We start from the raw sequence: 72,089 nt of genomic DNA on the forward strand, positions 1-72,089 counted from the left end.
AAAAAGTAGGTCACTCTATAAAATCAAAGAAAAACTTGGTATGTGCAATAGGAGCTGCATTTTTTCATCTGAAACTTGGCAAGAATGTTTGTCTCTATAAAATCTCAGATGAGTTCTTATCTGGGTCATGTGGGGTCAAAAACTAGGTCATTAGGTCGAATTAAAGGAATAGGTTGTTTAAACTCTAGAGACCACATCTTACTCCAATCTTCACGAAACTTTGTCAGATTGTTTGTCTGTATAAAAGCTTAGATGAGATCAAAACTAGGTCAGTAGGTCAATTCAAAGAAAAAGCATATTTACACCCGAAGCCAAATTTTTAGTCCAATTTTATTGAATATTTGTCTCCATGAGATCTCAGACGGGTTAAAGATTGGGCCTGGCTTGGTCACAAACTAGATTACTAAGCCAAATCAAGGAAAAAATTTGTTTAAACTTTAAAGGTCACACTTTTGCTCCAATCTTCATGCAACGTGATCAGAATGTTTATCTCATCGAAAAATAAGAGTTTGAAACTGGATCATGTGGTATCAAATAATGGGACACTAGGTACACATACATCAATGGATCATTTTGAATCTTTTATAAAGAGGCATATTACAAACATGTTTATCCTGTTGAAAACTACTTTCCATGATAAAGTGGGGCCAGGGAGTGCAAGAAGTATTGCACATTTCATTGCCTGCCCAGACAGACGATGTTCGTTTTTAAGTGCATTCTCTGCTTCGAAAGGTTATTCTTACAATTCTATTAAGCGATCTTTATCTAATTTTCGAATTATATTCACACTTTCTTTAATTTTTCCATATTTTGTTAATCATGTTATTATCATCCGATATTTGTTGTGTTATCCACTGTTGAATATGCTGACCAAGAATGTAATTCAAATATTAAAGTGGCTTTCCAATATAAATATTCAATTTTCCTACAAGTTTCAAAAAGAACTTTCCAGTTGGTCAACAGTGGTTTAACAATAAGTTTGAGTACATCTGACATTATGAAATTTAAGAGTGATATTCAATAAAAATACATCTTTAAGAAAATATATACTACGATTTGGATTCATTTACTTGTTGCATGATCTACTGTTATATTTTCGAACCTCTCGTGTATCTAAAATACTCCCCATACCTATCATTGATACCTTGGATTTTGAGCACATCTAAGCATGTCATGTGCAAATGTTGAGTTTTACTCAGGCGTGGACAAAAGCATACATCTGAAATACTGTCTATGAAAAGGCTCAATGTAACAATTTCATTTTTATCACGTTGGACGACCTGTCGAGTTTCAATTTTTTTTTCTGTTTGACTCTATCTGTTTAGTGGTGTAGTATATTCTTTTATTTATTTTGGTCATAATTGATAAAATGGGTCTGTAATAATGACATTTATATATCTGAATATTAAAACACTATGTTTTCGGGTGGTCGTACCTTTAAATGCGTTTTAGTGTTGGGAAAGCTAATACATGTATTGACAATAATACAATTAATATTATTTATGTGCTGTTGACAATTTAGGTAAGCATTTAAAGAAAAATATTCAAGTACAAGGCATTGTTCAATATTTATTGATGTTTATCGATAGTTCATTTAAGGACATTGTGATAATAATACGTATTATAATAGACCTTAACGTACGTCATTAATTTTGTCAGCTGTATATCTGTCAGACTGGTTTAATAATTTTATTTATTGCTTTCAGAGAGTGGCAAACAGTACAAAAAGGGTCTACAACATCTAAAATTACATTTAGCGTGAATAACTTAAAAGACTAAACCTGAATTATAGTATTGTGAAATTCACAATAGTTGTGTCTTTACCTGTGTAAGGTAAGTGGTGATTATTTTTTATTCTTTGAACGTTATAGCTTCTGCGATATAACAATATCATCTTGAATATCACTTTCAACTTTATTACAATTATTTTCTCTTTTATTGATTATGATTAAAATTTATGATATTTAACCCTAACTAAAGAGTCGTAAATCCGTACAGTAAGAAAGATGTTGAGTAGGTTGTGTAGTATTTCGTGCCGACTTTCTGATCAACAGTGCGCTTTTGATTTTAAATAAAATCTGTACATTCTTACCCAAGAGTGTCGTATAATGTATGATTGTATAGAGATGACGTAAATAAGTGGTTTCATCTAAACAAACAAATAAACGCACATACACACTAATGCACACTCATGCATACATTCATGATAATTAAAGACAATATTTCATGAATGTAAGCTGATATAGATGCCGTCTGCGTTGTTATACTAGTATATAGCCAGTGAGGGACTGTTCAGTGAGCACTTTGATAATCCGAACTCTGATGCAAATATCACACGATATGTTATTGGGCCAACTCCTTCATCTAAGTAAGGGACATGTTGTGAGTGTTTCCGAATTGGTCCCTCTCATGACCACTTTTTCAGACGTTAATTAGAACACTGACCACAAAATTATGATGCACTTAGAACTTACTTCCACATATTGCATGTTTTCCGCTGTAAGGTTTAGAGAATATTTTTCAGTTCAACTTAACATGTGTAAAAATACTAACTAGAAGATGTTTTTGCAGAAAAGCGAATGTTTACCCAAAAGCATAGTAGTAATAGGCAAGAAGTCAATAGACCACAGGAGCGAAAATCAAAAAGACACTGATGGTTGGCTTAGTGACTGAAATGCAATAGGGGTCATCTACTCGGCATGTCCAGTCATCCAATGAAGTTTCAATGTTCTGGGTCAAGTAATTCTCAAGTTATTGATCGGAAACGGTTTTCCATGCTCAGGCCTTTGTGACCTTGACCTTAAAATGAAGTGATCCAAAATCAATAGGGGTCACCTGCTCTGCGTGTCCAGTCATCCTATGAAGTTTCAACATTCTTGGCCAACTGGTTCTCAAGTTATTGGTCAGAAACGGGTTTCCGTGTTCAGGTCCCTGTGACCTTGACCTTTGATGGAGTGACCCCAAAAACAATAGGGATCTAGGGATCATCTACTTATTAAGCTCGATCACCTTATGAAGTTTGAATGGTTCGCCAGTTTTGATCGGAAATGAAGTGTGACGGACGGAGAGGGGGAGGGGGAGGGGGGGGATTGGAGGGGGAAAAACCGATTGACCTAAATCGTTCAAACTTCAAATAATGATAGGGGTTACAGAGTTGATGACCCTTGTTGATTTAGGGTCACTATATCAAAGGTCAAGGCCACAGAGCGCGTGACATGGAAAATAATTAACAATCAATAGCTTGAGAAGAAGTTGACCCAGGAGGTTGAAACTTCATAGGATGATTGGACATGCAGAGTAGATGGTCCTGTTGAGTTTGGGGTTTCTTAATCAAAGGTCAAGGTTACAGGGACTGAACATGGAAAACCATTTCCGGCTGGAGTATTGAAACTTCATAGGATGACTGGACATGCAGCGTAGATGACCTATATTGATCTTTGGGTCATTCTTTCAGTGGTCAATGTCATAGGGACAAGAACATGGAAACTAGTTTACGATCAATAACTTATACACTTGACCCAGAATGTTGAAACTTTGAATGATTGCACATGCCTAGTAGATGATCCCTATTAAATTTCAATCACAAAGCCAACCATCAGTGTCTGTTTGACATTCGCTCCTGTCCCCTATTGACTTCTTGTACTAGACATGTACTTTGTTTTAGTTTTTTAGTTAGTACATTGATATCAGTGTCATCCTATGTGACTGGAAAACCCAGTGAATCTATTTTTAGACGTTACTGGTTTCTTGATATATTCTATATTCACTCACTGTAGTTTCCCACCAAAAGTCTATTATATCATCTTTGGCAAAACTATTTTGAAGCATGTTATTGACTTTAACATGTAGTCATTCCGTATTAATAAAGACATACATTTTATTAAATTATAGATACATTTGTTCACAGGGGGTATATTTTATCTAAAAGAATGGAGTTTCTGAACAGAAATATTATTTTCATGCATCGTGTGTTATGGTTTTTCATAAATCTAACTATGTCATGTACTCGCTGCAGATATTATAGGTGAACCTAATATAACATTATCCAGTGTACCATTAAATAGTTATTAATAGGGTAAGTGTTAATATGGAAAACAACCATATTTTTAATAAATTCCGTTAGCGTTTCTAACTTGTCAAATACTTATTCATTTAAATGTTCTTGATTAAACGTAGACAAATATGTATAACAGTGCACTGGGAACGCTCTAGCTGACCGTATTAATAGTATGAGAAAGATATAAATAAATTGTTTGTACATTTTGGTTAACTGCCAGTTTAAACCTGCACAATACTCGTTATCTGTTTGGTAGTTTTCAACCCGGAAGACTTTCACCACAGTCTGGTTGAAGATAGATCTGTAGGCGTTTTCATTGTTGTGATTTGTTTTGCGTATACCCCCTGTGTTGTGTTCATCGGATACACCGCCTCCAGTAAAAAATAGCGTTCCATTGTCTTCGTGACAGACGAGAAGATCTACGTACGATTTCAAATATGGTTGAACTTGAAAAAAATTTTGTGTGTATAAAGTACGTACGGATATATAGAATGTCTTTGATAATGTCTATTTTTTCTTTGTAAAGAAAAAAAAAGCATTGACCTATTTTGAGTATCAGAGCACTACATAGGTTCTGTTCTTAAACGTTCTTAATCACCCTAACAGGTGATTAGGCTGGTAGAAAGGTGTAAAAACGTGGGTGTATTGCATTAAAAGTCGTTGATTGGCACCTTTCAAAATCCTTAGGCGGTGCCCGATTGTTGTTTTTTTCCTGCTTGTGTGTGTGCGTGTATGTGCTTGTGCGTCTGTGTGTCTTGGGTGGTGCCCTACAGTGTTATTAGATTTTACTTGGTTGTTTATCGAATAGTATGTAAGTTAGTTTTATATATATATGTGTTTGTGTGTGTGTGTGCGTGCGTGCGTGCGTGCGTGCATGTGTTCATCCTTGTTCCACTTTCCCCTTCTTCTCCCCTTTTCTACCCCTTCCTCCCCCTTTTCCTATATTTTGCATTAAATTAAAATGTACTTGTTGGATTTTTCGAGCAACCCGTCTATAATGTTTTTCCATTACAGCTTCTTTTTGTTGCGGCCTATTTTGCAAATGCGCGGTTCTGTGGCTATGTTTGTGGTGCTCTGTGCTTCCAAAAAATCTACCCTTACCTTTTATCTTTTCATATTTCTTGGAATTAAAATATACAAAATCGTCATTGTATTAATCATACTATTTTAAAGTTTACGAAAAAATAAAACAGAGAAATTGTTAAGGGAGGCGTAATGACCAAAACGTGGACGGGTTAACGTGGTAGTGATTGGGGTCGAGTTGACTAGGGGACGAATGAACTGTAAAAGGAACATCATTATATTACAAATATTGCATTTATTTGCATATATGTAGAAAACAACAAAAATATCAGCTATACATTGAAGTTAAACCGAGCGTACTCATTTGCTCGTTTTCACGCCACAAAGATGCGAGATATACTGCCTTTTGTATATACCGGTTTTGATATCACCAAGCGTTACAAGTATCTTTTTCTTTAACTTAAAGAATGTACATTGTAACAAAGGTCAATGAGTATAAAGTGAATTCCCCGTACACATACGCCGATGCCTCCACCAAGAGAAACAAGTCAAATGGTTTATCGCGGCCAGAAATTTGTACAAACCGGACAGAAGTTGCGAAATTGTCATTTGTGCAGGAAAGAAGCGTTTACCATAATGTCCAGTACTGGACAGGTATAGTGACCAAGCACGGACACAGCCAATTTTCTCAGAGGGGGTCCGATCCCCTGCCCCCCCCCCCCCCCCTGGAAATTTTGAAATTTAGCACTTCATTTTTTGCATTCTGGGACAGTTTTATGGACTAACCTGTTAAATTTGGGAAAATGATAAAATCAAGCTTTCTTGAAGGTAAAATTCTTAGTTTCTTTTAGATAAATAATATGAATTATGTCGGGGTCGTATGTAGCAGCCGCCGCATATACTTTACATGCAGTCCTAATGTTGCCTTTTTCGAAAAACATTTTCTTTCCTTCTTGTCTTCTTTCCTTTTTTAAAGATTTTCCGGAGGGGTTCGGACCTCCGGTCCCCCCCCCTCCCTCTGGATCCGCGCATGGTGACATATCATGCTTTCTGTTTATGCAGGTAAACTTGTGTTTGGTTAAATTTCAACAGAGCACAATTGTCTGAACAATGTACAAACTCATTACTGTTTTTTCAGGCAAGGGTGGAAAAAAAGTGGTAGACAATGAAAGCAGTATCAGTTTTATTAAAAAAAAATAAACAATGAGACAAACATTTCCAACATTTTTGGACGGTTCAAAAATCCCATGTTAAACATACGATAAAGCCAGAAACGCGTGAAAATGTTCCGAATGTAAATCGGGTGAAGTAAGCGCTCTATGTATAGAGTTAGATTATGCGTCTAGATTGATTAAACTGGGCGAGTCTACTTACTTATTACTTGAGAATGAAAAAAAAACGTGTTTTTTAAATGTTGCTCTTAAACAAGGGTGGCGGTTGAACTACTAAAAGTACAACAACAGTTAATTCACAGCAAATCGTACGGTATGTTTTATAATCAGTAGAAGCTAGTCGTATTTACGCTTATGAGACCTGTTTCACCCATAAGTAAAGAATTCACAGGTCCATCATGAAATATTTTCCCCAGCGCGCATATACTTTACCTATTCAATATGATCGCGGCCGCGATCAACTAGTTTTGAAAGTCTGTTTCCTCTCTTTTGCAGGTTGTGGATTCACCCGTCAACTCTTTAATTCTATAGGTTAAAGAGGGCTAAATATATCCGCTAATACTTTCTATATAAAATAGCAACGTATTACATCTTTTTATCAGCATTTCTATTCTTTCACTTCTTGTCATTGTCTTGAACCATAATGCAAGTAAACCATGATCATATGACTGAGACAATAAAGCTTATATCTGGCTACTAGGCGGGAAAATGGCACTATTTACTGAATCATACCTATCTAAAATTGCGCAACACATTAAACAATACCCCTGCTGAAATAACAATATACTGTTTTGTTTACAGTTTTAGTTTAATGATAGCATGCTTAAATCGGTATATGTTACGCAAAAAGTACTTTTTTTGGAACAAATGTAACACCTAAGCCTACTGTTTCAGTTTGTTCATGCATTTTAATGTTTATCAGTTTTAAAGAACTCGACAATAACAGAATTAGTTTAGCTAGTACGTTTGAAAATAGTGATATTTCATATTAATTTTTCATAAGGCGTGGACGTTTAAAATTTATATTCAATGAATTTACTTAAATTCCAATACTAATATGTCATACATTGAGACAAATCAGTTCATAGAGAGATGCGTATCAATAACAATATATTATTTCAAAGTATGTTTCGCAATGAAATGAAATGAATAAAATTAACATTTTCGTGGAAGTCTAAGGATTTCGCCGTCTTACTTTTTAAGAGGTCGGTGAACCGTGAACACATTTTACAAGAAAATCAAAATTGCATTTATTTTGTACTAGTTTAAATTCTTCTGCTTTTACACTAAAACTTGGATTAGAATATCGCAAATGTAGAATAATTTGAAGTTGGTAAGTGTCATTTATATCCTTACATTTATTGTATTAACTTTTTTTGTTTTAGATAAGATGTATAATACTCGATTACATATTTGACTTAAGACCGCACAGTTCATTTACGTTACTTGCAATAACCCTTTCTTTAATTTGAAATGAAACTCGTAAAATAGTATTGCAAATACCCACACGTTTTTCAATGATCATGCTATTTAAACGGGCTTTAATATTTTTTCATAGCTTAATACCAATATTTGCCGTAGTCTTAATTTGTTTTCTGCCATATATGAGTAGCGATTGAAGTTCATCATATTTTTGGTCTATACAAGCATTCAAATAGAAAAGCAAGATAATGAAATATAGTCAAACAAGATTAAAATAATAGCTTAAAACTTATTTTTAACACTCTTAAAACACTGAGATTCAAAGCAAAGTGGTCAATGTCCCTGACTTTGAATCTTTCGCCCCTCTCCGTTTTTGGGTTCGAAACATCACAATGGATGTTGAATTCTTTCATGTAAGGGAATTATCCAAATGAATTACACCAAGTTGGAGGTTCTATCCAGTTCTTGTATATGCCAAGCACCCGGTATATTCCTTCTCCAAGCCTGCTGGATTGTAGCAGGATACACTAGCTACTTGGTCACGTTGGCCCCGATAAAAAGTTAAATTCTAAATTCAAATAAATAAACAGACCTAGGCATACACGGATACTAATATACTTAAAAATGAGTCATGCGATTCAAATATCGAAAGTTCGACATTTTGTTAGCAAAAATGGAATATGGCCAGTTTGGAGAAATGGGTACCTGGTTGTTTACGGTTCCAGTAAGAATATAAGATGTTGCTTGCTGACCATCATCTCTTTCCATTACTTGGCGTAGAATTGGATGTAACAATCTGGCGAAACAACGAAAAGACGACAGATTTAATGCGCAGTTTCGCGTTTCCAAGATAATGTCGCGCTAAATCGCCGTTTTTTTTCGAGTATTCGCTCCAGTATTTCGAAAAGCCGACCCCAGCATAAAGTTTACATTTTGATTATTGATGATGCATGTTTGTCTAATCTATTTTTGGCTATGTACACTATTTCCCTGAATTCTATTTAAAGCTGCAGTTATGATGTTCTAGTAAGTGCAAATATATGTAGCTTTTATTAAATATAATTTCATAATCCATTGTACATTGTATTATTGTATATTACTAAAAACGGTTAATAACAATAAACAAGGTTGTTTATAATTAAACTGGAAATATTAAATGCATTAACCTTGTGTTCTAGTTGTTTATGTGACTGTGACTGCATTGTACTAAGATATATAATCGTGTTAAAGCAGGCATATTATCTTTATGGCAATATTGCACTTGTTTTGTCTGTGTGAGGAAGCCTAAAAAATCGTATACATTGTTAATTTTTAAAATGACTTTAGGTAATATGAGACGCGTGTACACTAGATTTAAAGTACAGTATACCTCAAGCCTGTCAAGATGTAATATGATTATTGCATTCACAAATACAAACATAATTTGCAAGTTTAATAAGGACAAATTTTGTGAAACTAGAACTGAAAGTCACGAGGAATTTGTTGCATTCTAAAAATAGTTCAAGGTCAGAATTGTTTTGATATGCAAATCAGTATTGACCCGAATGGTAAAGCTGATGAAATATTGCAGAACAATGATAAATTACCAACATTCTTGTTCAGTTTTGAAATGGTGTATCGGATATATTTTAGTCACGTAACGACTCTGAAATAAAGCTCAACTTTAAATATTTTGTCAAAAATCAGTATAAATTGTGCATGATTGAAAGAACTATAACCCAGGTTCGAGAAATACAAGTATTTGCTTTCTAAAAGTATAACAGAATTAATTTAGAATGAAAACAAGATCATTTGAAGAGATATAGTTCAAATTTCGACGGCTTTCACATATTAGACAGTAGAATAAGTCCCCAGTTTTTTTCAGAACTAATCTTTAATATTCTTATTGTGTTGTTTTGGAAAAAACTGTAGTATGTACATAGAAAACTATACATTTTAGAGGCTGCATTCCAACTACTCTATGACGCAGTAGTTCTCATCAATACTAGAAAAAATGTATATGATTGTGGTAAATTTTGCGACTGATTTTGCTAAGATATGGTCGGACGTTTACTTTTACCAAGATTGAAATTATTCCAACTGCAAAACATCTATTTATATATAGTCCATGAAGCCCTGATAGAATAGGTACGTGAATGATATGCGAAAGAACGCTTATGGAGTTAATACTGAGAATGTAAATATATTTCGTTGAGGAGTTTTGATAAATTTTATGTTCGGCTAGTGTTTGATATGTCAATACAACTTTCATCATAGGCAGATTTGAAGTAGCACATATAAATGTACAGAAGTCTAATGCTTAAATCTATCAGTTGCCTATAAACCAACGAAAAGACACAAATGGGTTGTCACACCCAATATGACTTTTTCACGTAGTTTAAGATGAATGCCTGTCAGGATATTATCAAGTATGAATGATTTTGTTTAAATCAAAGGCCACAACTACCAGACCAGATAAAAAACTTCACTTGCCAGTAATCATTTTTTTTTTAAGTTTGGTAATTGTCAACCAAATTGTACCCATTTTCGGGACGTACGTACCTACGTTCGCTTGCTCTCTTACTCATTCGTACGCACGGACGGAGAAGTGGAACTCCCCCGCTTCCCCTAGGGGTATTATTGACGTCTCCATGTACATCGCAGTATGAACAGATTTGCGGATGTATCTAAATGTTTTGTTTATACTTGTAACATGTGCAAATGTTGAGTTATGCTCAACTAGGGATAGACCGCATGCATTTCAACTGACGACCATGAACATACACAAACCGAGCCTGTAAGGTATTTTTGTGAATTGTTGAAAGTCCAGTTTTAATATTTCATTTAGAAAACTGTTAAGAATATGAATTTCACATATTGTGTTCAATGATCGGATGTCGATTGTCGATGATTGGTTTAAGTGATTAGGTTTGGCGAAAAGGTATTTGACATGCTACTTCAAAAAGAATAAGTTACAGTAGTTATTGTGTGGTCAGCGACAGTAAAGTAGCTTTACTTCAACGTGTTTAAGTTTTGATATTTTACTTACATTTTATACTTGTGCATGCGATATTTCTAAATATACTACCTTTTATTATTCGAATTATAGAAATAAAGAGAAACGTGATTTGAAGAAAAGAAGGTATCATTTCAGTCAAATTTTTATTTTTAAGTAGGCGGAGGCCGAAGTTAAACTGATACATATCATTGTAGCCTAGTTAAAAGCAATCTATTTTGTAAAAACCCAAGCATTTTACACTTTATTGATGAATAATCTAATTATACATCCAGTGCCGTTTTAGAACGTTTTTGTGGGGTGAAACGATGAAAAGAATATTTCATTTTGGTCGAGAGAAATGTGCGTGGGATAGCTACAAACAGATCAGATTTACCAAACGTATTTAACATCCAAATTAAAGCAATGGGCCTTACAATAACTTTTAAATACATTTCACAGGTTAGAGGTTTTCAACTACATCACAAACAAGAAGTATTTAAAAAAAGATACACGGCCGCATTAGTCAATGCACACTTTAAGCTACGAAATGTGCAGGCACTCTGCACGTTTATACATGTATACGATCGGGTATTTATTTATTTATTTATTTTGTTGGGTTTAACGTCGCACCGACACAATTTTAGGTCATATGGCGACTTTCCAGCTTTAATGGTGGAGGAAGACCCCAGGTGCCCCTCCGTGCACTATTTCATCACGAGCGGGCACCTGGGTAGAACCACCGACCTTCCGTAAGCCAGCTGGATGGCTTCCTCACGTGAAGAATTCTACGCCCCAAATGAGGTTTCGAACCCACATCGATGAGGGGCAAATGGTTTGAAGTCAACGACTCTAACCACTCGGCCACGGAGGCCCCCGATCGGGTATTTATAAAGCAAAACAAAATATAGTTTTTAGCTCACCTGAGCCAAAGGCTCATGCTGAGCTTTTGTGACCGGTCAATGTCCGTCGTGCGTCCGTCAACATTTTAAAAAAAAATCTTTTTCTTGAAAACCACTGGGCAGAATTACACCAAACTTCACAGGAATGATCCTTGGGTAGCCCCCTTTCAAAATTGTTCAAAGAATTGAATTCCATGCAAAACTCTGGTTGCCATGGCAACCGAAAGGAAAAACCTTAAAAATCTTCTTGTCCAAAACCACAGGGTCTAGGGCTTTGATATCTGGTGTATAGCATCATCTAGTGGTCCTCTACCAAAATTGTTCAAATTATCCCCCTAGGGTCAAATGTCGCCCTGCCCCGGGGGTCACATAGTTTATAGGGACTTATATTGGGAAAAATTGAAAATTTTCTTGTACAAAACCACAAGGCCTAGGGCTTTGATATTTGGTATGTAGCATCATCTAGTGGTCCTTTACCAAGATTATTCAAATTATCCCCCTAGGGTCAAATATGGCCCCACGCCGGGGGTCCCAAGTTTTACAAAGACTTATAAAGGGAAAACTTTGAAAATCTTCTTGTACAAAACCACACGGCCTAGGGCTTTGATATTTGGTATGTAGCATCATCTAGTGGTCCTCTAATAATGGTAGCTAATAATAAGAGAAACTTGATATCGCCATATCTTACACCTAATCAAAGAAAACAGTTAAGAGGAACTGGTGTAATAAGACTAACTCAAAAACAAAAACAAAATGGTGGGTTTTCAGGTATGCTGGCTGCTAGTTTGGGTATTCCTCTTATTACATCCCTTCTTGGAAAAGGTATACAAATTGATTCTCAACGGAGACCTTACAGACGGATTCCTAAAGTAAAAAAAATAAAAAAAATTATAAACAAACCTATTTCTAACTTTGAAATTGAACAATGGGTAAAACAATTAAAGACTTTAGGGGTGTATTTAGTAGAAATAATTTACCGAAAACAAAAGGACCAAAGGTCGAAATGCGGAATAATCACTTTGGACGACTCTGTCGGATCCGGAACACTCTGGGTATGTTATGTAAATAAAATATACTTTGACACATTTGACTTCCTCCGCCAAAAGAAGTAATCAAATATTTACCTGGAGTAAAGTATAACAACATACAGTATCAAGACAAAACAAGTGTATTATGTGGTTATTATTGTTTATTTTTATTTTTTATAAAACTATTACAAGATTGTATAAACATTTATGATTTATTGTATAAAAAATAAAAATTAACAATGTAAAACAAAATGAAAAGTTATAAATTATTTTAATAAAAAGGTTAAAAACTATTGTAAATTGTTTTTCAGTATGAGTTTAAAGACTAATAATGTAGTTACTAATTGAAAATAAAACCGATACCTTTGCACTTTATCAATTAAAATACCCTGGCAAAGTTTTGCCAAAGTAGCAGATACTGACACATTGCTGCCATCTGGCAGACATCTGGCAGAAATTTAATATAAGTGTTTTTATAAACTTAAATACATTAAATAACCTTGTCGAAGTTTTGCCAAAGTTTTGCCAAAGTGGCAGATACTGACACATTGCTGCCATCAGGCATAAATTTGGCAGAAGTTTGGCAAAAGTGTTTAATTTGTCAAACCGAAGGTTTTCACAGTAATTTGTTAAAACCTGTGTTTTTTTGAGTTTGCCAGCATTGGTCAGTTTAGGTCAATGGTAAGGGTTAAAATGAGGTCAAAGTGTCCCAGAACCATCATTTCTTATACTACTGCTTGTAACAAATGTTCAACATATCTTTATGATTTTATGTATTACTTAGGTTATAATTGAAACTTAATAGATTCTAGTTGGAAAAATCCACAATTGTATAATTGATATGTTGGATTAGTTTCAGGTCTAATCAACTATCATCGAAGGAGTACTTCTTGTTTCATGAAAGTTCTTTATCTGACCAGCTTTATCTGTACAATGATGACTTGTTCATTTCTGAACTATATTTAACATTTCGCAATATTTATTTGTGACACAAACATGGGGAACATTGAATCTGTTATAGAAAAAGATGATACAGAGTGGAAATTTGTTGGACGGAGTGCTGACCTGGAAAATTTGAAAGAACTGCTTTCCAACAATAGATCAGTTCTTGTTTATGGAATGAAAAAAATTGGAAAATCAAGATTTATCAAAGAAGTGTGTAGACAACAGTTAGATACTGGACATACTACATACTTGTGGAAGGATTTTGAATTAGATGACGTCGAGTCAGGATATTCTCAGTACGATTGGATTCTTGAATTTCTGGTTAGCCTAGGTTCAGATAAAGAACAAGAACGCTTTAATTATAAGTATCCATTACAAAAAATTGCATGCAATTCTTGCGAGTTTTGCCTGAAACCTGGAAGTGACAGGTGTGAAAAACAGAAAGGTCAAATTGAATTAGCACTAAATAATGTAATAATTCAACTTAAACAATGCAAACATGAAATTTTACTTTTTATAGACAACATTGACAAACTAATGGATAGTAACTTTAAAGGCGAGTTCATAAGTTTTCACAAAAAGTCACTTCAGTGTAAAAAATTGAAAACGATACTGTCTTCTTCCTACAAAGTGGAACACACTTCAAACAGTTACATGACCTTTGAACTCCCACCGTTAGACAACAGAGCAGTCACTGAATTACTCTTTGATACAACTGAAAACAGAATTGTCTCAGATGTTCAAAACAGCTGTAATAAAGCTGTGGAATATTCATCAGAAAAGATAGTATTCAAACCGGAGAACAAGCCATATATTGACGCCATTGTTGGATTGTGTGAAGGCCTTCCGTTAGCGGTTATTATGTTAGGTAAATTTTCAAAATTCTCTCATTTTATCTTATAAAAACTAGTGTATGAAAATATGTTTAATATCATCTAAAATTAAAAATTTTGGTAATATGAAAAGAAGATTATACATGGCTGGTTTTCTTTCAATATTAATTCATTTTAATCTGTTAAAAAGGTATATTTATCATACACTTAAAAAGCGACGTGGAAGGTTTTGGCTTTAGTTTAAATGTCCATAATGCTTTATTTTTTATCCTAAAACAGATGAAGCAGCTTTTCGGATAGATTTTATGTGTACTTACAAGGTCAGAAAGCTTTTAATATTGCATATGAACTGTTAAAGTTAGAGCCATAAAGGGAGGTTAAAATAGATTCAATAAAACATTCTAGTATATTCAGCAATATTCAGACTTTTGACAATTCATAAAGAAAGTAATGATCAGATTTAGGATTTAACAGGATTTTTTTTGTACTCTATTTTATGTTCATAACGGAAAATGTGGCAGCCACACTTTAAACAAAGGAATTATGAGCCTTTAAAGGATTTACCTGCCCTACGATTAGTACTAATTTATACAGCCGAATATCAGAAGATTTGATTATACGTCCTGCTCCCGATTTAATATAAATTTATGAAATGAAGCGATTTAACTCCCGTTCTAAACAGGATATTCTTATGTGAAATAAGGCACTGCATCACTCGGAAATATATCAGTGTTTATGAACATTGTGTGTTTAAGTCATTTTTATCTAGAAAGTGTTAACCATTTTGATTTCCCCCTATTTTATCGTTACGGCGTGATTTTTCCATCCTTGATAGGCCCTGACACTGTCCGCCCGGAAATAAAAGACACACTAGAGATTTTTCGATAAACTGTATTAACCATTGCACCACGAGAAATAGTTTCCAAACACTTTAAAATGTACATCTTTATTTTTCTTACACACGTACATGACACTCTCTTCATGGGGAACACCTCGTGTTTACCATTTCGCCCGTTTGTTTTTATTCAGTTGGTGTGACGCGGGTCACCTTTCAACACCATTCAGCTAGCCGTAACAGATGCAATTTAAAGATTTAAGTTTACCTATTCATATTGCAGGTCCAAAAGATCCGAAGCTAAACGCTCAGTGCAAGTGACGAAATGATTAAAGTCTTTAGTTGATAGTAAAATTTCATTTAGTATCTCGCATGTTACCGTAAATAATCGATCCCGATTTTCGTCGATTAGACAGAGTCCCTAATACAGACATGTATACAAAACATATGGCAAAACAGAAACGTTAGTATGAAAAACAAATTGAACTTAATAATTTTTCCTACACGTACAGGTAAAATAACAGCGGGACTAAGAGCAGTCTTCCAGCTCAATAAAGTATTTAAGGTAACATCAGGCCAAAACTCGAGCTGCAGTTACAATGATGAATAGCCCTGTTGCCGGTAATATGGCGCACCTAAGAATTAACTTAACTCTATTACACAAAATACACAAACAGTAATTAGAATACATCTCTTACAACAAAGAACATCCTTTACTTCATATGTCTGCACGTTTTCAAAGAAAATAAACGTTCAATATTACTTGTAAAAACATCTGGAAACACACCACCCTCCGATCTGCATCTGCGTTTAATTTACCGGTAAATATAGCGCATATGACGTCATTGTGTAGAGTAATATGTGCCGGTATTAGGTTTCCACATGCAATAGTGGGACCCCGTTATGCAGTGATGACTCAACTGAATTAACATTTATACATATCGAATATTGTGTATATTTACAAAAATACATCTAACTTTTGGAACAGAAAACAGTTAAAAAGAGTTAAAAATAGGGTACAAAAGATTCGATTTTTTTCCATTTACAAACATTTACCATGACTTGCAAGTCATATAGTGAGTCACTATATTACAATATTCCAAATCTTCATTCATTCAAACATACATTCTTTATAATCAGATACATTTACACACATTCAGGGCACAGAAAATTGTCATCACTCCCAATAATTACGACATTTGTACAATACTCTAAGTGAACCTATTCATCACATCTATCACACTGTCCCCACTGTAAAATTTTAATTGTTTTCCTCAACTTAAATGCGTCGGGTACCCTCTGACTACATATAATACAAACTTCATCATCTACATCTTCATCCTCAATACTTAAAACATTTGGCAAACACGCAACATTTGACTTGGCACTAGGTCCTGCTTCTTGACTAGTTCCTTCTCGACATGGTCTCAGAAGTAGTTTCTATAACTCTTTTAATTAAGCGTGACTCGTTTTTATCATTTTCTGTCGATTTTGATAGTTTAGGTTTGTAATTTTCCTTGTCTTTCAGTTGTTTTATTTTCTTGTTTTCAGCTTTTTTATTCCTCTTCTCTTCAAGAATTTTTGTCTTCTTTTTTTTTCATCAAGTTCCATTTTCTGTTTTACACATTCGTAAAATTCGTCGCTTGTTATTGCTTTGCCACATTTAGGAATAAACAGTCTTGTTGTTGTTGTTTTGTTAGTCTTGTTAGGGTCTATTTCCTTTAAAGGGGTCTCTTCAGGTCTAATTACTTCCAGCTTTTTTTCCTTCTCAATAAAAATCTGTTTCACTTCTTTCAATTCTTTTCTTTGTTTTCTAAAAAGCTCTTTGGTTATTTTCGTCAGTGTCTGCTGATTTCTTTGGAAGCTTAGAGGGCGTGGACGGTAGCATGCATTTCCATTACCGTCCATGAACAGGCTCAATCAAACCGAGCCTGCAACATTTTCGTTTTTGTCGTGTTGAGCGACCTGTGAAATTTCCACTTTTTCTATTTTACTGATTACTGCATCGGGAGAAAACGGACATACGAAGGGTGTTCCAAAAGTAATGTCATTTGCATCGGTTCTCCTATACTGCAAATGTTCTGATCATTTTAACTTGCTCTGCCCTTCAAAATACACTCCGTCAGCCTGAATACACCTTTTGAGCCGGTCAATCCTCTTTTGAAAGCATTGTTCCTACTCTTCTATGGGAACACCCATCAGATACTGATAAACAGCAGATCCAGGGGCATTTCTCGATTTGTATCTCTCTCCAGACAGATGATATTTAAGTTTGGGAAACAGAAAATAGTCGCAGGGGGCCAGGTCTGGCGAAAACGGAGGGTGTGGAAGGACGGTAACCTTCTCTGACTCCAAAAACTCGGTCACAATGCGTGCCTTGTGAGCAGGTGCATTATCATGCAAAAGTCGGAGGTACTTAAGTCCTGTTTTGGGGCGGCGACTTTTGTAGTAGTTCTTCAATTTTCTTAGAACAACTTTTTTATAGAATTTTCCTGTGACCGTACTACCTTTTGGTACCGGAAGTTGAATAATTGGACCCTTATGAGTGAAAAAAATACATACAAAACCTTCTTCACCGTTCGTATTCGTTTGGCAATACTTGGGCGTCTAGCAATTTTGGTGACCCAAGTTCGGTTGGAATACTTCCGCTTTGGTTCAAAATAATAAACTCAGGTTTCATCACCAGTAACTATATTATCAAAAACATTTTTGCTGAAATTTGGGTACATGTTCTTAAGTTTTTTTTGCAATTGTTACACGGGTCCTCTTTTGTTCATCTGTTAACCAATGGGGTATCCATCTTGCATTTATTTTTCTAAGTTTTAGGTGTTTCTTCATAATTCCATGAACTCGTGCTAACGACAAGTTTGTCATTTGGGCCAATTGCCTTACGGTGAATCAGGCATCCTTTTTTTAGCAAATTGAGGATTTTTTCGATGTTACCTTTCGACGTAGTTGTTGCAGGACGATCTGTGCGAGCAGCATCTTTGAGTTGCTGCTGTCCGGTCCTAAATTTAGCTACCCACCTACAAATAGTCCTGTGAGAAATTTGCCCCTCCTCATAAATGTCACACACCTCACGGTGAATATCTACAAGCTTCATGCCGAGTTGCGACCTACCTTTTATGTAGGCCCTAATTTCAAGCACATTTTCAGCTCTTTTCCCAGTCATTTTGTGTAAAGTGTAATGAATACGCTATAAAGCAATGTATATTGTACCATGGTCAGTGAACGTGTGAGCGAGATATTTACCTATGTTACGATTCAGTGATCATTCTATCGACACGAGTGGTTTTGTGTACACATGACACGATTTCCGCGAAATAAAACACAAATGACATTATTTTTGGAACACCCCTCGTATTCCGGTAGTTCTAAAAGCACTCTGTAAGTTGGTTGGAGACAAAGCTTTGTCGTAGGACTTGGCAATAAGTTTTATCAGCTGATACCTTGTGAGAACGTTGTTAATGTTGTTGTCAACGTGTTCATGGCATAAAGAGCTGAAAATCCTCTTAAACGGACTAAAATCTGCTATCAATATTTAAAGAGGTTTGCAAACCTCCGAAAATCTGCACCATTCGATAGCCTTGTTTCACTTCCTTACCTGTTTCCGACAATAATATTTTATGTTTAGAAATAGTGACTGCCTATCCGGTTCAAATAGACTGTCACAGACATGAAAATCGTAAAGAGTGTTCATTTTTAAAATACGATACAAGCTGCGGAGCGCATAATCCGTTCTTAGAAATAATGTGTCTAAAGTTTATAGTTTCATTTTTAAAGACACGAAAACTGACAATATGGAAAAAATAATATGTTTGCATGTAATTTGGTAATACAAAGTTGATAATAGTGTACAATGATTTACAAAAATCTTGCAGTACCGAGCATTCTAAATACAAATGTTGTAACATGTAGACACGCTACGGATCTATTCAAGAAACAGTTAGATGAGTTATTTATAACCGAAAGAACTGCTAAAAAGTTTGTTTTCTTTTTTGTCGTTGGTGTATTAATCAGTTATTGCTCTCTTTATTTCGTCTTGCTCTTGATAGTTGTAGCATGATATACTTACATTTCCAGGAATGCGTTTGACAGAAGACTACTGTCTTTTTACGCCTGCAGATCTCGTAGAAATCCTGATATGTATGCGACTAACGAGTCTCAGTCCGGCCAACTGCCCACCAGACGACAGATTAGGTCAGCATTATTTAATGTTTGCGTGTTTCATACTTTGCTCAGAACAATCATAGTGTGGGAATGTTTGTCTGGACAATCTAGGACACATTTGTTACTACACGATGTAGACGCATATCGGATCCCTCTCTGGAAAATGAGAAAACGGATCCCTCTCTGTTCGCGCACAGGACACTCTTTGTGGTAAACAATGATCTCCGACGTCAGGGAGCTCAGAAAATCAAAATTTTCATCCTGAACACAGGTTTGTGCAAAAAAAAAAAAAAACATATGAACCGCGGAATGACGTAGCTATATACCATTGCTTTTTTATCGTTACATTTGTGGTATCAGTTGAAACAAGTCTAAACGAAGATGGAATGTAGCCCAAGGTATAGGCTCGGATGAACATCGTGCGATGTTTATGAAACTGAAATACGATTTTCCTTGAATATTGCAAGTATCCAATATCTTAGATATGAAGCCATTGATTCCATCTTATTTGTAAATACACAATATACGGTTATTTTCATCATATTTCCTTAAAACGCTCTATTTTTGATTTTGTTAATGGATGGGATCCCTCTCAGTCGGCTTAATTTGCCTCACAGGATTCCTTTTGATTCTCTGCACACAGCTCGGGAACCCTCTCGGACACAATTAATTTTCTATTGGCACCGTCGCCCTCTCAATCTAAACTTCAGTGTTACAGTTGTGAGATGGTGTTCGTATTTAAAAGCACCACAATAATTATAGGTTATTAGCTATGCACGAGTTGTGCAGTGGAAATAGATTGCACGACTTTAGGAGCGCAATATTCTTCCACCAAAGAACGAGTCCATATTTACCGATGCAAAGATAGTAACATTTTATTACATACGCATACAATGTAATGTAACTACTATAAATTTGTTCAATAGTCTGAATAAGATTGACAATACTGAACTAAATAAAAAAAAATAATACCACGACACTAATCGCATCCGATATGATAGTCAGGCGTCAGCGTAGGAAAAAATATCGATGTGCCCGGGCGATCGTAGACCCCTTTTTAGACTAGCTATGCATGAATGGCCACTTTTTGTATCAAATCAAATTTTACAAATTCGCGTTTAAAAGTTACTTGATTATCACTAAGTGATAATAAAATTTAAATATGCATGTTATGTGAAATTGCTGATTTATTTTCAATTTAAAGGAGTTCATCACAATATTTTGTGCGCAGCTCAATCGCGCAGCAAGCGATATCCACTGTAAAGTTCAGAATTCGCCGCCGAAAGTGCATAATTGTCGGATATGAGGGCACTCGCGCAAAATATATCGTATGTACTGACAATATAGGTCGTGCATCCATATTTTACCTTTAAAAGTGATGGTGTTTTATTGGAGGAGTAGTTGTAGGAAGTGCTCGAATCGAATACATTGTGGACAGCCAATTTGAAAGTAAACTATTTCGTCCAGTAATGATGCAGCCGACTCCAAGTCAAATAAAATTCCAGAAAATCTTAAAGTAGATATATCTCCTTCAAGTTCAAATGTGACTTCCTAAAAATGTTGTTATACTTTTTGTGCCCCATCCCGAATTTCACCAGAGTTATGGCCCCTGATAGTCAAATTGTACATAAAGGGTCTAAACATTTGTGTCGCATGTACCTCAAAATTATATGCGCCAAGAGTCATGAAATCACACAAGAATTAAATTCAGAATGCGAAATTGTGCACCAGTGCTTTTATTTGAGGTTTCACTCAATAAAAACAGATTTATGTCCCTTGACGTGGTCAAATATATACGTAAATGGGATGTGAAAGCTTGTGTAGCACGTATCTCAAAAAGTATTTGATCTAGAGGCTTGCAACCTTAAAGGAGCATTATTCCGCATGTGAGTAAGAATATTGGTTAAGGAACTGGTAATAACATTGTTCAATTTGTTTTGTAAGAAAAAAAATGTTCATAATTTTTAGGTGGGTGGGGTAATGAAAAAATACTTTTGTGGGTGGAGTGAATATTTTTTAATTTTTCTTGAAAACAAGCACGGGTTGATATTATTTTTTTGGTTTAGATTTTTTTGTCTTAGTTCTAGCTTACATAATATAAAAATTTGGAAAAAATCTGTCCGCTAGATTTTTCATATCATTAAGAAATACTTCGTGTTTTTCTCAGTTTCAGATACTTTCGACATCTGTCAAGAGTAATTTTTCTGAGTTAATATATCTATATGTTGACATTTTATGCATAGTTATAGTGGTGTTATTAATTCGGATGCATAAAAAGTAACATCAGAATGAAACTTCGAATAAATAATTGTTTGCAGTAGTTTTATTATAACATGTATGTACTGTTTCTTCAGACAAAAATACCGATTTGGTGTTCTTAATAAACTTTGAATATTGAAAAAAGAAGCACGGGTACCTATTAGTTTTATTTTTTATTTTAACTTGTCATACATCAATCTATAAATATGCAAAGTTACAAAAAATTCTGTCCGCTAGAAATAATTGTGAAAAACACCTTTAAAAGCATATAAAGGGAAGTATAAAACACCATGATTTATTTCCTTTAGAAACAGATGTTCACCATCTCAAAATTATAACATTGAAGTTTAGGGTGCCTGTGCCAACAGAAAATTTTGTCGACGAGGGTTCCCGTGCCGGGTGAGAGAGGGATCCTGTGAGGCAAAATTGCACCGACTGAGGGGCATCCCGCGCATTAACGAAATCGAAAGTAGGGCGTTTTTAAGGAAACATGATGAAAATAACCACCTGAAGTGTATTTACAAGTAAGATGGGATCAACGACTTCACATCTATGATAATAGATATTTGCTATTTTCAAAAAAAAGTCGTATTTAAGTTTCATAAACATCGCACGATGTTCATCCAAACTAGTACCTCCGTATACATTCCATCTTCGTTTGGACTTGTGTCAACTGATAAAAAATTGTAACGATAAAAAAGCAATGGTATATCATAGCTACGTTATTCCGTGGTTCATATGTCTTTTATGCACAAAAATGTGTTCAGGACGAAAATTTCGATTTTCCTAGCTCACTGACGTTGGAGATCATTGTTTACCACAAAGAGTGTCCTGTGCGCGAACAGAGAGGGATCCGTTTTCTCTTTTTCCACAGAGAGCGATCCGATATGCATATACACCGTGAACTAGATAACTTGATGAAACACTGGATCAGATTGACAAATTATGGAAAATAGATACTAGGTTATCTTGGTAATAACTAGGTATATAAGGTGAGCGGTATAGGGCTCTCAGTTTTTTATTTAAAAATTTCCTTTTGTCAAATTAACTTGTCAGTGGCATAACTCTTACTGAAAATTGATGGAAATGATATTCAGCAAGTGGAGTTGTACATCTAACACAGACGTCCAGAGTTATGGCCCTTAGTTAAACCAAAATATGCATAAAGGGCCTAAAATTTTGTTTCACACATTTCTCTAAATATATTTCACCTAAAGTCATAAATCTGAATAGGAATTCTTTTAATTTGTGAATTTGTGCACCTGATGTTTTGTTTCGGATTTCACTCAATAACAATAAAGTTATGGCCCTTGACTTATTATTATAATAACCAAATATGCCGCCAAAATATTTGTGTCGCCAGTATTCTTAAAAAGAGTTGTGAAGTTGTGCACCATCCGTTTTGTATGGGATTTAACCCATCTCCGTCCCAACCCGAAACGTTTTTAGTTAAATCGCATTGTTTTAAAGTCAGCATTGTGTCAAAAGAATGCATAATTTCTAACGCATCTTAATATAAGCATCGGTAATGGTGCATTCTCTTGATATAACGCTGACTTTTTATGCACTTATATTTCGGATGACAAAAAGAATAATGAAGGTCTTTTAAAAAACAAACAAACAACAACAACAACAACAACAATAATAATAAAATAAAAGAAAAGAAAAAAACAAAACAAAAACACAATATAATAGCACGAGATTACGATGCAAAGACAAGAAGCCAACCCGGGATACGCAAGTCGCATGAGCAGCAATAAAACTAAAGCCAGCTTTTTAATACACGAACGCTCCTGTCACATGAGTTACGAGTAAAAAAGAAAAAGAAAAAAGAAACAAATCCTTTCTAATTTGTTATGCTTTTCTATTATGTCCTGTTTCAAACACGTAAAGTGAATTTATTTCGTACATACTGTTTCTCCCTTTACAGGTGGTAACCACAAATCTATCTGTTTATCTGAATTTATATCGCGATAATATATCATTTGCGGCCTAGCCTAAGAGGCAAGATAGATAGGTCACCAATACAATTTTGGTCTCATTTTTGAGCTGATTCGCAGTGTCTGTTTGACTGAAATACTTTTCTTGCATCAGACATGGACATGACAACAATGTTTTTCTTTTGATCTCTTCTTCTTCAAGAAAATTCAGTTACAGACACTTAATATGGATCCTGTTGTGTGCTGCAGCCATTTGGCTGTTTTAGTTTTATACAGCATAACAAATAAAAACAGTATATTTATCTATAATACGATGCGAGAGTGCACCTTTGCGTCGTGTTCTCGTGCCATTTCCGCTCGAAATACTGACCATTAGGTGAAAATGATAGCAAGATGTAAAATTACAATATTAAAATCGCACTTTCTGTCCTTGCATCATATGTACGTACTATCGCTTTGAAATTTCTCAGATCCTATCGTGATCCCATGTGCAATGGAGAAAAGAAAATATAGGACGTTTTGTTGTTATCCAGTATTTTTCCAGTTTAAAAAGTGAGCATTTTCAAACAAGATTAAAGACAAATGCCTTTTCCTGTAGGAGTTCGGCAATTAGCACAACCTACAAAATCTGATTCGTTTTAACTGATAGCATAAATGATTTATGTAACTAAAAGGCTAATTGGATTCTTATTGATTACCTAAATACTTGTAAAAATCGGCGTTATAAAGCTATTACAACAGACACTGAATTGTCGATAAGTTGGCGAGGGACTCTACTTTAATTCAATGTTCAAATTTCATTTGTTACAGAAATCTATAAAGAACCAATGGCTGATGTGAAGGATGTTTCTTCGTCCTTCCATTGTTTGAATCAGCAGATGACTGGTACCCAGTTTAGTATAGGCCAGGCCGTAGCTGCTGCAGAAGCTTCAGGAGATAGTGTTGGTAAGTTGGAATTATTTCTGGAGTTACACTGCGGGTAAAAAAGATGATTTCGTGAAAAACACAGTATGAAACACAACTTCAATGAAATGATTGAACAGAAGAATTTGTTGCACTCTCAGATAAAACATATACAAAAAAAAAAAGAAAAAAAAAAAAGAAACGTTTCAAATAATTAATCATGGATGAATGATTTAAGAAGTTTCCATACTTGTAGCAGATTCACCAATTCAAATTCAGCATTCAGCATTCAGCAGTTTACCAATTCAAAGACGACATGGATTTTCAGTTTGTTAAAAGCTTATATCATTTCTATTATGAAATCACACTGTATGTAGATCTACTATTTCAAACTAAATTTTTCAAAGTCATAAAATGATAGAAAGGTAAGAAAAACTTAACAGCACATACGAGTACACGTACATTTACAAATCCAAATGAAAATAAAAATCACTATTTCGTTGATATCACTATCATTCTAAACCAATTGTGGGGTAATGCGGGTAAATTATATAAGAACGCACATCTGGTTCATATGAATCTATTATTCAAACTAAAGATGCTTACGGCATAAGAAAGTGACGTCAATGACTTTTACGTCAGAGGGTAACAATTTCTTGTTACAGTAAATAAAAGTAACAGAAAGACAAACCAACAACTATTAACAATAACAAAATTTTATTCATGAATTATAATTCCTCTCTTCAAAGATAACTTTTTGAAACCACAAATTCTAGTAGATTCTAAATCCTTCAAATAATCCTTCAAAATATCAGATATCCAAACTATTGGAGGCTATAAGACTGAAAATAGGCTCGAATTTTGCACTTTTTAGAAGAGTTTGGATTTTTATCTTATAAATTACTATTATCTATAAAGAAACATTTTAGATGTAGAACCCACCTTTACCCACCCTTTTATGGTAAATAATAAGTGTCAGACTTATGTCCCTTGAAATCATTTTGGTAAACAAAACCCACCGTATACTTATTTATGTAATGCAAATGTCCCATCAATTTATGCGAAATGTACGTCGAAGGGAATTATAAATCAGTCTGGGTGCTCAGAAATGAAAAAATGTGCATATATGAGAGTAACGGCCCTTGAATTTGTCAAATTACAAAAAAAATTGGACAACACTTAAAATGGTACATTTAAATTTTGGTTTCTGAATAGTTTTGTTCAGCTATCTGTCCAAAAACGATGTTATAAGTGGTTAAAGGACATGCTCATGGGTTGTGAAACACTATTTTTATGATCCCCCTTGAAGGAGGTGTTTTGCAGATGCATTGACCAACAACATGTCTACTGTTTCCAGATGATAACTCAAGGATGCTTGGGCCTAGGATCATGAAAGTTGATAAAGAAGTTGGACATGACCAGTAAATGACACCTGCTTATTTTGAGATTAGTAGGTCAAAGTTCAAGGTCACAGTGACCTGAAACAATTCAGCCGTTTCTGTATGATAACTTGAGAACGCTTAGACCTAGGATCTCGAAACTTAATAGGAAGGTTGACCCCTATTGATGTTGAGGTCAGTAGGTCAAAGGTCAAGGTCACATTGACCAAGAACAGGTCTACGGTTTCCAGATGAAAACTCAAGTATTCTTGGGCCTATGAACATGAAAATTGATAAGAAGGGTGGTCATGACCAGCAAATGACCCCTATCGATTTTGAGATCAGTAGGTTAAAGGTCAAGGTCACGGTGGTCCAGGACAGTGAAACGGTTTCCAGATAATAACTTGAGAACGTTTGATCCTAGAATCACGAATCTTGATTGGGTGGTTGATCATAACCAGCAGATGACCCCTGTTGATCAGTATGTCAAAGTTCAAGGTCACATTGATCCAGAACAGTATAAAATATTTTGCCTTAAACTAGAAAATGCTTTGGTCTAAGATTAGATTTGATACAGTGGTCACTTATAACTGGTAAACGACCCACAATGATTGATCAGAGGTCAGTACGTCAAACGTCCAGTGCATAGTGACCAAATAATTTCTGTTCCTTGAGCAGTGACTGAATGCATCGTGTTCTTCGAGCTCTTGTTCAATATTACAGTTTATCTGACCGTCTCTATACCTGTCAATATCCTAACACATTTATCAGATTCTTGTCTTTTGCATCGTTATTTCAAATTTGTTTAAATTTGCGTAAGTATCATTCCATTTGACAGTACAGAAATATCCAACAGGTTTTCCTCAGGGTCAAGAACAGGTTCAAACCTTCAGATCAAGGTTAGATGCAAATGTAAAGTCTGAAAAATCTTGTTATAAAAGAAGATGAAAAAAACCTTTCTCTATCAATCTACATTTGTACAAGGTAATCACGTTGTTACATTTGAAATATGATTTTACGGTTGCTTAGAGCCGTCGTTACCCCATTTTGTTGTTTCCACGTCAAAGGTCATGTCACCAATTTTGGAAAAATGACACATTATATACTTTTATATAAAGTAATTTCTATATCAACTATTTTGACATTCTATAAAGTTTGTAGATGAACACATTATTTTTTTGTCAACCGAATAAAGGCCAATATCATCTGAGAAGAATTGCATTTTGACCTTGTTATTGCTTTTCACAAGTATTTAACCAATTATTATTTTTATTTAAAGAATGCGGTATCGTTTGTTCAGTTCTTTTGGTATTACTTTACTTTGATTTTATATTGTTTTAACGCCAATTATATATGCCTTATTTGTAAATGATAATATTTTGAATGTCTGCCTGAAAACCTGACTCCACATTTTGTCTCCATACATTCATACATTTGTATATTGAGCTGAATCTAAAATCAATTGTCAATGAGAATCTACAAAAAGAAAAAAAGTCAGGTGATTAGAGTGGCGTTATGGCCCTTGCATTTATTCTTCTCATTTTATCGTCACTAATAAAAACATGATTAATACATGCGAAACACATTGCCGCGAAAATGTCAACTGATGTATACGTTTGTCTTTTAAAACTTGTCTTTGTGTATTCAGCCCGTTAAAACAAATTTCAATACGTCGATGATGACATCTGAAACTTGTCTTCAAATATTTTGTAATGTTTTAATATACCTTATCATTCATTTCAGCATGTCGTCAGGTGTAAATGCTGTCGTTGGTTTATCAATGGTGGCTACTTTAGGATGTTTCGTGATGTTGCGTTGGATTGCGCGCGGTTTATGCAACACGTTTCGTTGTTTCGTTCTGGCACACACGCCAACACAATAGTTGAGTTGTGTGTGTTGTTTTGGTATGCGCGCCAACGACACAAAACAAATCTGATAAAGATACATAGAACGCGACAGAAGGATTCACTTAATTCCGTATTTAACAGAGACCTCGATGGATTCGAAAACTTCCACTGAAAGATAATAAGGCGCAGCTGTTGGCGAGAAAGTGTTTTTCTTGCAGTAAAGAGAGAACGTCATCCAGTTGCTCAAAGTTACTTATCAATTACTTATCAAAGTTTCCAGCTAGATGGTAAAAAATGAGCATTTAAAAAATAATTCTAGAAAGAAATTTGAAAAGCATGCCAGTAATATTCTTAAACAAACGCGACAAATGGCAAATGACGTCACGGTGTAATCGGCTGCCCAGAGGCATATCTAGCGTATTTCTACTTTCGTACCTGTAAGAAATGTCAAAGGTTTAAAAGTTATTACAATTTCGGTTACAATAAATTACTTTACATAAATCGATTGCCAGCAGTTTTGCAAAAAATTAATAGAATGGTAATTATCTTATTTTTCTTATTTCTATTACGTTTCAAGCTGTATCAATACAGCTGTAAGCACTCGAAAAGCCGTCAATATCTGTAATAATGCCCCTGATGTGAAACCAAGGTGCGGGGAACACCTTTAAATCAGGACTAAGCCTAATTTTCGGAAAAAAGTATTAATTTTGCATTTAATTTGGAAATGACATTCCATGTTTTTCTTAAAATGGTGTTCATAATAAAATTCTGATATGAAAATGTAAAATGACAATACACAGCATTTTCTTGTCAGCATTGCTTGTCTTAGAGGTCTGTCTATAGACAATCAATAAACAACAAAAAATATTGGGTTTCCATAATGCAGTGAAGCCATGGTCACGTGGCTGAGATACATTATAAATAATATTGCGTATGAAGACATCAGCAGGTACCTTTATTTACTTTCATTCTAACCAGCAGATTCTACACAAACTTGGAACAATATAACGTTTCGTAACTTTAAATCATCCACAGACATTCTTCTTTACAATATAGTATCAATACAGCTTATATCATGTCATGACATGAAAATGACCTTTACCAGCGGGAAAATAGCAATATATACTGATATGGACTACTTTAGGTGTGACCACAGAGGCATAATCGGCGAATTACTACCGTCGTTCCTTATTTGAATACTTTATTTCTTTTGAGTAGTGAATAGTTTCGTTGTAACAAAGTCGTCAAGCTCGCTTTGACGCTTTTTGCCTTATTTCATATGCATGTTTTTTAAAAAGTATTTTTAATATTTACAAACGAATACGTGCATATTAGCAATGAATACAATTTGTCACGGTCCAGTAATTTTTGCCATAAGCTTCAGAACATTGTTTGAGAAAATTGCAATGAAATTGTAAGTTAAAAAGTTTCAAAAAAAGTCTATTTATGTGTACATTGGCATTTTATCAACTGTTGTATCCATTCTAGTTGGCACAGCTTCAACCTTATTCTTCACATGCATTTTCACAAAATAGGTCAATGTGTACATGTTTTACATGCAGAATGGCTTAAATCGATAAAGTTCGACACACTTCAGTAAATTTGCAACAAACACCAAACAAATATGTATCGCGTCGGCATTTAAAAGACAATATTTATATAAAATAATTTTAGAATTAAGCAAGAAATTAACAAGAGTGCCAGAATGTCACAATATACGCCCGTCACAGCAAATTTCTTTACTCTAGCACCTGTATTTGCAAATGGAATTTTAATTTTGTGGTTGTTTAGTAATCATTGTAAGTCTTTTGTTTTTCTAAGTCCACAAAAAACTCCTTACCAGGTAGAGATACCTTAAAAATACACCTAAAATTGGAAAGTAACATCTATGTTGTACCACAGAAAAGTGGTCTTGGTTTTCCTCTACGGTCAATTATAAAAAAGTTACAATATAAGTTATTTATAGTAACAACTAAGGGAAGTTAATCTTTAAAAAAAAAAAAAAAAAAAAATCCCCCCAAAAATTGTAAGTCCACACAAAAATCTTTACCAGGTAGAGATTGGTCAAAATACACCTCAAAATTGGATGTAGCATACATGTTGTACTACAGAAAAGTGGTCTCGATTTTTCCCTACGACTAGTAATGAAAAAGTTACAATATAAGCTATTTATAGTAACAACAAAGGGAAGTAATTCTAAAGAAGGGAACTGCGCATAACACTTCATCTCATGATAGTGTATAATTGTGTCAAATAACATCAAAATCCCTCTATGCATGAAGAAGAAATGCTTCGGACAAAGTCATTCTTGTATCTGACCTTTGGCCTCTAAGTGTGACCTTGACCTTAGACCTAGGGACCTGGTTCTTGCGCATGACACTCCGTCTTGTATTGGTGAACATTTGTGCCAAGTTATATCAAAATCCCTCTATGCATGAAGAAGAAATGCTCTGGACAAGGTTTTCATTCTTGTATCCTTTGACCTCTAAGTGTGACCTTGACCTTAGACCTAGGGACCTGGTTCTTGCGCATGACACTCCGCCTCGTGGTGGTGAACATTTGTGCCAAGTTATATCAAAATCCCTCTATGCATGAAGAAGAAATGCTCTGGACAAGGTTTTCATTCTTGTATCCTTTGACCTCTAAGTGTGACCTTGACCTTAGACCTAGGGACCTGGTTCTTGCGCATGACACTCCGCCTCGTGGTGGTGAACATTTGTGCCAAGTTATATCAAAATCCCTCTATGCATGAAGAAGAAATGCTTCGGACAAGGTTTTCATTCTTGTATCCTTTGGCCTCTAAGTGTGACCTTGACCTTAGACCTAGGGACCTGGCTCTTAAGCATGACACTCCGGCTCATGATGATAAACAATTTTGCCAACTTTCATCAAAATCCCTTCATGCATGAAGAAGATATGCTCCGGACAAAGTCATTCTTGAATTTGACCTTTGACCTCTAAGTGTGACCTTGACCTTAGACCTAGGGACCTGGTACTTGCGCATGACACTCCGTCTCATGATGGTGAACAACTGTGCCAAGTTTCATCAAAATCCCTCCATGAATGTAGAAGATATGCTCCGGACAAAGTCTGTGGAAGCAGCCCACCCGCCCGCCCGCCAGGGGCGTTCCCATAATACGTCCCGTTTTTCAAACGGGCGTATAAAAAGTTATGACAAGTAAAATATAAATGCACTGGTGAAGTTTAATAAAACTCGGCCTATATTTTGTTAAATACTTCATGCAGTGATGGGTTCTACATCAGAATTTAATATTATGATATAATACTGAATAATCTTACAAAACAAAAAATCTCTTCTTCAAAGTGCAAATCTTTCGGCTTATAACCTACACTAAACTGGTAATATTTTGTTATTAAGAAATACAGGAAAGTTTCATCAATATCTACAGTCTAAATTCTATAATCTAAGTTCTGTCAGTTCTAGGTTCTAATCCTAAAACATCTCAATATTTATTGTATCATGGACGGTTCCAGAATTTTCATGTAACACTAAGAATAAAAAGAACATTCTGGAAGTATCAAGGGTAATCCTTTCCAAAAATAATCGTTACAAACTATTTATCAGTTTTATAGTAGAATTTTCTGGAACATAGTAGAAATCAAAAGAATTTATTTACATGATGTCTCAAAACTAAATCAGTAAACAATGATTTGCCTCCGGGGAAAATAACATATATAGATAGATTTATTTCAACATAAAATGTCCAAATTACATGGCAAGTATGACATCAATACATACAATAAACAATAAACAATGTATGAATTAATATAGCAATGTTAATCCACATTATATGTCAAGGATAACACAAAAAAGAGTTTTAATAAACTCTTCTTTCCATTGTGGTCCTTGATATGTAGTGTTGTGTGACAAAGGAAGAATCAATGAAAGAGAATTAATCTGAATTGCCGAGAAACATTAAAATGACTAGGATAAGACTAGACTATACTAAAAATGTTTAGAGCACATGTAAAAAACAAACATTTAAATGACTAGACTATTTATCTGGACAAATTATAGCACATGTTGAAAAAGTTAAATAGAATTAAAAAAATTTTCCTTGACCATGGGTTTAAAAGAAGAGGTAGTTCTAGAATCCCTGATATATTGAGGCAAACTGTTCCACAGGGTGTACTCCTCATAGGCAAAAGACTTTTTGCCGAAGCCTTTAACAATAGGAATAGCATATCTCTTGCTATCTGACACTATATCACATGGACTGTCGGAGTTGGAATTAACCTTAACCCTGAACCTACTAATTATTGACAGCACCGACAGGGGTAAAATTATTACTCATATATGAGGGAGCAAGGTTTGAATTAATTTTGAAAACATGGCAAAGAGTAATTTGGTTCACTCTATCTGCAACAGGTAACCAGTTAATATTTGAAAAATGTTCTTTACCTATATGCGACCTACGGTGTAAACTTAATACAAATCTTATGAGCTTATTTTGAGTGACCTGTAACTTGTGTTTTAACTCTTGAGTTAAACTGTTGAACCAAACAGATGAAGCATAGTCAAAATGACACTGTATAAGGGAAGAGACTAAAAGTTTTTTGCGTGTCGGGTGAGAAATTCATATTTACGATACAAAAATTGTAACCTAGCATTGGATTTCTTGATTACAGATCTAGCCATAGCATCAAAGGACGAAGTTTAACACTGATCAAGGGTGGCACCAAGATATTTAACTGATTTTTTGGATTCAATTGTTTGAGCATTGCAGTTTATATCAAGACTGGACTGGGATATTAACCTTTTTTGGGACCCAAATAAAATAGATTCTGACTTGCCAAGATGCAAAGACAGATGTCTCGCTTGTTTTTGGCCGAGACAAGGATTGCTGAATCATCCGCATAAAGTAATAGTTTGTTCTTTATAGCGGCAGACATGTCATTCACGTAGATCATAAAAGGAGGGTCTAAAATTGAATCTTGTGGGACACCACAGGATACTTTGGCTGTTGAGGACAGAACACCTGAGAGCTCCACTAGTTGGTGTATATATATATTGCTGTATACATAACAATGACGCCAAAATGCAACACATGCAAATGACGTTAAACGTTGTGATACATAAATGTACATTATTTCTGACACAGCGACTGTTCTTACCATTTCTAGTCATATGTCTTTACAAAGAGTTTATCTAATTTCAGCAACAGAATCTGTGGTAAAATTAAAATTCATAAAGGAGGCTGTGAATAGGTGTATACTGTCTATACAATCACTGCCAGGGGAACAACAGTACAACTGGCATGGCATATTCCGGGAATGTCAAGCTGCACTGCAAACTATAGACAAAATACCATCTGGTAAGTTTTCTTAAGAGAGATAGTGTTATTGTTTAATTCCGTCTGATTGAGTCTATCTAACTGTAACTCGTGTTATAGTTATTGTATGTATATATCAATATCAAGGTGTAACCCCTGAAATAATCATGAATAAGTCAAATGTATGCAGACCCGTATTAGTCTGTCAAATTTTCCGAAAATAAGAGTTTGTGATTTATTTTGCTATATTTTACAAAGTTGCGGCTTTTTTGAAAGTTTAAAGACCCAACCTCTCAAAATCCATTGTTAATTTTTTTTATCATCATTATTTTGGCGGCCATCTTGATTTCAAAATGGCCGCCTCATTTTTCTATTTTCTTACAATTTTTTTTCTTTCTAAAATGTACTGTATGTACTTTGTATGTTACATAAATGCTTGAGTGTATTAAACAAGTTTAAATGGAACATTTAATTCTATCTCGTGTTTTTAAATTGGAGTAAATTGTGCTTAAAGGGAGATAATTCGCTTGTAATGTTATAAATTTAGTATAAGCAATATCTTCAAGATACAGATATGACATGAACAAAATACATTTCTTTATATACAAAATATGTCTAAATCATCCATACAGTATGTCTTTTAAGTTAATATTTACAATTTAATGCACATCGATAACATGATAAAGACAAAAATAAGGGAGGAAAAAAGCAAAAATTTGTATTTGCTTCTTGGCATCTATATTATTGAAATTATTTAATTATCAGCAAAGCGATTGCATTTAATACATTAAATAAGTCAAGTTAAACTTTGTGTGTTATTATCAGTATTTATCCTTTTGGTTTAATAAAAATCGAGATAATTACAAAATGTGAGAAGTATATCCTGATATTTTAGAATGAATATTCACACTGTACACTTCTCCATTTTGGAACTGCAGTTATGATACTGTAACCCTAGAAACGTTCGAGAACACTATATATCGCGTTTTTATGACGACAGATGATTTAGCGGCTACGTATCAAAGTTTGACAAGATTATTTTATTAATTAAGATTTTAACAGTGTAGAAATTATTTATATTATATACTTATATCACGGAACAAACTACACTTGTAATTTAAGCAAAAATGTGATACAAAGAAATACATCGTCTAAAGGACAATATGCAAACATTTAATTTTAGCGAAAATACGTCATTATGTGACACACTGACAATAGTAAAATATTTGGTTGATTCTGTTTTTTCAATCATCTTGGCTATGTTACCGTATCAATCAATTTTATTGTTAAAACACTATTTTCTTGATTCGCGGAATACACCGGTCGCGAAGTACGCTTAAACTTATTAGCTTAAGCACATAACAAACTTTGCAGGTAAAATAAAAGGTTAGGCTGCACAATAAACAATCATAAGCATTATTCCCTGTGGTAACCGGACTACGGCTAAGCAAGAAAATAGTGTTTTAACAAGATAAATACACTATTTATTTTAAAGAATGACCACATTTTACTATTTAAGAAAAAAAAAAAATTCACAGGATTACAATTCGCCACAGACTATATACTAGATTAGTGTTTGAACTGTTTTTTCTCTATGATGTAATTGACGCGTTTCTCCGAGTTGCGACAGAACAGACATGTTTGCTGATAATCTGCATATTTCACTTTATCAGACATTAATCTTATGCTACCCAACTTAATTTAAAAATAAGCTTTAAAATGGATAGATACTATTTCTCACCTTTGCGTGATAATGAATAAATTGTCGAAGTTTTATACTTGTTACAATCTTAATCATAACCAGCCACAGAACATCAAACAACGTTTCTGTTGCCCGTTTTCTTTCTATGATATTTTGTACAAATTTTGGCTCACCTGAACCAAAGGTTCTTGACTGTAGGATGGTCAGACGTCAATCGTCCATAGTTTCTCTTAAGCGTTTTCCTCCGACACTACTAGTTAGAATCACAGCAAATTCTGTAGCATTCTTACATGAAGCTTTCTGAAAGGTTTCACTTTACTGAATTTAGGGGACCGCTTCATGTACATGTATCTTTACCAAACTCCATCTACATTCTTAAATAGACTTTACTCTACTTTGTTGAAATGATTTTACTTCACTGCACGTGGGGGCAGTGAGAGCTGGTAGAATTAGAGTTAAAAAAAAAAAAAAGAAAAATCTGTTGAAGACTTCTTCACATGAACCGCTTGATTGATTGATTGATCTTCAGTAAACTTGATATGTGGTATACATTGATTGACCTTTTTTCGAGGCTATTCAAAGGGTTTGTTTGACTGTAGTAAAGGATCGATAGAGCTAAAAATAGAAAATACCCGATATATGTTCGTCAATTTTTGCCAGACACATCCTTATGTGACGAAATACTTATCATGCTCCAACTGTAGATACACTTTAGTCGAAGTTTGCTTAATATGACTCGTTGATTTTTGTCATGTTAGCACCCTGCTGAGTATTAACTTTTACCTGTTATATTTCATCTTTAAATAGTTTGAAACCAGTTATGTTCGCATGGCCATATATACCCATCGACAAATACAATATTTAAGTTGTTAAATCTTAGAAACATATCGTAAATCTCTCATAAGGTCGTATAAATGAAATCGGACATGTTTCGATTCTTTCATTGCAAAAGTCAAACAAATTAAGAACAGATTACTCTTTTGATTATGTCAAGAGGCAATTCAGTACAAAATCCTATAGGCTGGTCCGTTTGTTGATGTTCCCGTCAGGCGATGTCTTTGAATAAACAACATAAAAGTCCAATCGCATAGATGTTTAGGCTATGTCTTCTGAACTGAAGCTGTAACTCAGTGTTTTTCCCGACCCCTGAATGCTCAGCACCTATATGCTATCAAATATCAAATATAGTATTAAATTACTATATACAGGTATAACCCCGATGCCTTGGTTGTACTCGTAAGCAACGCAGAACCTCGTTTATAAGCTGGAACTCTGTCTCAGTAGAATACCAAACTATGTGTCTCTGCTTCAGCTTTCCAATGCTCAGCCTATGTTTGCTTATCGTCTATAGTATTCAACTATCCCGTAAAGGTTAAACTTCTATGTGCTGACCTTAAAGCTCGAAACCTTGTTAAAATACTGCAACTCTTCTTTAGTCTATGAACGTCGAACGTCTTCTTTTAAATAATTTATCCGCACTGACTGCGTAGCTGCAATAGCTTTCTCATCAAGGGATAAATTATTAGTTGAAAACCACTATGTGTCTACATCAATCGCTGCATGCAGAATAAAATTACTATAACTTGCCTGCCTATTTATACCCTAGCAGATGTGCGCTTTGATTGGTGCTATCTATAAAACTTCTTTCCGATCGGTCCAAATCTGTACATAGTATATTACAATGAGTACTTGCTCCAACAAATGGTTGGTTCCCTTTAACTCTTGTATGTAACATAACGTGTGATACTGGGATCCAGCTATTACTGTAATTAACCCAAAAGCATGATTTCGAGAGCTTAGACCTTAGAAAATATATGTATTAGAACAGTATTATAAGTACTGTTTGGTTATTGTCCCCAATCACAGTGAGAGATTTACTCCAAACATCAACTTAAGCTATAAGCTTAAAAGGAGAGGCAATGTTTTTCCTATGTTAATTTAGTCTGCTATGATTTCTTTTACCATTGAAAGAAATAAAAGAATTTTCAAAATCGGCTTGAAAATGAGAAAGTTATGAGCATTTAAATATTTGATAAAAATGGCGGCCATTTCGTCGCCATGGCAACAAATACAAAATAGCGGATTTATAAAAAAATCTTATTACATATTTGAACTGTATTTACTTATTTCAATAATACACTTCCTTCATTTTTTTCCTTCTATAATGAAAGAAATCACCATGTTTTACATCATAGTCTCAAGGAACATATGAAATAAATCTATTTAAATAGCGAGCAAGATATGGAACAAAATTGGCAAAGATGTTCCCGTTTGTAAAGAAAGTACCACATTTTGCATGAAATTACTTTAAGGTATCCTTAATCCTACAAGAGGAGGAGACGTCCCATAATTGCCCTGGGACCTCCTTTAAAATCAATTTTAAAAAGGAGGTAAAAGGTCTTGAATATTTTTCCTTTAAATTGAAATTTATCTATAAAGTAATGTTTCATATGATCTAAACATGGATAACATATCACTAGCATAGACAAACAGCCATTTGGTATTGACAGATATAAAAAGTTTACCAAAAATAGTCTTAGTTTTCAAGATACATACTAAAAAGGGAGGTAATCAGATTAAACTGTATGTTTAATTTCAAAATTGCGTGTGAAAAGACGTTTCTTATGAAAAAAGCATATAAGTTTGTATTTAAGTATTATAAAGTATACAGGATCAGAAATAGACTACATATACGATTTGTTGGCTAGAATTGACCGAAACATTAGGCCCCAAATGGGAACTACCTTTTATTTATTTCAATTAAACATATCTATAACAATATCAAAAATATCAGTTCATTACCTTAACCAATTATAAACTTTGAAACAAAATTTATTCAATTAGATTTATACGCATTCAATGTACTTGACTCAGGAAAAATTATACGAGGTCCTTAAAGGGAAAATTGTTAAAAATCACATTTTAAGGACACATTATTGTTTCATTAGTTAAATTATCATATTACTGAACTAAACATAGGCAAAGAAACAGAATTCATGGATCTTATAATAAAACATCAAAAAAGTAAAAATATTTACATGTTTAGGTCCATGCGGTAACCTATATATTTGGATTAATTAGTGCAATAGATTTATATAAAAAGAGAGGCTTTTCAAGGACCATTTTTATGTTACATAACAGTATATGTAATAATCATGTTTTCAAATCAAATGACTCATCCAAAAACCCATAAAATAAAAGAAACTTATATTTACACCAATTCAATACATATCTAAGACTTGCAATAGGTTTTCTAGTACTCCTCTAATACATTTGTTTGACAAATCTATTTTTACATGAATGTGTTATTGCACTGGCATTTCATTGGTTCTATAAAGTGTACATAGTAATGAAAGTAAAATGTCATTACTGGTCAATCCAGATTCAACAGAATTAAGCAATGCAAGGGTCACAATCAAGGTATACAGAAACTAGATAGAAAACTGGCGCAGACAAAAAATCGTGGTAGTCGCAAAATGGTGCATTCAAGTCCTCCTACATTTTTCCTTCCTTTTTTACATTTTCTTTTTGCTGAAATCACATAATAGATCCCTCTTGACATATAGGAAGCATTTTCGCAATAATATGATGGCATGATAGATTCATTATGGAAATGTAGATCATACAATTTTGGGTATTAATTCTAGTGGATATTGTACTTGGTTTGTTTGACTGAAGTACATGAGCCCCAATTTTCTTTCGATGTTTTTTCCCTTTCTTTCAGCACTGGCAATATTCTTCAAGAAAATGTAAAAATGTAAGCTACAGACATTTAAAACGGGCCCTGCTCTTTGCTGTAGCCATTTAAAATTTGTCATTTTTATCGAGAATAAAGAAGGCCAGCTATTTAGTATGTTCATACCTTAATGTCTCGTCTCTCCCCAAACATGGCTTCGTAAATAAATATTAGAAATGTAAACATCAGGTAATTTAGATGTTTTCATGCTGACTATTTCCTTTTGGAACTACAATGGTATCTGGCACCATTTACTGGCTTACAGCTTGATACCTTTGTTTATAACATGCCCATGTATTCCAAAAGTTTGAAGTCACAAGATGTGATGCACTAACTGGTATACGATATGGTACACGTTTGTTTGCCACAGATGCATAAAAACACAAAGGGATAATGTAACGAACAACCAACACTGATACACACTGTTATTTACTATACGTATAGTAAAACAGTTTGCTAGTTGTTGGCTGTAGCTTCATTTGGCCGTTCCAAGCAGTTCTGGTACATGATGACTAATTCCGTAGCAAGCTGTCTTTTTCGCATAAAAACAAGGACAAAAATCCAATAGAAAATGACACATCCAAGAACGTAGACTTAAATTTAGCATTTTTTATAATGCATTATCTTGTTGTGATACTGTCTCAATACGTTTTAAAAGCGTAGGATATCTTTACTTATGGTTATGCTGTTTTAAAAAATTCAAGAAGCGCACATGACATCTGGAAAGATAGGTTGTTTTATCATGCAAAGAAATATAAAAAATGAAGCCAGAGAATACATTTCCTTATGTAATCAGACTTAATGAAAGCAACCCACTGAGAGATGTTCACGTATGTAGCAAAAAACATTATATCACGCAGGATTTAGCCAGGCATTTATAGCATACACTGACATTGCTAATCCTGTCAGCTGGAAATGGTCAAGAGAACTGGTACTTGGCTTAAATTATGCAATATTTTGTAATTAGCTGCTATAAATTGGAGGAAACTCATCAATGTAACTTCAAGAATACATACAAAGTCAGATATAAATGCATGAAGCCAATCCTGTGTACTTAGACATTTTGAAGACGTGTGTGCTAGAGAGTGAAATACTGGGAACTTACAGTTTTAGTTAAATATTGAGAGGGTTGTCACACATGAAATTAAAAGTTGTTTGTTTAGGGTAACCTGATGGTAACTTTTCTTATTTTTATTGTATGGGCTGATTTGGAACCTGAGACAGAAAATACACTATTTCGTTATTTATCAAAAGGCTTAATAATGCAAAATAACTGTAGCTCAGTATATTTTAAGGAAATATTGTTTATAGACTAATTGATTAATCTTTACCTTAAAAAAATTACATCTAGCTCTATTTGTTATCACTTTCTTTATTTCTATATCATATTTTCATTTTCAACATATTTTTATATGCAACTACTTGCGTTCTTGGGTGTCTGCAGGAAATCAACGCTCTGTGGAGTGGTTCAGTGAGAGAGACCGTCTAGTGGTAAAGGTGTTGTCATATCAAAAGGAAGGTTATTGATTCAAACAGTACAAAGGTTAATCTACCATACAATACCAGTGTTAATTTTAAGAAAGCGGAATTTAGACTGATTCTAAAACTTGAAATGTTAATCAAATTCAAGTACATTAGTATAATTGAATATAGTATAAATTAGCAATGATAAATACAACAATACATTTAGTTCACATTCCATTTTCTTTTGTTGCAAAGAAAGCATGATGATGATCGTATGCTTTAGCTTGAAGCCATTGAAAAAAACACATAGAAAATATGTTTTGTATAATAAGTTTTACATGATTTTACATTAGTTATTGAATTTACAAGAAAAACACAAAATAACCCCTTCTTTAGTTAATCTTTTGAATCCTTAATAATAATTTTCGTAGGGAAATCGAACTCTCGTACTGTAAAGTTGATTATATGAATTGCAGTTTATAGCAAAATTGTGAACTTGTTTTATAAAATACCCTTAATGAACCTCAAAATGTAAAGAATGTTTGAATAATATTTTGATATAATTAAATACTAAAATTAATTTTATTTACCCGAATAATATAGTATTAACACTTAAAAATAAAGTCATCCTGTAAATGAAACTTAAAAAATTTTTTCTTCCCCTTTTAGGGCCTCATCTATGTCATTTTTCAGTGTCCTATATACTAAATGTGGATAAAATGTAAATAATGTGTATATTATATCAATAATAGTTACTTATCTAGGTTATAAATTAACCTTTTGGACATGCTTACAAAAATATATGATTAATATAAATAAAATAAAGGCCCCTTTTTGGGGCCTCATTTTAAGCTAATTGAGGTAAGCGAACAGCGTGTCTCCTCCTTTTTTTGATTCAGCATACTTCAAAATAGTTACATACAAAGTTTGGTGCTTTCTTCACAAAAGGGAACATCTTTTTCCTATAACCTACACACTAAAAAGGTTATTTGCTAAATAAAGAATTCAGCAGTATGTAAATGACGTCATAAACACACTAAAATGGCAGCTTCCGTGGTCAGCCATTTTCTTAAATTCCAAACTGCCATATTTTTTGTCGAGCCCGCTTGCGGTGAGCTCGATATAGTCGCCACTTTTGGCGGTTCGGTGTATGTGCGTGCGTCAGTGCGTGCGTCCGTCCGTCCGATTTTGTCCGGACTATAACTTTGACATGCATGGATCAATATTGTTCATGAATGTTTACCTTATTAAGAAGTCGTGTCATGCGCAAACCCCATGTTCCTATCTCAAAGGTCAAGGTCACAGTTGGAGGTCAAAGTCAAATTGAAGTATGTCCGGAGCATGGTTGGATCTTGATGGAACTTGGCATGAATGTTCACCATTATGAGACGGAGTGTAGTGCGCAAGAATTAGATCCCTAGGTTCCTACGTCCAAGGTCAAGGTCACACTTGACAGCTTGCAGGCTCGACATTCTGTCCGTTAGCATACTTGTTTTTCAACAGTGGTCCGATTTGAAAAATTCTTTCAGCGCTATGAATGGTTTGAAGGTGGTTTTCATATAAAATTGATTTAATGTCAGGCATTATTTGCATTTAAAGACCACGACAAATAGACACTTGATGTCTCAAATAAATTTGGTAGTTCATTAGGTGGAGTTTTCATCTCAAAATTGTGTTGTTACTAGAAACTGCACAAAAGGTGTAAATTCTAGGACATATTTTTGTAAATTAGAGCCAGACCTCGCATGGTACACGCTCATGGATTTTTTTTATAAGTGTGTTCAAAAGGTTCCACGCTATACATTTGTTTGTTCCGTAGGTGTCTGTATATGGGTTTGATGGTAACTTGGGAAGGTAGAATGTTTTGTATGTGGCGTTTCCTATGAGTAGAATCTGTTTTGATATTCTAAACACTCTTTGACTGGACTTCTTCAAATGCGTACACATTCCGTTTGACCAGTTAGAGAACGCTTGAGCTAACATAGGAAAAACTTCAAACGACTTCTTCGAATTACATGCTTGTTTAAGGTTCAACCGAACTTCACCAGAAGCAGCTTAAAGGTCCATTACTAAAACCCGAACGAGTATTATATGAAAACCAGAGTTTGTAGCTGAGACTTCCTATTTACTGAAAATATGGCCCACTGCATCGGTTCTGACCAAACAGTCATGAATATGTTCAAGAATAACTAACAAATAAACAAAAAATGTTGCCTATGTCAAACCGAAAGTATGCTTTCCGACTGCTTACGAACCCGTCGAGCATCTTCGGACTTTTTCGGAAGGATCCTCTGAAACGAGGCTATAATTTATAAATAGATGCAAAATATATCATATGCCCAAACGATAACGTGATTTTTACAAACTTAGCACATGGAATTCAACAATTTTTGTAACTCACAAAAACTTCATGAAAATCATTCTTATAATACAGGTAATATACAGCTATACTACAAGTTTTCATAAGGACAGTTCAGGCCCTTCCCGAATAAAAGTGTTTTTACAACTTCGTCTGTAAACTTTTTCAGTTAATCTCTTTTCAGCATAATTTTAAGAATATAAATGAGTAACTGTCTTACACTGCAGAAACAAAGTATGATTGAAATTTACCTAAATACACTTATTTATGTACACATGGCTACATTAATTTAATAAGATTTTAGACATTAAACACATTGTCTTGGCCTAATATATGTCACTGTCAATTTTAAATTTAAATTTTGTACATCTCATATTTTTCGTGCAAGTCGTGCATAATTACCATCATGGAAATACAGTTATTTTGTTGCGCGTCTTAAATGGATATTCGTTTGAAACAATTTTAAAATCACGTGATCCCGAAGAATTTCCGACCGATTACGGAAAAGCGATAAACACGAAAGTAGGACAAAATGACCCCCATGTCAGTCTAAGAAAATACAGAAACAATCATTTGTTTCTCTGTACATGTGTTGATTTCAAGGGAATATTGCACGGCTATCGTAATGTTTAGTACTATATTTCAAAATGTGTAGTCTTTTTTTTAGATTTATGTCTATTCATTTGTCTTTATTTTGCACCTTACTGACTTTTCCCAAATTCGTTAAAATAAGTTCACTTATTTGCCCTAAGAAATCACAGCAGCCACAAGTAGAAAAGTAAAGCCAATTATCGAAACGACTTCTTTGCATACGCCGATTGGTAAATGTCCATAAAAGTTGATCAAATCACACTTGCATTGACGTTTCTATTTTTTCAGAAGGCCGCTCTTGACTGCAACTTAAAACGGTTACCATTGATTGACCTTATCTTACATGGTTTAAACCGTCAATGAATAAACCTTACATTTTTGTCAGATGCGCGTTACTTTCTTATTTGACATTTCGAGATATTGAATTGAAATGACAAGTTACTGACAATCTGCATCTATACCTTCATTCAAGATATGGCTAAACTACTTTGCAAAAGAAATCCGAGTCGGGTCGAAAACATTGTTAAAACAATGATATGTTTTAAGAGCAAACACTACCGAGTAATCTTCTATACACTATGATCAGATCTTGGCCAGGATATATACATCTACGTCAATATGTGATAGTTAGTAAACCGAAATTTCGAGTAAAGTTAGTCAAAACTTGGAGACAGAAAGTCGCAACATGATGTAAAGTATCCCGAAAGTTTGCAAGTAATACGCACCTGGCACTTATTCTCTGTCATACCTTTGTTGGGTTTTTGCAAACTGCACTTGACTGCAGTACGGGTCATTTTTTAATAGAGCCACATATAGGTTACTTTTTCTCATAAACCGTTGGATGGGTGTTCACTGATATTGTCAGAAGTCTGACCAAAAGGTATAGTTCAGGTGAACGGATAAGGGTTTATTATATTATGCGACACAAAGAACAATGATCTTGCATTTTCTTTAACAGGTATTGACACTGCAAAGAATATGGTAATGAAATTTATGAAAGAAAATGTTAAAAAAGCTGGCCTAGATTTTGATGAGGAAATACTTCAAGATCCAAAATCTCTAGAGCTTGCCATCAGAAGTCTCTCTTGCGAGGAGAAAACCATATTACCAGGTAACATAGATTTTTAAATGTCTGTTTTACTAATAGAACTAGTGATGTTATACTTAAAATGAAAACTATTGAGCAGATATGCCAATAATGGTTCCGATTCAAGTGTTTACAATCTAATTATTCAATAATTTTACTTTACAGTCTGACACCAAAAGTTTAGTACACAAGTTTTATTCAAGCCGCATTCGTTTCATTTAAAAATACACGTTCAAATTGGTTTAAAGAATACATTTAAAATATGGAAAAGATTACAAATTCAAAGAAAGATCTGCTATATGAATCAACTAAGCATAAATCTTCAGATACTGGTACCAGACCAGAAAGAAAATACCACTGTACAATTGTACATGTTATTCACTACCCCTGTATCAAAAATAAATACAAAAAGTGGGTTATGCCTTTAGGGCATCAGTAAGTTATTTCTAACACCACTGAGCATGTTTAAAGCATGAAAGTGCAGTTTTGCAACTTTTTGTTAAAAAGTTGAAAACAATATTCTCCAAAGCCATAAAAAGATTTAGGGTCGGGCCAAAAATTCAGGGTAGGTCGGGATACCGGAAACAAACAACTTTTTTACGCCTTACAGAAAAAACAAACACGGTCGTGTGCACATGTAAGTCGAAATGTAAAAAAAACAAACAGAATATGAAATATTCACAGTTATACAATAAAAATGGAAGTCATTTATGAAATGATTTTAAATTTGAAATCATTCAGTGGTACACATTTGTATTCTCTATTCAATTCACATTGCATATTTATGTGTCATAAACACATTCTAGGGTACATATGTAGTTAAACGACGATAGACATAAATTTCAATATCAGCCAGTCAAAATAATTTTGTTATCAATTATCCTTGGACTGACGACTTCATCGGATACAAGTATTCAACAGACAAATCTATGACTGAAATACATACAAATACATACAAATTTTCACCAAAAAATAACTAAAAATAAGCATGTTGGTAAGTTTTAAAAGCATACATAAACCGGAGACCTGGTCACGACCGTGTGATAATCACGCGACACCGGAACTACAGGGGAGTTTATCCATGTTTTTTTTCTGTAACGCCGACGACAGAATTGTCTCTGCCATATGAAATATTGAGACAATGTGACTGGTGCACGATGGAAAATAAGTCACCACTTGTTCAGTATGCATAGTACTCATCTACCAATCTGTGTTTTGTAGGTGAAAAATGCGCGATTGAGACTGGTTAATGCATTTTCCCATTCATTACCACATTTCTTCTAGTATACCTATGGGTAGGGTATAACTTGTATAGTTTTTTTCTTTTATTTCCTTCTGGTCTGGTGCCAGTGTATAAAACAAAACACAAGACAGACGTATATTTTACTTAGGTGCGTGTCAGTAGTTAAGTATATATGTATTACATTTTGAAACATTTTACAATGTGACGAATATATAATTATACAAGCGCAACAAATTCATCGTTGGTCCGCCTTTGAAGTTAATCTAATTATAGAAAATGAAAGTACAAAATGTATAAATCAGTAATTGTTTTACGTAATTGCATAATCACTGTAAATCCTTAGTCAAATGTTCCTCGAATTATAAAACAGATACATGTACTTTAAAACTGTAGTTCTTAAATTGTCATCAGTACAGTAATGTTTATTTTCAGTGCAAGTTAACAACGACGAAGAGAATGAGATAATGTCCTCATATGAACAACATCACCAGGCTAGTAAGGTAACACACAAACGTTCTTACATTTGACATTTTAATATTATATAGTATCTGGTCTAATATAACTTAGATCCAGAAATGTAACTTTTTACTGCCACAATCATATTACGCCAAACATTGTCATATTCCAAAGAAGGTTAAAAACAACTTCTTCAAGAGTAGCTAAGTTTTTATCCGGTAATTCATTGCAGTGTTACATGTATAAATATCGTGTACGTGTTTTTACTTTGTCGAAAACTAATAATCTATATTGTTCTACTTTTCCGAACTATTTTTGAATTCTTAATTAAAAGGAGGAAAAGTACATGTGACATTCAAATGATTTTTAGGCACGTATGTCATCTTTGTAAAATATCTGTATCATTTCATATCTTATGAACAATGATTTCTCTTGAACCCTGGCTACTCTCGCCCCCCTCTCCCCCCCCTCTCTGTCTCTGTCTGTCTGTCTGTCTGTCTGTCTGTCTCTCTCTCTCTCTGATGATGATCCTTATTAAACTGGTAAAAACTATTAACCAGTCAACATAAGAATACTATGCAACGTGTAAAACAAAAGCATTTTACTAACAACTTATAAAGTACATGTAGAAGTTAATTTGTAAAATAATTTTACAGAAGGCCGAAGCGACTCAATACGACACGGAACATTCTTCAGTGATGAAAGTCCATGAAGAAGTAGAAATTCATAAAGATGTAGAAAATAGTCCATATACTGACGCAGGAAAAGCCAACAAACGTGTCACTCGGTACTCCGTTTCAGAGGGTAGTGATAGCAGCGATTCCGATAGTGTGAGCCTACAATTCAGAAATATTGAGCTCAGACAAACAGAGGGATCCGTGGTAAATGATGAAAACGTGTCATCACAAACCGGAAGTGAACAGACTACAAACGGACTTTATTCTAGCAGTCCATATACAAGACATCCAGGATGTTCAGAAGAACCAGCACTCCATCATATCCAGAATAGTGGAGAAAGGAATGTTTTCCGGCCAATTAACAGACAGTCTACATTGAACTCTGTTGAAGAGCATCTACCCAGCTGCAATACAATTCACCCGATTCACAACTTTTCAAACAATGTTACTGAACCCAATAGACAATACATTAATAACACCTCGCCACATTCTATCTCTGATTTGGCTGACATGAATAATGTTCGACCTCGTTCATTGCCATCTGTCAACAGCTTATTGTATAGTTCCCAAATTCTACAAGAAAATACACCAGTAGATAATCGGGTGATATACAGTCGACAGAGGAATTATGATAATGCAAGTTTACGTAGAGCTCGATCAGATCCAACTTGTAATCATTTGGAAAACAATACAGCTAGACAGATAGTGGTAGATAAAAGGAGGGGAGAAATAGACACATCATTTGGTGCCGACTCTTTGACAGGCCCGCCAGCAATAAATTATATTCCAACAATCCCAGGAATTGATAGGCGACAGTTGGTTGAGCCCGATTTCATACATATTCAAAATGAACATCCAAATATGGACACGAGAATGCAAGATCCAATTCTGCGGATAGCTGAGCTGAAGGAACCAGTTCCTGACACATCTGTAGAATCTGCATTTGACCGAACAGATTTTTCTACGCAGGGACCAGCGGACATGTCTTATAAAAAGTCGTTCTATAATGATTTCCATGTCGGTCAGGAAAATTTCAACCAGATCTCACATATTACATCGGCTCAGTCTGATGGTCAGTATCACCAAATTGCAAAAAATTGGGTTCCGCCCCCATTTCAAGGACAATCATATGGAAAAAGGTTATTAGTCAACCAAAGTAAGCATGAAGCAAATGCAAAAAGACGATCTCCTACGGCTGTAGTCAGCCCTGTGCAGCAACGCCGATCTCCTCCTGTTGCCGACAAACAGTTACAGAACAAACAAAGTATTACAAGCGCGACGCTGTCAGAATGAAAATATTTTATATAATTATTTGATGAATATGTAATTTCAAGAAGATGCAAGTGAATGAATACATAAATATGATGAATGTTATGCTAACAAACTTGTAAACTAAGTTTCAGTCTCTGTTTTATTGAAATATAACGGTATATAGCATTTATCAACATTATCCCGTTGGTATTTTTTTAATTTATGAGAAATAGATACAATATATAAATTGTCGGTAACTTTCGAAAACATCTCTTTGAATTGTAAAACTTTCTTTGATCTCTTAACATTTTTCGTAACGTCATAACGTTGTGATTGATGTTGTACTGGTATTATTATTTTTACCCCTCCCCCCACCCCTGACGGGAAGTCATATAGTATTCGGACTTTCCGACTGTCCGTCCGACTGTCTATTTCCGATCGATAGCTAAAGAACGCATTAGCCTACATGCATTAAACTTCATATGATGATTGCCTGTGGTCATTAAAGGACGTGTAAAATATTTGATGTCAGTAGTTCAAAGGTCAAGGTCACAGTGACCTTGAGACTAAATACAGTTTCTGATCGATATCTAAAGAACTATATGGTCTACAGGCATCAAACGTTAAAAGATGACTGACCGCAGTCAGTAGATAACTCCTATTGTTTTGAGGATCAGTAGGTTAAAGGTAAAGGACACAGTGACATTCAGTCCGAAAAAGGTATCTGATTAATTACTGCAGAACGTTGTGGCATACAGACGCAAAGCATCACGGAATGATTGACTGTGGTCAGCAGATGTGGTCAGCAGATGACACCTTTTAGTTTACATTCACTTGTGGCCTACGTTCATTAGTGTAGTGCAATAAAAAGAAATAATAACACACAACATCTTAGACGTATAATGTACAGTTTCAAAATGTCTGTCACTGCGGTAAAATTAAAAATTCTTTGGGTTGCCAGCACGTTCCAATTTACTTTTTTGATTGTTTCTACAATTATATATGTGTGATTAGCTTTTAAATTAATGTTATTTCACTATTTATATAATTATAAGTAGATCTATTGTCTCGCTTATGCTTCACATGTATACTTCTAAAATTTGTCATGCAGGTATGTTGGGTTTTATTTTTTCTCTATTTTATATTGAAGAAATATGTTTTCGATAAATACCCACCGTATCATTATGATCCGTATCTATATGTACATTAATACAAATATATTCTATATTTTCGCTTTTTGTCACGTTGCCGTTCGCGTCCAAACGGACGTGACGTCGTTTGTTTTGTACGTTGTTATTTCTGACGAAGATGTAAAGGTCGAAACTAGTAAAGAATATGTTGTCTTGGTAATTTTAAATCCTTTTGATCAGCACGTTCCACATTACACAGGGTGAAAATCATTAGTTCGTTCCTGTAGAACCCCTTTTCATGTAAATTTCTTTATTTTTGTTCTTTTATGTGCAATTTCTAATGGATTTTCTTGCTATGACTATGCTTGAATACATTTTGTCAAATAATCGCACAACAGAAAGGAATTTGGTTCAGCACAGAAATCAAAAGTTTCCTCGTTGACATTTTTTCTTGCCATTTTTAAAATCCGGTGCTGTATTTAAATGTTCGTTTTGTGCTTAAAAATACTTCGCAATTTTGAGCTGCGCTCTTATGCAATTTTATGTATAACCTTATAATGTGTTTCTTTTATAAATCATCATGAAATATAGTATTGTATTCAACGATAAAAAGGTGCAAAAATATATGTGTGTTTGTGTAAACTCGTGTTCGTTTGATACGATTAGGATACATTTAGATACATAAGATATAAACTTATATTCAGTGATTATAGTATATGTTATATTAAAATAACCTACACTCAGTTCAAAAAGAAAGTGTACACTTAGTTTTCTGTTATTTTTTCTCGGTTATTTTCATGAAAACTTATAATGTTTGGTACCAAAATTTAAATCAGTTCGTAAACAAATTGGTGTGCGTTTTAGATTTTGAGTTATACCTGAGAGTTAGTGTATGAAAAAATGAAACAAAAACGTCGGGGGAATTTTTTGAAATATTTAAACTTAAAAAGTGCACACTTTCTTTTGGAACTGAGTATATGTTAACTTTATATCTTTGAAGCTAAAAAGGGCATGACATGACAATGTGGAAAAAAATTGTCTAACATTTAAAGTCAGTAATGTTTTTCAAAACTAAAAAAGCTAGATTTGCTAGTTTGTATAATATCAATATGTTATGAAAGTGAAGTTTTGAATGCATTTTAACTGTACATAGCGCCATGTGAATGTACCTTTTCATTTATTGTGATTTTATTGCAAAGTAAAAATATGCAATGTATATCCATTCCGCATATTTAATCTTACTTTAAGGATGATGTAGTTCATGCACATGTTTACACACTTTCTTCTATATTGTGTTTATAGTAGAATATGTGCATCAAATTCTTTTGTTTAATGTAGTTCTTCATGTTCTGATATTCGTAAGTAATAGATAACGTGGAATAAAGCGTGGAAACTACCATTATTTTATGAATTAAAGGCACGTCGCGCTTAGATTTATTAAAACTACAACGAAACTATCCTTTAATGAGAAAATAAGTTATCTTAAAGCTTGACAAATTAAATAGTTCCAAATAATATCTTAAAATCAGTTGGAAATCTATAGGCCTACATTTTATTCCACTATATTAAAGACGAGATGTTTATTTACGAGTGTGAGAAGTTTCATTTAAGTCTACATTATAAGAAAAATCTCATTACGAAAATGCTATCGAATCTGTGGAATCTCTGCAGATTCACATGGTGAAAACCCGTGTAAGATACACTTTTATTAAATCAGTCTTGCAAAAAGTCAGGTACATTTTTTTGTCTTTGCAGAATTTTCTAAGCATATTATGAAAAATCAGGATTTCATGAAAACTTATACTGCAGAAGAAATTTTGATCCGAACGTGCAGAACTGCCTTAACGCTACATGCAAGACTACAAATCATTTAACAGTTCAGTAAAGGTTAAATTTATGTTTTTGAATAATAAACTGAAGAAAAAACATACTTTGACTTATAATGTGTTTGCGAACATGACTACTGACATGGTAACATCGACTTACACCTTTTTGTAATTTATCAATATATATTAAGCAACGATTTTTGTTGTTATTGTTTGTTGTTATATATGCATCGGTTGAGACATATTGATTGTTTACTACATAATTTGATAAGTAAATCCGTAATGTTTACTGTGATGTCGGACCGAGACAAGATCGACCTTATGTTAATTATTTCATTTTCGATTTTACTGTTATATCTGACTTTTGTGATTCATCATGCAATAACATTTCATATCGTTATTGTGTATTATTACTCATAGATTACTCGTAGAACATAGTGATGATTTTATAAGCATGTGCTGGGGCGAATGAGGACATGACAAGACAATCATACAAAGATCCTGTTCTGGCACTAATAGGCTGCCGTAGTTTTATCCTAGGTATTTTTAAAACGCTTTATCGCACTTAAATGTGTCCAATAGCTATAGATATCCGTTTATTTCGTGCAAAAAGCTTTTGAAATGACCGAGTTGAAATTGAAATACATGCAATCATATACACTGACCAATTTACTTGTCACATTATAAAATTGACGAAAAGACTGAAATTCGGAACTATGTTAAATGCCGCATTTGGCTTGATATAGATTCAAAGCAGATATTTGATGAATTGTGTGGTATATAAGGACTTCAGGCCACTTCAATGCACACCGTATTTAGGTGGGTTAAAGCTTTTAGAGCTGGGAAATTATCTGTCGAAGATAATACCCGTACCCGTTCTGGTAGACTTAAAACCTTTGTTACCAAAACAAACATTGCTGCTGTTTTGAAAACCTATAAAGGCTGTAATAGTCGGGTTATTTCTAACTTACTCACAGGTGACGAAGCCTGGGTGCACATGTTTGAGCCACACAGTAGAGCCGATAATAAGCAATGGAAGCGAAGACCAAAAACGTCCCTGTATTGCCAAGAGAACCATACGTTCGAAACAGATAATGTGCGCAATTTTATCCAATTCTAGTGGCGGCCAGTCGTTCAAGTGCCTTGTCCGTCTGGTGATATAGTCACTGGACGATTCTATAAAAACTCTGTTGTACTGACGAAAGGGAAAAAGTGAAAATGTTTTACAATACGAAACGTCCAAGCAAAGGATGTTCAGGAGCCCATCTTATGTACGACAATGCCTCCGCTCACAAGTGACAGGCTATTATTCTTGTTTGGCTTCTGAAAAGGTGGAAGTAATAAACCATCCGCCTTATTCACCTGACCTGAGTCGCTGTGACTTTTTTTATTTCCAATGCTTTCTGGAAAGAAAATTGGGTAAAAAGGTTAAAAAATGTGTTTTGGTAAAGGGGGAATACTTTAATAAAATAATTTTGATAAAACGTAGCACCTACGAAATCCGAACCCATTGACAGAACTTTTTGAAGGACCACCCGAGTAAGTCTAAATGATCAGTATTAAACACATATTTCAAATGTATAAAACCGTTGTTAGAATAAATCAGCAAATACATTAATAAAGGCTATTAAAACACAGAAAACATTGTGGTGTTTTGTGTTTCACATGACGTTCTGCAGCTTAAGTTTGATAGTTCAGTGCATGATGCGGTACGGGAGGAGTGTACTAAATTATCTAACCAAACGTGCATGTTCTTTATACATGTATAGGTAAAGTGACGGTTGGTCGTCAATAAAACAAGGAAACAGAAGTGATTTTGTAGCAAACAATTAAAGTGACTGTGGATCCTTAATAGAACAAGCAAACAAAAGAGATTGTGCTGTATACAGTTATAGGGACTTTTGAATCTAAAAGAAGATCATTTCGAAGCATAGAATGCAACCAAATAAACAGGAATGTTCTGTACCTGGCTAATGTGATTGTTGAGCCTTAATAAAACAAGCAAACATACATGTATGCTCCTTATATAATTAAAGTGACTGTTTATCCCCAATCAAACAGGCAAACAAACGAGTATGTGCTGTATAAAGTTAGAAAATAAAGTATGTTAAATGTTTTGCTTTGCTATGAGATCACCTTTAGCGAAAGGTTGTTATTTATCAATAATGCTAGTACAGAAACGTTGACAAATATGACATGCTCGGTTGCGTACTATGATTCTATAGGATCTGCTGAGAGATCTTTTTAGACATTACTATGCATTGATTGCTGTATACATACATGTATGGCTGCACACTGCATGACATTTAATTATAAATGTGGTCTTCATACAAAATTCATATATTTAGTAAAGTTAAATATATTTAATGAGGATAATCTACATTTCAAGTAAACATCTAAATATAAAATATTTTAGTGAAAGCTAGCAATGGATATTTTTACTACTAAATCAAAGAAAATTTACTTCAATTCTAGGGCTTGATTGGTATCGCAAAGACATAAAAACTTATTACAGTTTTAGACCTATATTATTGTATTTAAAACGTTGAACTATCCGGAAAGTTGATTCTTACTTGGGGTCTTTCCCGGGTTGTAAGACATTTCAATAAAATAACAAGTCTTTAATAGCATTTTTGTTTGATGTTCAATTTTAATATAAAACACAACTTATTCTATCTGTGGTTTGGTGTTATTTTGCTAATCTTTGAATAAATTATGATTTTGAAAGTTGTTTATAGATATGCTTGTGAGTAAATATTGAGAAATTGAAGAAATATGTTATCTTACAATAATTAACTTGTTTTTATTTATGGCATTTCAAATAATTCCATTTTTAAAATGTCTAATTTCAGTCACGGCAGCAGTGGTTTTTAAACCTGCATGTAAGATTTTGACAACGTGAAACACGGTGCACTATCTTTTTGTACATATCTATAAGAGCTGTATAGTTAAGTAACTGATTATTTTATATACTATATTACCTTTCCTTCGCCAAACTTAAATACCATTTCACGAAATTACCACTAAGTATCCATGTATGTAAGTAGACAAAGGTCACTTAGTTCGGAATAAGTATGGTGCTAAGGGCAGTGCATGTTTGACTATGTGGTATTTTAGAAGACTTAGGAGGCATACATAGATTTTAGTGTTTGCATGAACTGTCTATCAGTCCGTCACACTTAGTATTCATTTCCTCTTTTGGTTTTCATCCAATAAAAGAGGGACGGGGAATTCATCATAAGCATAGAGCAGACATGCACATGTTGATTTTTACCCAAGACTTGAAAACACGGTCATTGGACTGAAACAATATGTCATAAAGTGACGGCATACAAGCGTAACTGGCGCATTGTCCATATTTAAGGTCATATTAATTGAAAATCAGTATTCTCAAAACTACACAAGAACATGATTGTGTACTCAACTCCTCCTACATTTTCCATCCAATTGAAATAAAACTTAGTATACATGAAATGGACATCTGCTATTTTGGCGGCTTCATGTTCGATTATTTTTATTGAGTTGTGATCCCGGTAATGGACTTTGAAACATTACAAGCACAGCAAAACATTGTACTCTCAACTACTCTTACGGTTTCTGTCCCATTCAGTTCAAATGTTAATTGCATATGGTCTGGAGTTTGCAGAATGAGATTTAAATTTTAAATGCATAGAATTTATAAAACGGTTGGACGTGTATTCTGCTGTTTGATATACAACATCTTTTTGAAGTTTAGAGTCGGGTTCTATGATGCAAATATATCCGTTACTTTGCGCGAAAAGTCCGATAGACCGTCATGTTTCTCCTTGCGTAGGAGAAGGGAAGTGCCAGGAAGGAGATGTTCCCAAAACATTGATAGTGGGTACCCAAGATATGCTTGATCATCCCATTCCAACCCCTTCGATGCAAGTTACGTTTGAATTCAGATTTGTTAAAAGAATAAAAAACTAATGCAATATGTCTGAGGCTACTTAACAAGTAAAAACAGAACTTGTATTGTTCGACACATTTTCTTCACTTTTTTTCAGACTGTAATTATCCTAAAGATAGTGATGGGGTTCGTTTGTATTGTTATATATAACATCATGTCGTTGTGTGAATACATGTAGCATATTTTATTTGTTTCATTGTTTAGCTATCTAGGTAGCACCGGCATTCCTCCCAATATCAACTGAATGTCGAAAATCCATTTATGCTTACATTTTAAAATTATGTCTATCTTCATATATTCGTATACATTTTGTACAAATTTAATTAGTATCCTGATTCATGTAGAATAATCTGCCAACAGACCGAATCATGCTTGTTGCCCATTTGATTGCCTCTCATGAACAGATTCAAGTCAGCGAAACACTATTTACTATTATGCATAGCTGCGCTCTATAATGCTTCCAAACAAACTTCTTACAGATTTTATCAACTATCACAGATTTTGAAGTGCCGTGCGATGGATGTAAATTTAAAGAGTTTTTCTGTACTTGAACTCATTGTTATTTATATTTTTGGTCCCTTAGGATAATGAAAACGTGCAAGTTCTCATAAAAAGACTCAATCAAACTGTGTCTGCTGTAACGTTACTTGGTTGAGTTCTATGTGTCCAAGGGGTCTTCTTATAGATTTTATCAGCTATCACAACAGTTATCTTTAAGTGCCGTGCGGCGGCTGTAAAAGTCACCACATAACTTTTTGTGATGTTACTTGTGATGAAGGAGTATAATCAATTTTACAATGACAGCATTCCGCTTTAGCAGTTGCAAGAGGGAATCTCTCTCATGAACAGCTTTAGTCAAAACCAAGTCTGCAAATATTTCGCTTGATTGCATTCTGTACATCCAAATAAAATGTTTTTTTGTAGAACCTAAAAAATAGAATAAAAACGTTTACATTAACATTTCATGTATCTTTGTAAAATATGAATCTGAAGTACTATTCGTAGTATGATAAATTGAAGTGGTATTGTATTTCATCGACAGAAGTTCTAGACTAAGTTCAAAAAGTACAAAGAAAATCCTTAGTATATCATTTGTACAGTTTGCCTTGCAATACGTGATACAAATAATAGCCGATTTGAAGAGATTATTAAAGGAACATGACTAAGACTAAAAAGAAGTTTTAATTCATTTTAAATGAATTGGGTAGCGCATATTGAACAATTAAAGTTCCCTACCAAGAAGTAAATATTTGTATCTGAACTGTCATCAAATGACAATGGTGTCAATTTACTGCGAAACCTATTTTAAGTATCTGACGTAAGGCTTGTACAAGCTATTAAAGATAATGTTAAAACACTTCAAAAATGTTATCTAGTTTAGTTAAACGTAAAAGTAAGTAGTGTAACAGATTACATTTACAGGTAGATTGAAGAGGATTTTAGCTCGACTATACGAATAATCCTACTCGGCTCGGCGTCGGCGTCCACACCTTAGTTAAAGTTTTGATGCATTTTCTCTCTCTCTCTCTATGTGTGTATTCACTTCAAAGTTAAAATAGTTATTCCTCATCATCACCCAATTCATATTGCACAAGGGGTACAAACTTTCACACAAATGGTTCATTGATATGTCATATTTTAGTTAGAATTTCAGGTTAATGTTTTGACGAACATTCACTCTATCTCTATTATTATTGAATTGATTTGCGTTTAACTTAGAAAAATGTTCTTCACCATCAGCCATATCATATGACACAAGGGTCATAATTCTGGCACCAGTATTTCATGAATTATCCCCAATTTTACTTAGAATTTCTATTTAAAGTATTTGTGCATTTTCTTTCTATTTCTGTTATTGCAAAATGAATTTCATTCAAACTTGAAACAGTTGTTCAACATCATTACCACATTATATGACACAAGTTACATGACTCTGGCACCAATATTCCATGAATTTTGCCCTCTTTGTACTTAGAATTTCATGTTAAATTTTAGGGACACATTCATTTTGTCTCTCTTAAAATACTTGTTCCACAACTTTTAAACCAATATTTTATGACTTATGCCACTTTTTACTTACATTTCTGGTTAATTTTGATGCAGTTTCACTATAGCTTTGTTATTCCTTAATAGATATGGTTCAAACTTAAAATGATTGTTCCACATCATCACCCACATTGCATGACACAAGAACCGTGACACTGACAGCAATATTTTATGATTATGGCCCCATTTTTCTTTATAATTTTAGGTTAAAGAGATATTTGCACCTTTCCTCTATCTCAGTAATTACTAAATGGATTTCATACAAATTTTAAGATAGTTGTTCCACATTATTAGCCGCATGATCTGAAATATGGCGCGTTAACCTTGCAGAAATATTCCTTGAATTACATTCATGTTATACATAGTTAATGTTTTGAATTTCACTCAATCTCTGTTATTAACTAAATACATTTGATTAATCTTTTTTCCAATATTGTCATACACATTTGAGTAATTAAACACTCCAGTGATAGCTCCAGCTTTTTCTAATGTGCCCTATTTCGCTATCCAGCATCGAAATAGTCGAGCTCGTTATCTCCAGGGAGAGCTCTTATTTGTTTGGCGATACAAAATTGCACCATTGTCGCATTGATGGTATTTTACTAAAAATCTGTAGATAATATAAATCTTTTTTTTTTAAAAAATAATTGTCTTGCGTCGTGCGGACACAGCTAGATTCAAAAAGCTACAATTAGTTGCCAGTAAATTCGAGTACATCTAAAATATTATATTAGGCCATTTTTTTTTCATGCTAAAATGTATTTTTTTTCTAAATTTAATTGAAATAATCTTTTTTTTTAGAATAAATTGAGTTTACGATTTATCCCAGTATTTTTCATAAATTGGAAATAAAAAATTACAGATTAATGTGTTTTCTTTAGTTAAATATATATTTTTTATAAAAGAACCAAAGAACTTTTTGAAATTATCATGGAAAGTAGTTTGCAACAGGATAAGCATGTTTGAAATATGCCTCTTTATAAAAAATTTAGAATGATCCATTGTCGCTTGTGTACATCACAAAATATTAGTAATATGGAACGTCTAAAATTTCTCACTTTAAAATAACTTCCGCTTAAGCCGGTGCTAAGAGCATTAGGGGTAGTGCACATTTCATTACTTCTTATGAACAGTCTCAAACAAACATAGTTTGCTATTATTTAGTATGGTTGCGTTCAAATTTTTTAAATTTTACTAGAACAGAATTCCACCTAAGGTGGTGCCAAGGAGCGCGAGTGGTGTTGCACATTTCATTACCTCTGTAGAGAAATTTTCTCTGCTTCCAAAGGATATTCTTATAATTCTATTAAGCGATCTTTAAATTTTCCATATTTTGTTAATCACATTATTATCATCCGATATTTGTTGTGATATCCACTGTTGAATATGCTGACCAAGAATTTTAATTCAAATATCAAAGTGGCTACCCAATATGAATATTCAATTTTGGTACAAGTTACAAAAAGAACTTTCAAGTTGGTTAATAGTGCTTTAAAAATAAGTTTGATTACATTTGATACTGTGAAATTCAAGGATGATATTTAATAAAAATTCTTTAAGAAAATATATACTACGATTTGGATTCATTTACTTGTTACATGATCTACTGTTATATTTATGAACCTCTCGTGTATCTAAAGTATGCCCCATGTCTATCATTGTCACCTTGGATTTTGAGCACATCTGAGCATATCATGTGCAAATGTTGAGTTTTACTTAGGCATGCAATACTGTCCATGAACAGACTCAATGTAATAATGTAACAATGTAATGTAATAATTTCATTTTTATCACGTTGGACGACCTGTTGAACTTTTTTTGTTTGACTCTGTCTGTTTAGTGATGAAGTATATTCTTTTATTTATTTTGGTCATAATTGATAAAATGGTTCTGTTATAATGATATATATCTGAATACTAAAACGTTATCATGCCTTTAAATGCGTATTAGTGGTGGGAAAGCTAGTACATGTATTGATAGTAATACAATTAATATTGTTTAAGTGCTGTTGACAATTTAAATAAGCATTTAAAGAAAACTCTTCAATTACAAGGCATTGTACAAAATTTATTGATGTTTATCGATAGTTCATTTAAGGACATTGTGATAATAATACGTATTATAGTAGACCTTAACGTACTTCATTTACGTGTCAGTTGTATTTCTGTCAGACTGGTTAAATCATTTTATTTATTGTTTTCAGAGTGTGGCAAACAGTACAAAAAGGTTCTACAACATCTAAAATTACATTTAGCGTGAATAACTTTAAAGACTGAATCTGGATTATAGTATTGTGAAATTCACAATAGTTGTTTCTTTACCTGTGTAAGGTAAGTGGTGATTACTTTTGTTTCTTTAAACTTTTAAAATACTTCTGCGATAACAATATCATCGCGAATATCACTTTCAACTTTATGAAAATCGTTTTCTCTTATGTTAATTTGTGAGAATGATATTTTGAATATATTTTTTATCTGCAAAACCCAGATACTTGTTTCGTTACACATGGATTACGAAAACCGGGGAGGAACTGCCAGTCTCAGACGTCTTATTTCTAACTTCTAAGTTCATACTTCTCACTTGATCTTTATATTACTTTTTATATATATATCGATATATTAATATTTAATAGAACATTCTGAAAAAAATCGTGTATTTGTTTAAAGTATATATAAATTATGGATAAATTATATGGTATTTAACCCTAATTAAAGAGCCGTAAGAAGAGGTCATTGACCGTACAGTAAGAAAAGTGTGAACTACGTAGTATATTTCATGTTGTCTATATAGTAGTAGGTTCGGTGAGAGTTGGTAAACGTCTGTAATGTGGAACGTTGTATGAAACAGATCCTAAGCACAGGACTATATTGTACACGTACAGTTTACCATTGGAAATGTGAATTAGTTCTCGCGTCTAAGGAAATACATTGTATATAGAATGTTGAAGTAGGTATGAAGTCAATTTTTCTGAATGAAAAATCTGTCATAATATTAAACCTTTACAACAATTATTTTACATAATTCTCTAATTACATGTAGAGACATTAACGGACCAATAATGCAGCAGTGTGGCTAACACACAGTAGTAATGTTTGTTTTTTTTTTTTTTTTTTTTTTTTTTGGTCTAACGCCTTTTTCAACAGTATTTCAGTCATGTAACGGCGGGCAGTTAACCTAACCAGTGTTCCTGGATTCTGTATCAGTACAAACCTGTTCTCCGCAAGTAACTGCCAACTTCCCCACATGAATCATGATGTCAAATGTAACGTTAATATTTTAAATAAGTGGTTTGTGATATATTTTTACTTTTACTTTTAGACTTTGATGACGTGAAATTTGAAGATGTGTATTAAAGCCTCAACAGACGGTAGGATTTAGTTGTACAACACTAATTAAATGTAAGATGTACAGCCAAATATTATCATGTGTACGATGCTATTCCTTGATTTCGTATGCTATTTCGTAAGTTTTGCCTTACGTACCAATCACGTTGACAGGCAACAAATTGGTAAAGTATTAGTTGATAATGAGGCAAGTGAATGGAATTCCAGAAATAAGTGCCAAAAAAAAAAACAAAAATAAAAAAAACAATAAAAAAGAACAAAAAAAACACAAATCTGAAAAAAAAAGGTTTTCAGTGCACAATGAAAAAATGATGACACTGAAATATTAAATAATTTGTGTCATGCGTAGTCAAATTCATGGGACATAGAAAATCCGAATTATTTTAAGAAAGACTGTAGACTCGGGAGTCTAGAAGTATTGAAGGAAAGCTTTGAAGTCAATACACAGGTGAATTTTATTTTTAATTATTAATAGTAACATTCTTTTCAGAACCTGATGCACTATGTTTACTAGGTAAATCTCTGTGATTTATATGGGAGTGGAATACTGTCTGAATATGAAAATTGTACAATTTTAGAATTGTACATCTTTGAGATAATTGGTGTTGTACAACTAGAACCTACCGTCTGTGGAGGCCTTTTGCATTTGTTGAAGATGTAAAACGTGAATATAAAATATGAAAATAACGCGTGGGTATGTAATAAAATGGTCATTATAATAATGGTTGGGGTGTTTTGACAATTAAACACTACAGCAGCTTTGTAATGGCAAGCCGTATATTAACCTCATTGACATGGTGTAGCAAATTTACAATCCCTCTTCATATAACACAGAAGATTTCTTACTTCGAACCACTTAATACTTTGTTCTTACTTCTTTCAGTTCTTACTTCTTAAGTGTTATATCTATTTTTATTTCTTATTTTTCCGCACTAACGTCTGTTTATATAATCTTCACCTTTCTGATAAACAATTCGCCTTTGATTTTAAATCTAATTTGTACGTTCTTTCTTAAAAGTATCGTCTATGGAGTATACAGAGATAAATATCGTGGGTTTCGCGCTCAGCCCACGGTATGTAGTATTATCTAAATAACAAATAAACGCACAGACACACTAATGAGAAACTGGTCAGTGAGCACTTTGATGACCAGATATTATACGAGATGTAATTGATACATTTCCTCCAACCAAGTAAGGCATGGTAATGTTCGGACATGTTTGAGTGTTACAGAATCTATCCCTCTTATGACCGCTTCTTCCGGCTTTAATAAGGATTTTGATAAACTTAGGATTTATGTCCACATGTAGCATATTTTCTATTGTGTGGAGAATATTTTTCAATTCAATTTACCATGCGACAGAGTACTAATAATATAGGAAAGCGTGGCAGTAAAGCAAATAGATATAACACTGGATAACCGGTTATCCTGACGCTAGCTGGACAAAACTTGTGACAATAATAAACCCGCTGGAAAAATAATCCCGCTGTAAATGGGCAGGTAGATGTTTTCAGTTACTTCTTATGATACGAAACCAATCCTTGCAATTCAACTTTGCAGTTACGTGTGATAGTAGAACCAGGAATTTTCACACAGATGCTCCGAAAAGATATGGATATGTCAAACTAAATGATTTCACAGATTCGTTCATAAAGAGACATTTGCGTAAAACTTTGGAATTTTGTAAGATTTTTCAATTTTGATTTAAAAAATATACCGATCAGACCAGAAGTTCTAAATGTAAGCCACGTCAATTCCATAAAGTAAAGAAAGTAATAATCATAAACTCTACCTACCCATCTACAGCGGGATAATTATTTTTATTTGGTCCAGCGGGTGTCAGATTTACTTAAAGACGCATTTACACACATTAGCATAGGCTATTTGTAATGAATATGCAGGAGTCCAATATGGCGGCGCCTTGCTGGTAATCGGATGCCTTTGACAGTTCCGTAGTACCCTTGTATCAAGTGCTCAGTCAAGTGTCAGATGTCAGCCATAAGTGTTCCTTCTGAAGGAACAATTAAAATATTTTCTTAATAAGTAATTGGTTTACTCGTGTTTGATAATAAATGAACTTCTCAACTGACACGTTCTCCGAAATCATTAGTACAGTGTCATCGCACGTGACTGGAAAACCCAAGGAATTTATTTTTAGACGTTACGTCAGGCATACAAGAGTTTATACGTTGCAAAAACTAAGTACATTCTATTTATACAAACACTGTAGTTTCTACCCCAAAATCCTTTTTTAAAAATCAGGATATATCATCTTTGGTAAAAATATGTTGAAGCATTTTATTGACTATAACAAGTATTTGACTATATCATGTATGTATTTGCTTTTGCATATTGACCATTTTGCTACCCAAAGTACACAAATATCACACACAAGATGTGGCGACAGGTGCTATATCGCGCAAATTTAATATATAAACTAAAGGTAACCGATCCGTCATTTAACAATAGACACATATTTACAAGTAAGGTTATTTACAAGTATGGAGTATTTGGACAGGAATTTTTTACATGCATCGTGCTTTATGCTTTTCCATAAGTTCACAAAGTCAGAGTTTTGCATAAAACTTGAAGCAAAAGTCACCAGCATTTAAAGTTGGAACGCAGTTAAACAACAACAGAAAGGCCCACAGGAAAACGCCCAATCGAGATAAATATGCAAGATGCATATATGAAAGATCAAGTACACATACACGCTTGTACTGACCCATGACAATAATCTGTAATAAATGTCCTCATTTTCTTTTTGAAATTAAAAATAACACTTTCATGTATTAGTAAATGCAACTATGCGATATGATTTAATTTCAAGTTAATAATTGATAAGGAAAACAACCATGTTGTCTTGAGTGGATTTAATAAATCCCGTTTGCTATAAGATACAGTTGTGAATGTTTTAATTCAAAATGCCATTTTAATAATTTGCTGACGTTCTATCTATCATTGCGTGATATTTCTTGATTTTCTAACTTGTCAAATACATATTTTTTAATTGACTCATTTAAATGAAGATTAATATATATATAACAATGCACTAGGAAGCTCTAGCTGACCGTTTTAACAATACTACAAAAATGCACATAATATTAACAAGAGCACCGCCCTGCGGGTGCAGACGCTCATCTGATTTTTTGTCTCTGTATAATAGAAATATTGTCCTACCCATGATTTTCTAAGTCCAAAAGGGGCCATAATTCTTGCAAAAAGCAATGTAGAGTTACGGTACTTGTTGTGCAGAGTCAGCTTTTAATGGCGAATAACTGCTCTGAGTTTTAAAGCAATAGCTTTGACCGTTCAGGAGAAAAGTTGACCTAAACACAAAACTTAACCAAGAAATCTGATATTTTCTAAGTCCAAAAGGGGCCATAATTCTTGCAAAAAGCAGGATGGAGTTATGTTTCTTGTTGTACAGAGTCAGCTTATGATGGTGAACAAGTGTTACAAGTTTCAAAGCAATATATTTGATAGTTTAGGAGAAAAGTTGACCTAAACATAAAACTTAACCAATAAATCTGATATTTCTAAGTCCAAAAGGGGCCATAATTCTTGCAAAAAGCAGGATGGAGTTATGTTTCTTGCTGAACAGAGTCAGCTTATGATGGTGAACAAGTGTTGCAAGTTTCAAAGCAATACCTTTGATAGTTTAGGAGAAAAGCTGACCTAAACATAAACCAGGCAACGCCGACACCGACCGATCAAGTGATGACAATAACTCATCATTGTTTTTTTCCAAAAAAATCAGATGAGCTAAAAATGGCACGGGATAACCTTGCTTTGAGACAAAACTGCGAGATTGTTTGTTTATTTGGTTAACTGCCAGTTTAAACCTGCACAGTACTCGTTTTTCAACCCGGAAGAGTTTCACCACAGTCGGGCTGAAGATAGAGCTGTAGGAGTATTTATTGTTGTGACTTAAACTGCGTATATTATCTGTGTTGCGTTTAGCAGATACCCCGCCTTCAGAAAAATAGCATTCCATTGTCTTTGTGACAGAAGGAAGGAAAGATCTACGTATGATTTCAAATATGGTTGAATGACTACATCTAAACTTAAAATATTCTTATACATATAAAGTACATACAGTTATAGAATGTCTTTGATAATGACTTTTTGTTTTTGTAAAGAAAGAACCCATTGACCTACTAAAGTTACCAGTGCATTACATAAATTTTGTTCTTGATTAGACTGACTGAGGAATGATTTAGTTTTGTCTTATTTATTTACATTTTCATGAAATAATTTGATAGATAATGGCCGAAAGTCCTTTAAAAAACAACAGGTATATGTTTATTCTGTACTTTCACATAAATCCGGTCAATTGCAAGTAAATAAATAAATGTATAGTTTTTCAAAACAAAACTTTAATGTATTTTACAGATTTACGACATATATGTTATAAATCATTATCAAATTAATGATATTTTAGCCAACGGGTACGCTCTTGGAACTTTTACATTAAATTTGGATATTTATAAAACAAAATAATGTAGTTTTGTAAGCAAACGGAATTAAGATAAACATATTTTACAAAAATCATAATTGTATTAATCATAATTTTTCAAAATTGACGAAGAAAGTAAAACAGAGAAATTGTTAAGGGAGGCGTAATGACCGAAACGGGGACGAGTTAATGGGGTAGTGGTTGGGGGCGAGTTGACTAGGGGACGAATGAACTGTAAAAGGAACATCAGTACATCACAAATATTAAAATACTTAGTAATGTGTAGAATATTACAAGAAATATCAGCTATAAATTAAAGTTAAAACGAGATTACTCATTTGCTCGTATTTTTACGCCACAAAAATGCGATTGATACTGCCTTTTGTATATATACCAGTTTTAATAACACCATGCGTTACAAGTATCTTTTCCTTTATCTTAAAGAATGTACATTGTAACTAAGGTCTACGAGTATTATGTTAAGTAAATTCTGCCTCCATTAAGAGAAACTGGTTTTGAAAGTCTGCTTCTCTCTTTTGCGTTAGGTTGTGGATTCATATAGGTTGAAGAGGGCTAAATGTATTCGCTAATACTTTCTATATAAAATAGCAACGTATTACATTTTTTATCAGCATTTCTAGTCTTTCACTTCTTGCCATTGTCTTGAACCATAATGCAAGGAAACCATGATCGCATGAGACACGTGATAAAAATGCTAACAGGTAGACATCTTTCACTTTCATTTTACCTAGCAGTTTAAACACAAAATATGAAGCATATAAAATTATCCATAAAATCAAGCGTCAATAAAGCTTATATCTGACTACAGGCGGGAAAATGACACTATTTACAGACATGAGTTATTACCATCATACCTATACCCGTATCTAAAATTGCGCAACACATTAAACATTAAACAGTATGGGTTAATTATTCCCCTACTGAAATAACAATACATTGTTTTGTTTACATTTTTAATTCATTGATAGCATGCTTGAATCGGTAAATAAAAGTACTTTTTTGGAACAACTTAGCCTACTGTCTCAGTTTTGTCATGCATTTAAATGTTTATCAGATTTGGAGGATCAACATTGACAGAATTAGTTTAATTAGTCCGTTTGAAAATAGTGATTTTTCATATAATTTTTCATAAGGCGTGGACAATTAAAATTTACATTTAACGAATTTACTTAAATTTCAATTTTATTATGCCATTCACAGAGAGATGCGTATCATATAACAATATGAGCCGTGCCATGGGAAAACCAACATAGTGGATTTGCGACCAGCATGGGTCCAGACCAGCCTGCGCATCCGCGAAGTCTGGTCAGGATCCATGCTGTTCGCTAAAGGTTTCTCTGATTGCAATAGGCTTTGACAGCGGACAGCATGGATCCTGACCAGACTGCGCGGATGCGCAGGGTGGTTTGGATCCATACTGGTCGCAAACCCACTAAATTGGTTTTCACATGGCGCGGCTCAATTATATTATTTCAAAATATGTTTCGCAATGGAATGAAATGAAATAAAAGTTAACATTTTCGTGGAAGTCTGATGATTTCGCAATCCTATTTTTTTTTCAGAGGTCGTTGAACCATGAACAAACTTTACAAAAAAATCAATTTGCATTTATTGTGTTCTAGTTTAAATACTAAAATCTGGAGTAGAATAACGCAAATGTAGAATAATTTTAAGTTGGTAAGTGCCATTTATATCCTTTCAGTTATTGTATTAACTTTTTTTAGATAAGACACTACTTGATTACATATTTGACTTAATACCACACAGATCATTTACGTTATTTGTAATAACCCTTTCCTAAATATAAAATGAAATTCGTAAAATGATACTGCAAATATCTTAAAATTTATTCAATGATCATGCTAAATAAAGGGCTCTTATTAACCATGTTTAATAGCTTAACACATCTTTTGTCGTACTCTTAATTTGGTTTCTGTCATATACAAGAGCAATAGAGGTTCAGCATTTTTTTCATTGATACACGCATTCAAATAGAAAAGCAAATTAATGGAATATAATCGTTCAAAATTATTGAATAATAGCACATAACTTAAAGACTCTAAGAAAACTGACATCCTTAGCAAAGTGGCAAAGTGGCCAATGTTTCTAACTTTGAATCTGTCGCCCCTCACTGTTTTTGGGTTCGAAATCTTGCAGTAGATGTTGATTTGTTTTGTGTTAGGGAATTATCCAGCTGAATAACGTAAAGTCGGCGATTTTAGCCAGTTATTGCATTTGCGAAGAACCCGGTATATTCCTTCTACAAGCCTGCTGGATTGTAGCCGAATACCCTAACTACTTGGTCACGTTGGCCCCGATAAAAAGTTAAATTCTTAAATCAAATAAATAAACACACCTACGCATACGCGGATAATAATATACCGTAAGCGTACACACATGAGATTCAAATATTTAAAGTTTGACGTTTTGTTTGCAAAAGTAGAATCTGGCCAGTATGGAGTGTTTACGATTCCAGTAACAATATACGATTGCTTGCCGGCCATTCCTCTCTTTCCATTTCTTGGCGTAGAAATGGATTTAATAGACTACTTTCCCGTCTTGAGTCCAAATACCCAAATTTAACATAAATTAGCTGTAGAAATCGAGATGTATTTTATTCGCATACGAGAAACGTAAATGTGCATTATGATTTAGAATTATTTTTATTGATAATCACATTTCTTAATCCTCAAATCATAATGACTGCAAAGTAATAGCTTTTGTTCTCATTGTGTGTTTATCATTGAATGAGGAAAGTATGATAAAATCTGTGAAAAGATCCTTTAGAATCGGGAGAAAATAATAAAACTTAAAATCTTAAAATATCTTCTCCTCCAAAAGCACAAGTCACAGAGCTTAGCTATTTGGCATGTAGCATTGTCTAATGATCCAAGATTGATCAAATACTGCCCATTGGGTCAAAGTTTGATCCGCACCGGGGTTGACTTGTTTTACATAGACTTATATAGAAAAAAATCTTTAAAAAATTCTTCTAGGCTAAAAGAATAATACGCTTAGCGTAGATATTTGGCATGCAGCATTGTGTATGTTCTATAAAGTTTATTCAAATCATGCCCGATGGGATCAAATTGGCCCTCTCCCTGGGATTCACTTGTTTTACATAGACTTATAATTATGTGAAAAAGATTTAGAATCTTCTTGTCTAAATACTCAAGGTATTGAGCACAGCTATTTGGCATGCAGCTTTGTGAAGTGGTTCTTTACCAACTTTGCCCAAATCATGCCACTGGGGTCAAAATTGGTCCTACCACTTGTTATACATACACTTATATAAGAAAAACTTTAAAAATCTTCTTGTATAAAACCTAAAAGCATATAGCTTAGATCTTCTACACATTTTGTTAAGTCATTTGAAAAATAATGCTCCATCATTTTGTTAAGCGGTATTTCATTTTGAATAAATGAAGTGCTTAAGGGAAACAGCTTGACTGTGGTCTGTTTGTTGTAGATCACTGCAGATAATTTTCCATTCTTTTATCATCTGTTTTGGATTCTGAAATAACTTAAGCATCCTAGCACTACATGTAAATGACCATCGCACGCATCTGTTCTATATAACTTTATTCCTCGGACTGCTAGTATCATATATATCACGTAATACATTTGCTGCATAGGTTATTAGTCCCCCAACTAGTTTGGAATGCCGCTTTCCTATCCTTCTGTAACTTCACGTCCGCTCTGTAACTTTCCAAAGCAAGGGCCGATCTTCAAACTACATCAAAAAAAAAAAAAAAAAAAAAAAATGCAGACCTTATCAGGGGGGTTGTCGCCTGCAATTTACTTCAAACAAATATTAAACATAAAGAGACAATGTTCCATGCGCAAAAACAGATCCGTATCTCAAAGATGAACGTCACACTAATGAATAAAAATTGTTTGTCATTTTTCTTTTCCTGTTATTAAATAACTTTGCGATACAGTGATTCATATTTAACTACCTTTGCACAAACATTCACCATAAGAAGGTAATGTTTAAAGGACAAAGACCAACCGTGACTGTTTCGTGTCCGGTGCATAACTCTTCTACCCATATTTAACGTCCTACATCTACAAGGACACGGTCGCATTGCGTATGTTAATTGGAAGGTAAAACAATGACTATACGACGTTTTTTTTGTTGTTGTATTTTCGTTTTTTTTCGAAGAAGACGACAGATCATATGCGCTGTTTCGCGTTTGTCGTGCTAAATCGTCGTCTTTTCGAGTATTCGCGGGGGAAACAACTACAGAGTGAAAAAAACTAAATGACGACGAAAACGTCGTCTCATTCACCATACATTTGATTATTGATGATGCATGTTGTCTAATCTATTTTTAGCTATGTACACTATTTCCCTGAATTATATTTAAAGCTGTAGTTTTGTGGACGTTGCTCATTTTTGGAATCTGACGTTCTGGTAAGTGCAAATAATTGTAGCTTTTATTAAATATAGTTTCATAATCTATTGTACATTGTATTATTGTATGTTACTCAAAACGGCTAATATCAATAAACAAAGTTGTTTACTATTAAAGGTGGTCAATCACATTTAAACAACATTTATTGGCATTTTTTACTTTTTGTATATTCTGGTAGAGAATTATTTAAGGAACAAAAAGACCGATTACATAGAGTTAGATTCCTATTTGAAATGTATATTTTATTATTTTTATAAAATTTTGTAATTACTCCCCTTTAATATGAAAGTATATAAATAGCTGGGTATTTCTTTTTATTTCGATACAATGTCTAGTTTTACATTTGCATTTGATAGACATATCAACTATTGAGCAATCTGAACCAAAATGCAAGTTTAAAAGCTGTGTGTAGCTTCTGAATTCATTTATTTCCAATCTATCTTGGTTGCGCAACCAAGATAGGCGAAGGGAGGTAATAATAATTTTTCAAACTTGCGTTTCTAATGAATTCCATCTAAATACATACTTTTTAATGCAAATATTTTACAAATATATTACAATATGTCTAATATTTATACATTTCCTTAGGCAAAGTATGTTTATCAAATTTATACTTATGATAAAATAACTCTATCTTGGTTGGGCAACCAGGATAGGAAAATGAAATTTTAAAAATACCTCCAGTGAAAATCTAATTTGTATTAAGTGTTAAGTGAACATAAATGTGTGTAAATGATCAGATGCTAAAGTTTCGAACAAATCTGTTACATGGCCAAAATCTGATTATCCACCTTTAAACTGGAATGATGCATTAATTAACCTAGTGTCCTAGTTATTAGCATAAACATGTTCATGTGATTGTGACTACATTGTACTAAAATATATAAACGTGCTAAGCAAGCAGATTATCTTTATGGCAATAATGCACTTGTTTTGTCTGTGTGAAGAAAGATAAAAGAAACGTATTGTTAATTTTCAAAACGACTTTAATACTATAATATGTGACGCGTGTACTCTGAGGTTTAAATAGTACACTATAGGTATAATAGTACCTCAAGCTTATCAAGATGTAATATGATTATTTCATTCACAAATTAAATTTAACAAGGACAATATTTTTTTTGTGAAATTGAAAGTCATGAGGAAGTTGTTGTATTCTAAAAATAGTTCAAGGTCATAATTGTTTTGATATGCAAATCAGTAGTGACCCGAATGATAGCTGATGTAATATTGCAGAACAATGATGATAAATTACCAACATTCTGATTCAGTTTTTAGATGGTGTATCCGATATATTGTAGAGGATTGTATTCACGCAACGACACTGAAATAAAGCGCAATTAATTTTTTTTTCAAAAACCGGTATAAATTGTGTATGACTGAAAGAACTACATATACTACTGTATACCCCAGGTTCGAGAAATACAAGTATTTGCTTACTGAAAGTATAACAGCAATAATTTAGAATGAAAATCAAGAGTAAGAACTAGATCATTTGAAGAGATATATTGCAGTAGTTCAAATTTCGATTAATGGTATTTCATTAATTTCAAAAATATTAGAAGTAGCTTTTAAGGTGAGAGATACGTCTGCCGATTTTCCAGAACAAATCAAAAGGCTGAAAAAGAAAAGTAGCCGACCAGCTATGGGATTCCGGGGGCATGCCAACACCCCCCCCCATGAAAATTTTTAAAATTCAGCGCTTCATTTTCTGCATTCTGGGGCATTTCAGGATCATTTTTCCACTGCAATTTATATAGCAATATGCCCTTTATTTTCAAATTTGTATGAGCTGACCTGTTTAATTTGGGAAAAATAATAAACTTAATTTTTTTTAAAAGTAATATTTTTTTGTTTCCTTGAGAGATAATTAACATAAATACGAATTACGTCGGTACGTATGTATAGCAGCAGCCACATACACTTTGAATGCGGTCCTAATGTTGCCTTTTCGAAAGAACATTTTATTTCCTTCTCTTCTTTCCCTTTTTAAGGATTTTCCAGGGGGATCCGGTCCCCCTCTGGATCCGTGCATGATGCTTAAATCTATCAGTTGCCTGATAAACCAATAAAAAGACGGAAATGGGTTGTCACACCCTATATGACTGCTTCGCAGTGACTTTGTGGTTTAAGATGAATGCCTGTCAGGGTATCTAAATTTTTTGTTTATACTTGTAACATGTGCAAATGTTGAGTTCTGTTCAACCAGGGGTAGAGCGCATGAATTTCAACTGACGTTCATGAACATACTCAAACCGAGCCTGCAAGGTATTTTTTGTGAATTTATGAAAGTCCAATTTTAATATTTCATTTAGAAAACTGTTAAGAATATGAATTTCACATATTGTGTTCAATGATCGAATGCCATTGTCGATTGGTTTAAAGAGATTAGGTTTGGCGGAAATATGAAAAGGTATTTTACATGCTACTTCAAAAAGACAAAGTTACAGCAGTTATTGTGTGGTCAGCGACAGTAAAGTAACTTTACTTCAACGTGTTTTAGTTTTGATATTTTACTTACATTTTATTCTTATATGATATTTCTAAATATACTACATAATCTTTTATAAATCAAATTACATGTGTATAGAAATAAATACAAACGTGCTTTGAAGAAAAGAAGGTATCGTTTCAGTCAAATTTTCATTTTAGGTAGGCGGAGGTCGAGGTTAAACGGATGCATTATCATTGTAGCCTAGTTAAAAGCAACCTATTTTGTAAAAGCCCGAGCATTTTACACTTTATTAATGAATAATCTAATTATACATCCAGTGTCGCTTTAGAACGTTTTTGTGGGGTGATACGATGAAAAGAATATTTCATTTTGGTCGAGAGAAATGTGCGTGGGATAGCTACAAACAGATCAGTTTTACCAAACGTATTGAACATCCAAATTAAAGCAATGGTCCTTACAATAACTTTTAAATACATTTCACAGGTAAGAGGTTTTCAGCTACATCACAAACAAGAAGTATTTTAAAAAAGATACACGGCCGCATTAGTCAATGCACACTTTAAGCTACGAAATGTGCAGGCACTCTGCACGTTTACATACGATCGGGTGATTATAAAGCAAAACAAAATATAATTTTTAGCTCACCTGAACCAAAGGCTCATGCTGAGCTTTTGTGACCGGTCAATGTCCGTCGTAAGTCGTGCGTCCGTCAACATTTTCAAAAAAAAATCTTCTTGAAAACCACTGGGCAGAATTACACCAAACTTCACAGGAATGATCCTTGGGTAACCTCCTTTCAAAATTATTCAAAGAATTGAATTCCATGCAGAACTCTGGTTGCCATGGCAACCGAAAGGAAAAACTTTAAAAATCTTCTTGTCCAAAACCACAGGGCCTAGGGCTTTGATA

The 72,089-nt window shown here is 33.8% G+C and overlaps 1 protein-coding gene across 3 annotated transcripts; it reads left to right on the top strand.

Moving 5' to 3' along the window:
* The first annotated feature begins 1,694 nt into the window (after positions 1 to 1,694).
* Positions 1,695 to 50,704, top strand: LOC128554637 (uncharacterized). 3 transcript variants are annotated; one of them, XM_053535924.1, is made up of 8 exons: positions 1,695 to 1,833; positions 13,432 to 14,391; positions 19,275 to 19,391; positions 24,371 to 24,505; positions 32,870 to 33,025; positions 43,794 to 43,946; positions 45,598 to 45,665; positions 46,278 to 50,704. In XM_053535924.1, the coding sequence occupies exons 2-8, from the start codon at positions 13,575 to 13,577 to the stop codon at positions 47,589 to 47,591; spliced, it is 2,760 nt and encodes a 919-aa protein (XP_053391899.1). In that variant the 5' UTR covers positions 1,695 to 1,833; positions 13,432 to 13,574; the 3' UTR covers positions 47,592 to 50,704. The 3 variants fall into 3 exon arrangements, with proteins under 3 accessions (XP_053391899.1, XP_053391900.1, XP_053391901.1); XM_053535925.1 differs by lacking the exon at positions 1,695 to 1,833 and adding an exon at positions 6,752 to 7,585; XM_053535926.1 differs by lacking the exons at positions 1,695 to 1,833; positions 13,432 to 14,391 and adding an exon at positions 15,605 to 15,654.
* Positions 50,705 to 72,089: the final 21,385 nt, after the last annotated feature.

The sequence above is a fragment of the Mercenaria mercenaria genome, unplaced genomic scaffold, assembly GCF_021730395.1.
Source record: "Mercenaria mercenaria strain notata unplaced genomic scaffold, MADL_Memer_1 contig_583, whole genome shotgun sequence".
Taxonomy (NCBI): Eukaryota; Metazoa; Mollusca; class Bivalvia; order Venerida; family Veneridae; genus Mercenaria; species Mercenaria mercenaria.

Coding starts and splice junctions, on each gene's coding strand:
- LOC128554637 (XM_053535924.1), top strand. CDS start 13,575: ATGGGGAACATTGAATCTGTTATAGAAAAAGATGATACAGAGTGGAAA. Junction 24,506..32,869: donor AGCTTCAGGAGATAGTGTTG/GTAAGTTGGAAT, acceptor ATCTAATTTCAG/CAACAGAATCTGTGGTAAAA. Junction 43,947..45,597: donor GGAGAAAACCATATTACCAG/GTAACATAGATT, acceptor GTTTATTTTCAG/TGCAAGTTAACAACGACGAA.